Source organism: Pholcus phalangioides, unplaced genomic scaffold (assembly GCF_987345545.1).
Source record: "Pholcus phalangioides strain wild (caught in Gottingen) unplaced genomic scaffold, Ppha-v1.0 ptg000010l_1, whole genome shotgun sequence".
NCBI classification, from domain to species: domain Eukaryota; kingdom Metazoa; phylum Arthropoda; class Arachnida; order Araneae; family Pholcidae; genus Pholcus; species Pholcus phalangioides.
Window position 1 is genome coordinate 22,213,244 of NW_028301603.1, and position 67,925 is coordinate 22,281,168.

Below are 67,925 nucleotides of genomic sequence, written 5' to 3' on the forward strand. Positions count from 1 at the left end.
ATTACCATAATGTAGCTTACAACTTATGAAAATTATCTTTATTCATGATTTTAGCAAAAATTAAGAATTCAAATATAAGCTCCGTTGAAAAAACGGGGCAATTTTAAGAAAAAGTTGGAATGACCAAAAACATATCATATAAAATACGGGCATTCCTGTTTATATGTATTTTATTCCTGCTTTCAAATGTCTCAAGCTGTACGTCTGTGGTCCGTCGAATTGGTTCAGCCATTTTAGTGGTCCTTAGGATGAAAACGCTGTTCTACGACATAATTAAAAATATTGGTAACCAATTAGCATGATCAAGATCTTAAGGGCTAACAGTGATCTTAATCTAGCCTACGCGTGCCCGAAGATTAACGCTATAATTTTTCTAATTTTTTTTCCCCTCTAGAAAAACGATATGAGGAGCTTCTGAAAGTCTTGGCCTGGACGAAAACTCGTTTGATCGCAAGACCAGGGATGCACAATAGGGTAGGTTGAAAAAAAATTTAAAAGTTTTTATTTTCAAATTGCTATTGTGCGGAAAAGTTGCCTCCTTAAATAAGAAGAAAAACGAAGTTAAAATTTTTAATTATTCATCTTTTAATTATTCATCTGGATGAATCTCATTGATTTTTGTTGTTTAACATTGTAAAATTTGCAACACATCGGTAGCTCGAGATAAATCCAGTCAGGGCCCCCACTAAAATTCAACGAATTGGAGTTTGGGGACCCCCATGGTTTACTTGATGAATCACATTTGTTTTTTGTTGCTTTATTATTATAAAATTCGCTTCTTCAGTAAGCTGGTGCTTTCACACGTTCCTTTCCATAGCACGCTGATGAAGTGGGACGAAATAAACAAGATATGTTGCGAAGAGAAGTGGTGGGGGACGGGGGTAAATATCCACCTCCACCTGTGCCAATAACACATTCTTTTCTACCTTATAATCTTTACACTTCATCATAAATACGTTTTCGGAACAATCGGATTTTTTAATCATTTGTGACACTACTAGGTTAAAAAAATTAACTAACTAACCAATTCACTCACTCCCTCACTCACTAACCAATTTACTCGCTCGCTCAATCACTCACTCAGTCACTACTGGGTCACTCACTCACCCGCTTAATCACTTACTCAATCGGTCACTCAGTTACTACTGGGTCACTCACTCACCCGCTCAATCACTTACTCACTCGGTCACTCAATCACTTACTTACTCGGTCACTCAGTCACTGACTGGGTCACTCCCTCAATCGGTCACTCAATCACTGACTCGATCACCCGCTCAATCACTCACTCGGTCACTCAGTCACTACTGGGTCACTCACTCACCCGCTCAATCACTTACTCAATCGGTCACTCAGTTACTACTGGGTCACTCACTCACCCGCTCAATCACTTACTCACTCGGTCACTCAATCACTTACTTACTCGGTCACTCAGTCACTGACTGGATCACTCCCTCAATCGGTCACTCAATCACTGACTCGATCACCCGCTCAATCACTCACTCGGTCACTCAGTCACTACTGGGTCACTCACTCACCCGCTCAATCACTTACTCAATCGGTCACTCAGTTACTACTGGGTCACTCACTCACCCGCTCAATCACTTACTCACTCGGTCACTCAATCACTTACTTACTCGGTCACTCAGTCACTGACTGGGTCACTCCCTCAATCGGTCACTCAATCACTGACTCGATCACCCGCTCAATCACTCACTCGGTCACTCAATCACTGACTCGATCACCCGCTCAATCACTCACTCGGTCACTCAGTCACTGCTGGGTCACTCACTCACCCGCTCAATCACTTACTTACTCGGTCACTCAATCACTTACTTACTGGGTCACTCAGTCACTCACTGGGTCACTCACTCACTGGGTCACTCACTCACTCACTGGGTCACTCACTCACTCACTCACTCGGTCACTCGCTCAATCACTTACTCACTGGGTCACTCACTTACTCAGTAACTCAATCGCTCACTTCCTAGCTAACTGACTCGCACTAAAACTGTTGTCGGTGAATTTTCCGGCGGTGAATTGTTGTCGGTGAATTTTCCGGACACGCTCTGATGTAGTTGGTGTCGGAATTGATGAATGATTAATATTATCATCATATACTTTTTCCCTATAGCATTGGGAGAGAATGTAATAGGCAAGTATTCTAGTAAATAATTTGTGTGTAATCGCTAACTTCAAAGCTTTATCTTTAGCACGAATAGTTTTTCCTCTACAGAGGCGGATTATCTCTTGCTTTTAAAGTTCTTCTATGTATCCAAGCTCTCCTGAATGTATTCTCTGTCATCAACGATCATAGCCAACAGTAAATTTTCAGGGTGTGCAAAGAACCGATTGCGTTCAATTACTGGATTAACAACTTTAAGTAAGTCATCAAATAAATACCGCTCGGGACAATGTCCCGATTTTATTGTTTTGGATAAGTCTAATAAGTACAGTACTTCTGGTCTTTGCTCAGCATCTTTCTGTCTACTTCTACAATCAAGCAATCTACAGATTCATATTGTTCCGGATAATTTCTCACAAGTCCTTGAAATAATCAGAGGATGAAATAATTTTCAGGACGTCACAGATTTATTCACAGAAAACAGCTATTTACGCTTATTCACAAATAAGAACCTCGCATTGATGATTAAGTCCAACAACACTGACTGCCTTCATGTGATCACATACCTTTTTAACAGTACGTAAGTTTGTAAATTTTGGGGGGTTCTCAAGAAATTGCACTACCGGTATTTACAGGTGGACAATGACATACTGATAAAACATAATTTTCGTAACACTGCCTCCCCCCCCCCCCCGTCTTTAAAATTATTCGTCTCGACAATTCAATCTTCAAGTCGGCGGGTCGTTCTTTGTAACACACTGTGTTAGGTAGCCAGTCTGTTGAGGTGGACCACCTTGCATTTTGACCACCGAGTCTTTTGAATCCGAATCACGTTCAGTTTCTTCACGGCTCTGTAGAGTCCTTCCCAAGATGTCTGGAGTTTTGGCAAAGTCCTTTCTGGCGCTTCGGGTTCCAGAACCAGACGAGGTTTTTCCCTTGAAGCCGTGAGACGCGGCCTTCTCATCGTAGCGGTTCTCCATCTTTTCCGAGCAGATGTTGATCCTGTCTCTGGCGATTCGATGCACATCCTCGAGGCGCTCCTGGAGTAACTCGGCGTATTCTTCCCTGGAATGCATTTTGGACTGTGATGTTTTGTGAGACTATTTTGTGTCTAGTCTCTCGAATTCCCATTGCTCTGTAATCCTGGATATTCATCGGATGGACTGTGATGTTTCATGGGAATATTTTTCACCATATCACTGTATATATATTTTTTTTTCTCTTCTGTCCCGCTCATTTAACAGAACTGCGATGTTTGTCATGTTCTTTCCTGACAATTTCCACTTGATGTTAAGCACTTGCTGTCATTTCTGTTCAGTGCTTCCATGTGCAATGCAATGTATGGCGCCCTTGCAATGTATGCCTGTTTTCTTTCAGGTGGCAAAGGAGCTGAAACGAGTGATTGGCAACCGAGATCCCACGGGACCATCTGCAGATGGATTGGTGGGGACGGAGTGCGGTGTTGGCATGGACCGGCGTGGGCTGCCGGAGGGGGACGGACGTTTGGTTCCGTTCTGTTGCTCCTTTGAGCGATGAGTGGCGGACGCGGGTGTTCTCTCGTGGACTAGGGGAGCCGAGGGCCTCGGAATGTTTTTGCTGGGTCGGAGATCTGGCGGGCGGTCCACCTGTGCTCCTTCTTAACTATCGGAGGTTTCCGGGAGCTTCCCGGAGTGTGGCTGCTTGGGATGGAGTGGGGTCCCGGCGGGACGGACCCGGTGCCTTGCGAATCGTGGGATGTCACCGGGCCCGGATGTCAGGAGAGTTCTTCCAGCATGGCCCAGCCGCAAGGTGGCCATGTTTGGTGTTAAGGCGTATTCTTCCGGTAGAAGAGGAGAACCTGGTGGTTGCCCAAATAGCAGGTCACCAGGAGCCAAAAATCTCGTCCCATGAGCATCTGCGCTGGTGAAAATCTAGTGCTCTCGTGGACGGCAGTTCGGAAGGCCAGCAGGAAAAGTGGTAACTTCGAGTTCCAATCTTGTTGGTTCTGTGACACGAAGAGTGAGGTGTGGTTCATGATGGTCTTGTTGAATCTCTCGACCATCCTGTCAGATTCCGGATGGAGCGGCGTAATTTGAGTCTTTTCCATTCCTAGAAATGTTCCATTCCTTGCACATGCAGCCGAAAACTGCTGAAGTGAAGTTTCTTCCCTGGTCGGAATGTATCAGCATGGGGACTCCGAATCGAGACACCCAATTTCGCACTAAAACTCCAGCCAGCGTCACTGCTTCTTGATCAAGAACAGGATACGCTTCCGGGCACTTAGTCCATCACCACAAGTATATACTTGCGGCCATCGTGAGTTCTTGGTAACGGTCCAAGGATGTCCCGCGTGATTCTCTCGAACGGCGCCCCAATGTTGTAGAGTTGAAGGAGGGCGCGGGTGCGTTTCGGAGGACCTTTGCGAGCGGCGCAGGCGTCGCAACTCTTGCACCATTTTTCCACACCGGTCCTGGGCTTGTCCCAGCAGAATCATTCACGGACCTTCTGGGGAGTCTTGTTTATGAAGAAATGTCTACCGGTCGGGCTCCCGTGCAACTCGTTCAAGACCTCTTTCAAACGGCCTCTGGGTAGGATGAATTGCCATCTGAACGTCTTTCCGTCTTCCGACTCCTATTTGCGGTACAGCACGCCATCTCTCATTTCCAAGAGTCCCATAGCGCCCAGTATCTTTTGGTCGTCGGACTGGAAGAAGCTTGGTCTTTCCACTTGCCACGTTGGTTTATTCCCGGTGGATTCCTTCAAGTCGATTATCGGTCCTATGCCAGGATCTTCTAGTTGGGCTTCCCGCGTGTTCTAGTCGCTCCATGTTCTAGTCGCGTGGCTTGAGACTTGAGATGTTATCTGTCTCACTGTCGGGTTCACCGGCCCGTACTATTCTTCTGCCTTGACGTAATTCCGACACTCCTGTGGACACGGTCTTCTTGACAGGGCATCGGTATTTCCGTGCGATGCTCCCTTACGATGCTGGATCTCCATGTCGTACTCCTGCAGCCGTTGTATCCATCAAGCTATTTGACCCTCGAGATTCTTGAGATTCAACAGCCAGCTCAATGAGGCGTGGTCCGTGCGAAGGAGAAGTTTTCGACCGTAGAGATGGTGATGGAAATTTTCTACGGCTTTGACGATTGCGAGCAGCTCCTTCAGTCCACAAGAATTTTTTTTTTGGCTTCAGTGAGTCGGTGGAGGGGTCTCGCTATCTTGGAGAAGCCTTGAACAAATTTTCGGTAATATGTGCAAAGTCCACCAGAGCGGAGGCAATCAGTGGGTCATTCTCATTTTCGCTAAGAAAATCCACCAGTCGAAGCTGAAAGTCTCGGGCCTTCAAATTTCACCTTCAACGTACATTCCATGGTCTCCGCCGCTCAGCTGTGAGATAAGTTAGACACACTGATGGGGCATATCCTCTTTGCAGTGACCTCCGCCCCGCGAGATGACCATGTTTTAGTTTAACGGCTCGGAGCTTCGGGAGGTATCCTCTCTCTCTCTCTCTTGGGAACTGGGGAGGATGGGAGCAGGATGTTCGTAGGTGGCGTACCTCCAGCACACTGAGGGCTTGTCTTTCCGATTTTCCCGGTTGTTCCTCACACTTTTCATGAATTCCCTCAATTCTTTGATGATGTTCGCCGTAGCGTCCTTCGCAACAGCACCGCGGACCACTCGTCGCTCTAGTTCCGAAGCTTGATGGGCTGCTTCGAACTTCATGGTGTAGACGAGGGTGCTTTTTACGTCCTTGTACTCGCCCAAACGCAAATCCTGCTGGATGTCGGGGTACTTGACTGAGTCGATGAAGCTCTGCAGGCTCAGTCCATCCTTGATGTCCGGCGAGCAGTCCGGGTAAGCCAACTGCGAAAGCCTTTCGATGTCCATAGCCAGTTCTTGCAACGTTTTCCCTGTCTTCTCTGCTGCCTGGTCTTGAGTTGCAGCCGGTGGAAGTCCTTGAGGCTCTACTTGTGATTATCACTGTAAAATTTTCATGTATTTACATCTACAGTTTTTTCGAGATATGGTAATATTTCGGTTGTGCTTAAACTTTTCTCCAGCACCTTATATATATATATATCACGTTCATCAAACTCTCTCACCATTGGTGATTTTTTGGTCATTTTAGTAATAAATGGCAACTTTTCTTACCTTTGACTTTAGTGATAATTTACTATATATCCCGATTTAACGTATTTTTATCAATAAAATATGGCCAGCTTAGGTGTATAAGTGATCAAACAATCAGTGTCGATTATACAGCTAATAACTGTAATTAATAATTTCTCTGAAGAGCAGACGCAGGCAAACGGATTTATGGGTTCAGAAGCTGGGTTCCAAGACACATTTTTTAACGGTGTTTGGTTTGAAAGTGTATTGATACTTTTCTCGGGAACATCTTGGAGGGCCGCATTTGTCCCGCGGGCCGAAAGTTGTGTACCCTTGGCATAGCAAAGAATACGAAAATTTTTCTTTTATGTTTGATAGTCATTATCATTAGCGTTACTGCTCTCAACGATTGTAGACATGAAAGAACAAATTATACTTTTCTTTTTTCAGATCCGTAATTTTAAAAATAAAACGCTATGTAATTATCGTTGTATATACCGTCAAAAATTTTCGTTACTTCATTGTATCTCTAGATTGGATGGGACTGGTGCCAACTATAAACCGCGCAGTAAAGAAAGGCCCGATCATCCCTCTGGGGATAATGTCAAAAGGAGGAAGGACTAATGTCCGCTGATCGCGTGACTATTTGCCTTGGAACATACGCTGAAAAAAAAAAAATCTTTTCAAGGTTTGTTAATGGAGAACGAGCACATGCATTTATACGTGTTTATATATATATACCACGAGTCGTACCTCTACCCATGTGCACCCGTAAATGTATGAGATCAGGCCTGAAATATGGCTTTTGAATTCCTTGCCTGACTTCTGAAATGGCTGCTCCGGATATGAACCATTACTGCAGTATTATTTTCGCTGGAACCGGATAATTACTTTCGCTAAAATCGAAACGACTTCCAACGTTTTAAGTTTCTCACGTGGAAGTATCTTATAATTGTCTTTTATTTTCTGCAAACTTAGATTCTTGCTTGAACTTGCACGCGGTCAAATTCAAAGCGATCGATTGCGAATCGTGCACTCTCTAAGTACATAGTTGTACGCGTTACTCCGTACGTAGAAACCACGTCAAAGGCTGAACGGTAGCTATGATGAATCTAATTGATTGTGAATTCCCGCACTACCGTATTTCTAGGCAGAACGGGATTTATGGTTTTGCTGCTTGGGGGCACACCGCCCTCCTCTCATTCTGGTTTAATTACTTTAAAAATTCATCCCTCAAATTTGTCGCCATGAGTACTCCCCCCCCCCTCCCTCCAGTCCTGCGTTTAAGTAACTCTTTTGGTCAGTCAGTCACATGCTTGCACATTTTCTTGGTCACACTTTTAGCTGCTCACTCACCCAGTCTTTTACTCTTTAAGCGATTCCCCTGTTCAAACACTCGCTGGGTCACTATTTTGGTCATCCACGTGCTTATCATGCTCCAGGTCAGTCTTTTGGTCGCTCACCAACTTGATTCCTCGCTCTCTGCGTCATTCTTTTATTCACTCACATGCTTGTAAACTTTTGAAGTCACTCACCAAACTGGTCCCTTGCTCTGGTTAGGTCTTTCTTTCAATCATTCACATGCTTGCGCACATTCCAGATCACTCTTTTATTCACTCACTCTCTAGGTCACTTTTATGATAGTTCACCAACATGGTCCTTTCTCTCGGTGTCACTCTTTTTATCATCCACATGCTTCTACACTTTTATCGTCACTTACGTGCTTGCAAACTCTAGGTCGTTCACTGATCTCTTCCCAACTTTCCAGGTCTTTTTTGGTCATTAACATGTTTGCACGCACTCTAAACCATTCTTCTTTCAATCGCTCTCGCTCAACAACCTCGTTCCTTTCGCGTTAGATCACTCATTGATTTCGTCCCTCTCTCTTTAGGGACTCTTTTCACTCTCCTCCTCTCACTTCTGGTCGCTCTCATGCTCGCAAAATTCTCTAAATCACTCACTGACCTAGTCCCTCACTCTCTAGGCACAGGCGGATTCTTTTATTTTACTGCCTGCGGGGCCTAGGCCGGATTAAAACTTTTGAAGGCCCTAAGCACTTGAATGGTTTTTGTGCCCCCCCCCCCGGTCCTTAAAAGTATATATTACTCGATGTCGAATCTATAAAGGGAAAAAAACAGCATTAAATGAAACTTTATACTTCAAAATTAACTAATTTGAGGCAGAATTATATGATTTGAATATTTTTAAGCACGAACATAGAAAAAAAAGGGGAGGAGAGACTTTCATCTTGTAAACCATTGATAATATCCGTTGGATCATTTTTGTTTGTTTTTGGGACATCTTTGAAAGTTTTTGGAATTCTTTTTTCGCCTTTCCCAAAAAGACAGACCTTAAATTTTTAGACATTTTTTTTTTCAAAATATTTCAAAAACATTTAAAGATATTTTCTCCCATCGACGGCTTGTTATGATTTCACAAAGTGGCTTCAAACGCAACCACTGAATCTAGGCATGGCCGATATTACGTTATTTTTGGTGAACCATAATCGTTGGGTACCTGTTCTTTTAGATGCATTTTTTCGAGTTGCAATCTGTTAGCATCTCTTTTACTTCTACGGTAAATCGAACTAAAGCGTCTTCATACCTATATTTAGAAGTTCTAGATCGAACCACAAAAAAGTGGCTCTAGGCTGAGTAGCAGCCTAGAGCCACTTTATGCAGAAGCAAAAAAAAAATTTTTTTTTTTAATGTTTTTATGCAAAATTTCAAACTATGAGCCTACTGGACTGAATGATTCGCAGAGAAACTCCTGATTTTTTTAAACGTGGTGCTCACGCACTCCAAAGAGATCCGTAAGATCTGTCCAGGAAATCTGTTAGTGTTAGTATACATCGATATTCCGGTTATTTTACTGGTGCCGGAGAGGCACCGAACTGTCTCGCACTGGCAATAATAACTAAATATAAGATATAAAACCCCTGAAACCCCATGCAGTCGACCCACCAATGACTCAAATATTTGAGCATTTTCAAGTTCACGCCCTTATTCTGTAGAACTTGGATTACTCTTCAATTTGTCATTTTTTAATATGTATTTGGTTGTATATTATAATTGGTTGGCAATGATAATGATTTGTTTAATTAATGCGTGGGTCTCACCCGGACACAACCCGACGACCTCGTGACAAGTAGATCTGTTAACAATTTGCGAGAGTTAGTATGTAAATTGGTAGGCAGGAATTTTTAGCTGGTAGAGAGGGCCTCTCAGAAAAATCAGTATATCAAAGGGCCCTCATGATGCTGTTAAAATAGCTCAAGCTGACTTTATAGAAATTGCACGAAATCTCATTCCAAAATCTCAGCATTAACGTGATTTCTAGTTTGCAATATTATCAGTTTTTCTGTATTTGTGTCGTCCTTTTGACGAATATCTTGAACTATACAATCAATCAAAAATTTTAGGATTTTCTGTCGGATGCTTGATGCTGGAAAAAAATTGTACATAAAAAATGAAAATAAAAACATTTTGGCAAATTTTTGTGGTGCCCTTTTTCTCTTGATGCCCTAAGCACGTGCTTATTTTTGCTTAATGGTTAATCCGGCCCTGTGCGGGGCTATACAAATTTTACCGGCTTTCGCCAATTGCATTATATTTCTTTACCACTCCTTCCTCAAATTTCCTAACCCTTTAAACTTGCCGCCCTAGCCTGCTAAGCCCCTCTGTGAATACGCCTCTGTTTGTTTCTAGGCCTATTTTTAGTGACACCAGTTTTTTTCTCCCTTACGAAATTTTTCCTGGTCACTGGCGTACAAATGCGGGAGGGGGCATTCCCTCCTCAGCCGAGTTTTTAGTGTTTTTGACAATAAAAACCATTCTATCCCCACCCCCTCTGATAAAAAAAATGATGGCCCCTCCGATAAAATCCCGCGTTCGCTTATGCATGTCCCTAGTAGCAAAATTGGGCCATGCTCAATTTCGACAGCGTAAATTAAGGGTACAGTTTGTAATTGGCATTTTCATCTTCTAAGAGGTTCGCCTTGAGCATTATCGGTAGCAAAAAATATGTTTAAAGTAGATTGAATACGTCGTGAAATGCCGAATTGCTTTCCCGGAGATGATGTCACTCTCCGTTATTACTAAGGAAGGGTTCGACAGCTGGCTGATGAGAAGATAAATCGTGGAAAGAAAATTAAACTAGCCTTGCGGGGAGTCGAATCCATGTCTTCTCACTTGCTGGGCGTTCTCTCCGCTATTACTACAAAGGTTTCGGATAAGTTGTCATCTGGTGGTGGCAGTGTCAGAAATTTTGAGCTTTGGCTTGTGTTAGGTCTGACTGTCCATGTACGGTCTCATGCAGCGCACGAGCTTTAAGGAAAGAGAATTCGTTGGCTTTGTAGTCGAATACGTTCTACCGGCAAGTGGGAGGACGTGAGTTCGATTCCCCGCAAGGCTACGTGAATTTTCTTTCCTGGATTTATCTTCTCATCAGAAAGATGTTGAAACCTTCGTTAAAATTACATTTTACTCTTTGTTTCAAAAAAATTAGAACACCTGACTTAAAACGTATTATCATATGAATATTTTCGTGCAATTTACATCAGCTTCATCGAATACGTATTGTATGTCTTTCCTGGTTATGTGTATGTGAATCTAGAATATTTCAATCTTAGCATTACGGGTAGAAAAACGGGACATTAATTAAACACAAAATTACTTGTGCATTTGCTTGGACAGTATGGGAAAAACGCATGTTGATAATCATACGATTACATTGTACTGTGGCCATCTTTGGCCTTGACCGTGGATTTTGTGCATCAAAATTTTGACCATGTCCAAGAAGCTGTGTCGATGCTGCAGCAATTGACATAAGAAAAAATCTTGATGGCAAATGAAATTTCAATCTCTGTACAGGTCAAAAGGTAGAGAGCCTAATGTATACCTCCATTGAGAGAAGTCTTCTGATTCAACGTTCTCTAATTTTTGGTTCCAGCAGCAAGACTTCGTTTGAAAATGGAAAACGCAGATCGCATCAAGAATTCGGCAATGTCAATCAAACATACTTCTGTGAATACGTGATATCTAATGATTTTACCTCATCCTGATTGTGGAGTCGAGCTAAAAAAAAAAACGGATTAATTGCAAATTAACTGCTATCGACTCTACAGTAGCAAAGATAGTATTCATGGCTGAGGTCCGATCCAGATCTGTGCTGGAGACTTATCAATTCAATGTCTTGATGCATAAAATCCATGGTCAAGGACAAAGATGGCCAGTGTACAATTTATTCATACGATATCAGCATGCGTCTTTCCCATACCGTCCACACGTATTTTTGCGTTTGCAGGAATGTCCCGTTTTCTACCCGTAATGCTAAGATTGAACTATTCTAGATTCACGTGCATAAGACATACAGAAAAACATACAGTACAACACTTATTCGATCAAGATGATGTAAATTGCGCGAAAACATTCGTGTAATAATACGTTTCAAGTCAGGTGTTTTAATTTTTGAAACAACTTTCGGGGTATTCTAATTTTTTGAAACAAAGAAAAAAAGTAATTTGGCATTTGAAGACGCATTCAATCTACTTTATGCAAATTTTTTGCCAATTATATGCTCAAGGAGAACCTCTCGGAAGATGAAAATGCAAATTACAACCGTACCCTTAATTTGGGCTTTTCACAGCTAGAGCATTTCACGAACTGCTCTCGTTAATTTTTGGGCTGTTCATATTTTTTGAAAACGACGTGTTAATTCATAAAATTCAGTTAGATATTTCGCTTTTGCGAAAGTGTTTATTGCAGCAGTAAAACACTCCTTTTATGAAATATTCCCTAACAAATGAAAAATTATGGTAATTTTTTGTGGTAAAATAAATAAACATTATCATTATTCAACACATTTGAATTGAATTGGTTTTTTTTTTTATTGCAAGCGTATAGCACTGATGAAACTTTCGAGTACCAGGTTAATTAATTGGTTATGTACTAATTTTTTGTTTTTAGGCTTTGACTAGAACTATAATGACTTACCAAGAAATTTACATGATGATTATTTCGTTTTTTCATGATGTGGTACTGAAAGTGTTTGATGAAAAAACTGAATGCTATATATGAAATTTATGGCAGAAAGTTTATCGGGAAATTTTTTCTGGAATATTCAAGCAATTTTCGATAACTTTCAATTCTCAGGTTGGTGTTTAAAAGAAATTTTCGATATAACAGATTTTCGACGGAATGAGTTGGCGTCGTTGTAAATGAAGACTCGACTGCATTTCAAAATATGTTTCATGCCATTTGCATTATCTCTTTTTGTTCTAACCCCTTCCTTCCCCTGGTATTTTTCTCATTTTATTGTCTTTGACGTCAAAACGAGAAGTAGAAACATCCACATCGTAGCCTCTATTAAGCAGTAAATCTTTCCCGTTTCCTAAACGCAGACAGGAAACGGTTTCGTGGTACCGCGCTTCCATAAAAAGAAAAATGACGTGAATGTTTATATTATTGTTGTTTTTTATGTGACAAACGTTTTGCTGGAAACCCAGACGGGTGGCTAACAACCAACTCTTCATCATGACCGTAACCATTCGCCGGTGGCAACAACCGATCGACTGACCACGTCATCAACCAAGATGACTGACCTGTAGTAAAAAGACATACAAAAAAAAAATAAAAAAATTACAAACAAAAAACAGCGCTGGCTTCAGACAGCATTTAACACGGTTGATTTTCAATCTATGTAGAAATTAATAGAATTCTGTGATTAAACTATCTTTCACTGATACAGAGGGGAACAAATTTCTGGTATACTGCATTTGCTATGCAGGGTGATAACTATCAACCGCCCAATAATTGCACAAGTGATTCCTTTGAAAAACTAATATGGAAAAGTGTTTTCCGTTCTTTGATCTGACCTATAATTTATGAGTTATAATGCTTTAAAAGTTGATGACGTCTTTTCAAAATCCTCCAAATCCAAACTCACCATAACGTATTACTTTGTATTTTCGAAAATGCTAAAAATGTATTCACCCGCACACAGAAATTCAGAAAACGGAAAAGGGAAAAAAACCTGTTTTTTCCCCTTATTATAACTTATATAACTCATATAACTTATTATAACTCATAAAAAAACCTGTTTTTTTCCCTCGCACTTTTCAGGAAAGAGAATTTTTTTTTATTAACCAGCATATGTTCTTTGCATCTCACAACGCCAGCTTCACAGAGGTTATAGATAAGCGTTAGTCACATTTTGTTTTATTCTCCAGAAAGTACTGCGTCTGTATATGTATATACAGTGTATATATTTTGCTATAATTTTTCTAATTTGATGGTATTCAAGCATACAAGAATATTGTGACATACACCTCACTCACACTTCCGGCACAACTCACTCGGTAGTGAATTGGCCATGACGATCATAGATCGTAGTTTAGATCGGTTTGAAAGAAAGAAATCTCTTCCTTTGACCAAACTGCCCTTAACATTTTTTTGAGAGGGATGGAGTTATTCTTCACAAGTATTTTTCCTAATGATACACTGGCTCTAATAACTACCATGAAACTAAACGTTTGTGAGTAGATTAAAATTTTAGGCCAGAAAAAAAATTCGTATTCCCAAAGAAAATTTTGGGAATATGAAATCCCCGTGGAGAAAAAATGTTTTGTTTGTGAAATTCAAACTATGGATGTAATTGAATGGACTAATTTGCAAAAGAATCAGTCATTTTTGATGCCTAAAGAAGTGGCCCAGGATGAAATTTTAATGACTAATTTGTCCGTTTTTACCATATTACTTATGACGGACACAAATCTGTAAGTTTTCTGGATGATTTTGCTCGTGTGGCTTGTACACCACAGTGTTGTAAGTGGTGCGACCCGCGACATTGCAGCTGACCATTATTTTCGCCCTTGAACAGTGGGAAGTTGGCCACATTTGCCTTGAATAATCTGCAAATGCGCCGCGTGCCACTGAAGTAGTTTAGAAATGTGCCACGAGAATCTTAAGTGATTTTATATTCTTTTTGGGCTACTTGAGTGGTTTTTTGTATTTGTCTCGGGCCAACCTGCTGGTCATGGGTTGTTCATGTATGATCTACATCGATTTGTGAGTATATTATATCTGATGAATACCAAATTTTAACAATAGCTGCATATTGTCATTGCCCTTTCATCATCGGCAAAATAATAATAATTATAATAGATGAATAAATAAAATAAAAATGCGACCCGGTTTCCGAGAGGCCGAATTTCGTCTTGCTCCAGTCTGTAAATAGCTGCAGCAGCAAAAAAAGCGTCGTCAGTTCTTTTGTATTTTTGTGTTGTTTTGCACCGTAGGTATACAGGAAGAATAGTTTTTGGACCGTTGCCTTCATTGTCACAGATGCTCCCGTTCACAAATAAAAGCAAAGATGCCAGAAATACTTCATCTTTCTTGTTGGGGCCGACTTATTAAGGAACTTTCGAAGCGACTTTCGCTCCCGATCACGTGTCTCTCTTAAGCCTAAATCTCGATGGCGAGGATACCGAACTAAGTATTTCGGAATGTGTAGGTTATACGAGGGCGCGTTCGTCTCGTCTGTGAATGCGATCTCTTCTCCCATTCCCAAGCTTTGTAGAACATTCGAGACCTGGGATTTGTGTGTCCATCACAATAAGAGACACGAGTTATATTCTCCTCAATCTAATAAACAGAAACCAAAAGTTAAGGCACTAAAAATGATCACTAAGAGGGGGAAAAACTAATATACATTGATGGTCCCAAAACTGGCTAAACAGTTTGTTGATCAAATCAAAATGTTTTTTAACTTTTTCCAACCTCTTAGGACCACATTTTCCTTTCATCCCCCCTCCCCCTCCACGTGCTAATGAGGGCCCCACTCTTCGTCCAAAACCCTTTCTACTTATTTAATTAATATTTCTGGATTAAATTTATAGTGAGCAAAAGTTTTTTTTAAGTAAGTTCGATCTTCGGACCCCTGTATTGGGGTTCAGTGAACTTGGAGAGCCGTTTCGATATCATGGGTCCCCGAGCAAGTCTCGGACCTCGTAATACGCTGAAAATAACAATCTTACGCACCAACATACTAACTCTTGAAATTTATGGTACCAAATCTCGTCATATAGGTTCTTGCGGGGACATGAGGCCCCAGAATCATGGCTGAATGAACCATTGCATTGAGATGGCCTTGGTTTTATGGACGTCACTGCTAGAATGTGAAAGTATATAGCCACTATTTTCCCACCAGATTTTTCTTAAAAGCTTCATTTTTTTTACATCTGAATCTTTTTCACGACTCTCTGTGCCCCCCCCCCCCACCTGTCATTTCTCCCCTTTCATTTGATTTTCACGCATGGCCTTTCCCCAGTACCGCAAACAGGGCCATGTCGCCCCAGATTGAGAAACACTGGCCTAAATTATAGTTTACCCATAACTGCATTATCAGCCAAGTTCACTGCCGTCTCATCGCATGTCCCTCCATCCGGACATGCCTCGATGACCTCAAGTGCCTCGTGATTATGAGATGTTGAGCTATGATTTTCTAGAGTAAGTATGTAAACTGGCAAGCGCTGATACCGGTCTTTTCCGTCTTAAAAGACGTTAACCCCCCCCCCCCCCACAGCTCCCTGCGTTTAAGGAGCTGTCGGGCCTATTATGGCTTCTTTTTTCTGGGTTTTTTTTCAGTTTATCCATCTTCAAGAAACAACTCTTCCATAATTATCCTCATTGTATCTGATCTTCGTAGTTTTAGGGCTCAGAATCTCAGAGTTGCATTTGATCTTTTCTTAATTTCTGACACTGACCTATGCGTGAGCTACTAATTCTAGCTAAGGTGCCTATATATAAGGTGGTATTTCTAGGTATTTACAACTCCATCCTAAGCGCCTGTAGATAAGTTGGTATTTTTATCAGCTCAAACTCTAGCCATTACTCGGTGTTCTTCCATAATAGGTTTCCGTATCATACCTAATTTTTTCAATAGGTGCCTTAGACAAAGCTCTACGAGACCATCTCACAACAGAACGACCGTTTGGTCCACAGAACTAAGGTGCTAAAAACGTTTCTAGGAGCTCTAGCCTGAATGATCAACAGCGGATAAAAACTTTGCAAAGAAGTGAGATATTGAATTTTCTGGACGTTAGGGGGTCATTCAAGTATTACGTCAACATCGAAGGGAGGGTTTCGTATTTGCTGACTTTTGATGACAAGGGGGGAGGGGGGGTTTGAAGGTTGCTTACGTCATCAACCACCCTTTGTGAAGATATGAAATATTCTAAGCTGCTGACGAAATTTTGCTGACAGGGGGGGGGGGAGAGGGGGGGTCAGTGTTTTGCCGACTTTTGCAGACAGGGGGGAGGGGTCAAAATGGCTGAAAATCTGCTTACGTAATACTTGAATGGTCCCTTAATGCCGAAAAAGATATTTGGAAAGAAAAGTGATTTGACTCCTCCGGGAATCGAACCCGTGTGCCCTTGCATACCGGGCAAGTGTGGCTTAAGGAAGTCCACTCAGCGCTTCACGCTACTAATGCGTGTTATAAGGAACTGAAAAGTGTGTCTCTGGTGCATTATTTAGCGCACTTGCCCGGTATGCAAGGGGGTCCAGGTTCGATTCCCGGAGGTGACAAATCACTTTTCTTTCCAAATATCAGTTTCGGCATAACATCCGGAAAATTTGATTTCGCAGTATATTTCGGTTCGAAAAAATACCGTGTCTTCTTCATACTTGCAAAGAAGTACTCAAAAATATCGTTTTTTTAGACGCGGAGAGACTACTCTGACCGAACTTTCAGACGGAGAGCTTCAAAGCAATTTCAAAAAAGGATAGCAAAGAAATTGTTTACTTCTCTCTGTCTCTCAAATGAACAGCAAAAGTTCAGTCACAGTGAAACTGCAAGAGGAAGCATGTAAAGCCCCTGTTTAGGCCCCTTTCACACGGAGCGCATGCGGACGCGTGTCGCCACACTCGCATCTTTAGAACTTCTAAAATATAAAATTTCACTTTTTTTTAGTTTATAGACTCAATATCGAGTAAAATATACTTGTAGGTATCGGGGGGGAGGGGGGGGCACCAAAAATATTCAAGTGTTTAGAGCCTTCAAACGTTCAAACGTCTTAATCCGGCCCTGAGTGAACGCCGTACGTGGATAACGTATTTAATAAAATTATTTTTTTTTAATTTTTTAAAAACATTAAAACATTAAAATATATATATATATATATATATATATATATATTTGAAATAATTTTAAATATTTATATTTTTTAAGTAATTTCAAATATTTAAAAAGAAAAAAATTAACATTTTTAATTAAATTTAAAAGTCATTAAAGTAGGTCCCTGTTCATCAAATATGATGTACCTCATACGTCTATCCCTCCATTTCCTTCTGAGATTGAGATATATCAACTTTAACTGCCTTTTGTCCATACTTTACAATTTTATACGATAAAACCTGTCAACAACGGCCCCTGACGGGAATAAAATTATAAGCCGTTCTGTTCATTACGAATATTTAATTGACCACATACTTTATAGCAGAAGGCCTCCTCGTGAAGCTTTGACGTCAGTGAAGAAGTCCATTTCACCTGTAGTCATTGGATATAGCAGGCCGATGAATGCGATATCTTTACCTTTTTTTATAGATGGCGTTGGCATAGGTAAGGTATAAATTTACTATTAATATTTCGTGCTGGAATTTTTTTTTTTTTTTTTTGGTGGGGGGCTCAGGAGAAATAGAACAACAAATTTCTAATTGGAAGTTAGAGGACATGGGGACAGTATAAAAGTTCAAGTTTATATATCAGTGCATGCGTGTACGGCCACTAGTAAATGAATGACATATTCACAATGGGCGCGTTATAAGGAAAACTCCCGTTTGCAATCATCTTTATTTAATGAAACTCGAGTTTTAATCAACAATCAAATAGACCGGAGAAAAAGGGTTCCCCCTTTTTTATCTCTTTTTCCCCCCTCCTGCAGGGAGTGGAGGGTGAGAAGAGAAGGTGAAGTGAGAAAGAGAAGAGAGAACAAACAGGTTTATAGATATATGTCCTATATATAGATATACACAACGTTTATTTTATTTTTTAATAATTTTTCTAAAAAGGTATATTATTGTAACCAACGGTCCAAAAGATGAAGGTTGTAATGACGATGGTTTCTCAAAGTGGGTGTCGCGACTCCTAAGCGCGTCACCAACCTTTGTCAAAGGCGTCGCGGTGAGCTGCCAGGTATTGATGTGTGCCAGTTCGGTACTTTGAAGCGACTTTGTGTTAGACTATTCTGAGGAGCTACGGATAGAAGTTTACTAAGTCGAGGGAACCACGGCTCATAAAAGTTTGAGAACCAATGCTATGGTATAATCTATCTGCTTGCCTGCTACGTTCTCAACATATCGGGATGAAGTCGGTTTTATAACTTCATACCTGAGTCATAGCTTAAGGCAGAGGTAGAAAACGCGATCAAATGTTCTTCACCCGTTGCTCCGAGAACATGTGTGTGTGTATAAATAGAACACACGAGGGTCGGTTTTCTCGACTACATCTTTCCTTACGGATGAGACGGAAAGAAAACCACAAGCATCAACGATTCCTCCTCTCATCCTTGGAGTTCTTTTCTTAATCTTTAGATTTCTTTTTCTTTTCATCTCCTCAACTTATGTATGTGTCTTTTACTCGCGTTTTTCTTAGCTTTCTTTCCAAATCGCGGTTCATTTGCATAAGCCAGAGCCGTGCTGCCACCTACCTATCCGCGAGGAGGAAGGGGGGGGGGGTTCCAATGAAGATCCCGACACTTTTCGCCTGTCTTCTTTGTCAGCTCCTCCGTGTGTTTAGGCGAAGTGAGATCTCTTCCTCCGTAAGCTTTTCTTTGGATTTCGGAAATAAGAATCCTTCGTTTGTGGAAGAATGGTCAGTAGTGAATTCTTAATTTTCCATTGTTTTTTGAAATTGATTTCAATTCAAATTTATCTTTTATTAAAATTTCGAATTGAATTTGATGAGGAATATAAATCTTCGAAATCGAGTTGCATATATTTTATCGGCCATTTGTAGATAGAACCAACAGGAAAACATTAATGAATAAACTTTTTTGATTGAAATTTCCTCATAAATTCTCCTTGTATAATTTTCTATCTGTCTAAACGGAATTTGGATGAAATATCTATTGATAGGGAATAAATAGTACTTGTGACAGGAGTGCAGTCCTTCGAACCGTTTGATATGACATATTACTAACTTATTTATTCGAATTTCTAAGGATTACTTTTGAGTATTCGCGTCCTCAAAATTTTTGGAATATAATAAGCGTGTATGTGATGATAAACAACAGAGCTGTAGCATTAAATGGGTATGGGTACAACGCCATCATGATCATGATATTTTGTCTGTAGAAGAAAAATCTCGTGGGAAACGATTAAAAATAAGTAATAATAATAATAATGTACAAGATTCTAAGGCCACAAACAGGCAAATAGCTCAACAGCATGGCTAAAAAAACAAGGTAATAAAGCGATATATAACAAGAAAACTAAAGAAAATTTAACTTCTCAACGGTCACAGACGATATATTCGTCCGAATTTCAAATGGAAGAAATTCATTCCAGCCCTCCCCATTTCTTTTCACCTCTTTTCTTATCATCACGAAGCTTCATAGTAACCGTATGGTCGAAAGGTTTTTTTCCTACCCCCGTTCCTTCTATACTCCTAACCATATCATGGCCCACCGCTCTGTCTCAACGAAGGGATCTTAGCAGGTGGTCGAAGAAGATCTGAGCCATATTCCTGTTTAGTGGTTCTCTCTACCCCCCGCCTCCCCATAAAATGTATCGTTTCATTGCATATGTTATTAAAGGCCCGAAGTCTGGTAGAACCTAGGACTTACCAAGTCGAGTTGGTAAGAGCCAGAAAACGCTTGTAAACGTTTTCATTTCGGACTTTTACCAAAACAATGCCCGTTTTTAATGAATCAATTAACCATCATTATAAGCTCCAAGCATTATAAGGTATTAGTGGTTAAAGATAAGAAGATGTTAAATATTTTTTTAAGCACTTTTTTCCAGAGATGCTGCCCGTTCAGTCAGAATAGATGATTAATTATTTAAAGAAGGAAAATTATTCCAAAATTCATTTTCAAAAAGTCACAAAATTATAACTTTTATGCGGCAAATTACGCTTCATGCACTGTTAAGTGAAACTGAAAAAAAAAAAATCCTTTCTTCTACGTCCAAAACTGACAGCCAATTAAAGTTGAAGCATCTTTTGATATAGAGCTCATATACAAATTTGCAATTGGTTTTAAGACCAGAGCAATAATTTGAATTTGAATATACAAATTTAATTAAGAAAAAAATAATTTCCTAATTTAATCTACGCATCAGGATCAATCAACCTGACCATGTTGTCATTGAAGGAAGTCAAAAAAAAAAAATTGGTTATATTACAGATGTAAATTTTTGAATGACCTGTAATGATGTGACAGAGATGAAAAACATTGCCGTACGTGTGACACTTACGTAGTACATCTCGAAATAACGGGTAAAAATTTAAATTAGTTAACTAGTTAAAATAAGGAAAAAGTTTTATGATGGCTATTGGCATTATGTATATTTTATGACAGATATTAAAGCGAGACAGATTTCAAACTGTTACTGAATTCTTCGAACTTGCAATTGCATAGAGAACCATTTCAAAATTTCGTCGGAAGAAAAAGTCCGTTCACAAAAAATTTTTGTGTAAAATTTATCTAAATTTTTCTATTTTGTTCGAGTAATGTCTGACTATAATCAGTTTTATTCCCTTCGTTTCAGGCCGACCTGAAGAGTTACGAAGTTGAAGGTACGTTATCGACATTATTTTAGTATTAATGTAACTATTTTACTATTAACATACAAACAAAATCCCCATTTTTACTCCGTTAAAATAACGAGAAATTGTTCTAAAAAATTCATCAGAATAATTCGATTTTATTTTTATAATTAGTGGGACAGTACAGTCTATCCACCAATAGTGCTTTATCCACTTATTACATCACAATGAAAACTTATGTAACCGCCAGTATCGGAAAAATTCAGAAATGAGCTGTTAACAGTGCACTTTGCATTTTCTAGGCCTCCATGTGCATATTTTCATGGATTTGGTCCCTCTATCAACAAAAAGTTGAACTAAATTTTTTTTCCGCACCAAAAAAAAAATCCCCCTTCGTGAGAATAGCTTTTTCGCGAACAGCATTCAAATATACCAATTCCTTCGATTTTTTTTTTTTTTTTTTTTTTTTTTTTTGTGAATTTTTAAACTATTTAAGAATTTATGGGCCACCCTGTACTTTTCTGACGATCTTCATACAGATTCGGATGAAAAATAATTCAAGCTCTACCCACTATTTGTCAATCTAAATTGATACATGCATATGACAATCTGTACATGCGTATCTATTCGGAGGTTTTGAAAATTACCCCAATCCCCCCCTAAGTTGTGTTGATTGAATAGGTCTCTCTATAAGATCCAAAAGATGGAACCGTCCCGACGTGAGGTTGGCATGGTGTGTCCCTCTGCCCGTTTCTAAATATAAATGCTACGCGATTAGAGATGGATGCTGCTCTCTCGCCTTGTATGGTTTTTGCTGAGTGAGTGAAGCGGGCTCTCCCTCCAGTCATTTCGCAACTGGCGCAATGGTGGCGTTTATTTTTAACGACAATACACATTTATGTGGTCTCCTCTTGTTTTTTTGTTTTTTGTTTTTTTTTAAATCTGTCTCTCCGTTCAATGAAGTGTGAAAGACTCCTCCTTATTCATTCCGTACGACTTCTGAGAGGCATTTGAAGAAAGAAAATAAAATGTTTTTTACTTTTACTGATACTGGATCTGAAGTAGTGAAAAAACTATAAAGCGAGATGAAAAGCAAATGATGATTCAAAAAAAATAACCGCCACAATTTTTCAATTTTTTTTCGGAGATGATGATGATGATGAGACTACAATCGGAAATAGTATCTTAAAAGCATTTAAAAAATACACAATACTTTCCACTAATATTTGTATTGTCGATTAGGGGCCATTCAAGTATTACGTAAGCAAATTTTTAGCCATTTTTTACCCCCCCCCCCTTGTCAGCAAAATTTCGTCATCAGCTCTGCCCCTCTGAATCCAATTCATATTTTCATAAAGGGTGGTTGGTGACGTAAGCATTTTCCAAACTCACCCCTTCCCCCCTTGTCATCAAAAGTCCGCAAATCGGATTCCCCTCCCCCCCCCCCATCGATGATGACGTAATACTTGAACGGCCCCTTATCATTATAATGCAAATGGAAAAAACCAAGGCTACCCCCCTTCAATCGCGTCACTTACCCTATTTGCCTATTATTATTATGGATCGGCATCATTTCTTAGTGCTTCTCAAACAATTCGACGTCGTTGTTATCCGCGAAGCTATATTCATAAAAATGGAAGGAGGTGAGATGCTATATCTCTCTCTCTCTCTCTTATAGGAAAAGGTAAGATCTCCTCGTTTTAAAAATTAGTAGATTAGCTTCTCGAGAAATTTAATAGAATACTAATACGTCTAAGACACTGGTTAACAATTTCTCGAAGAACCGCGAAATTCCATCTGAGAATAAAAGTACAATTATAGCGTCTTCTTTAACAGATTGGCAGAGCCGAATAGCAGTAATTCGAGATATTGTCAACAAAAATTTCTTCGGAGAAAATCGCGAACTATTTGAAACTCTTTTATACCAGTGAAATTGCCCACAATAAAATATTGGGAGGTCCACATGAAGTGCTCGAAAGTAAAGGCTGCCCGACCACCCATTTGAGCACACACAGTAATGAAATTAGAGTTCACTAAAAAGGACTGAATTTTTGAAGGGGATAACTGTTAAAAGAAGTCTTTTCAGATTTATAACTCATTGAAAGGCTATAAAATTTCAAAGGTTCAGCCCCTTCAAAAATTCAGTCCTTTTTAGTGAACTCTAATTTTATTACTGTGTGTGCTCATATGGGTAGTCGGGCAGCCTTTACTTTCGAACACTGCATGTGGACCGCCCAATCTTTTATTGTGGGCAATTTCACTGGTATAAAAGAGTTTCAAATAGTTCGCGATTTTCTCCGAAGAAATTTTTGTTGATAATATCTCGAATTACTGCTATTCGACTCTGCCAATCTGTTAAAGAAGACGCTATAATTGTACTTTTATTCTCAGATGGAATTTCGCGGTTCTTCGAGAAATTGTTAACCAGTGTCTTAGACGTATTAGTATTCTATTAAATTTCTCGAGAAACTAATCTACTAATTTTTAAAACGAGGAGATCTTACCTTTTCCTATAAGAGAGAGAGAGAGAGAGAGAGAGATAGCATCTCACCTCCTTCCATTTTTATGAATATAGCTTCGCGGATAACAACGACGTCGAATTGTTTGAGAAGCACTAAGAAATGATGTCGATCCATAATAATAATAGGCAAACAGTGTAAGTGACGTGAATGAAGGGGTTGGCCTTAGTTTTTTCCATTTGCATTGTACTGATAACCGACAAAAAAAAATTCAGTAAAAATATATTGTGAGTTTTTTTAATAAGTTTGGAAGGTATCATTTCCCATTTCGATCGCCATTGGAAAAAAATTTTAAAAATTCTGAAGGAGTTACTTTTGTTTAATCGCCATTTTTCATCTGGACTATTACTTTTGTTTTTTTCACCAATTGGGAAGATTGTCAAAGGCGCCACAGAGTATAGTATGAACTTTTGCTTCTCTCTCTATCTCGGTGACACTGATTCGAAATTAAGTTTTTATCACAGTGCATTAATGCAAAACATGCGTGTACTTCCAAGTTATTTTGAGCGTTTATGGTTGCGAGACACGATATTGAGGGTGTCCATGAATGAAACACGATGCTAGCTGTGGAATTGGAAGAAAAAATACAGACGAAACGAGAAATAAGTAAAAATTACTTCACGATTCTCAGTTTAAAGATTACAGCATGCCATATTTATCAATATCATATGTGGGATGATGCATCGAACAGTCATCTCGAGAAATCTTCGAGACGATCGGATCGTATATGTATATTTGTGAAATGGAGTTTTGAATAAAAATTACGCGAGAAAAGGATTAAAATATAAAGACGTAGGAAAATATTCATTTCATTACCGTTAGAATTTTCTTACAATACACATCCGAAAGAGACTCGCGAAAAGACGATGAACCCATTTGCATCACAGCCCTAAATCCAATTCACTACTGCACATATCTAAATTCATTGATAGCGAAACTTGTTTTTACCTTAGACCATAGTTTCCCAACCTTTTTTTTTTTGTCCCATCGCTTTTTTCTTCAGAAATGTTTTTCTCCCATCACCCCCAAAGCAATCTAACCCATAGGATCCTGTTATACCGTAGCTTCTACCGCCCTCTGGAACATTCCATCACCCCCCAGGGGGCGCTAACGCCCACGTTGGGAATCACTGCCTTAGAGGAAGTATAGTATAATCTCCCTCTAAGGTTTTTACCTACCATTACAATACCGACTTTGGCGGGAAAAGAACAAAACTACGGTGTGTTGAACTTATTTGAATTAGTAGAACCGTGTCGAATTGTAGCAACCTCCTAGTATTTTTCTTCACCTTCAGAAACCATGGCAGATTGTTCCGCGTTTGGACCACTGCCGAGAGCGGATAGATTCCGCTTCCAGTGATGAGAGACAATAAACCTTTATCGCAGATTATGGTGATGAGGAACGAGAAAAATTTGCGGAATATTTCTCTCGTATGAATGCAAATGGGTTAACAAGTAAATATATCCTCAAGGGTAGGCAGATATTTTCTCACTTAATAATCTCAAAAAATTAAATATTTTCAAATATCACTTCTTTTTTAATTGAATTTTAAAAATAATTAAAATTTTCGAATAACTTTTCTCTCTTCCCTAGTGAATGTTTGTCGACTCTTAAAAAACTCTTCTAATTCGATTCTTATACTTCAGTAATTACTTTTTTTTAAATATTATAATTCAAAATCACCAAATAACTATTGCGCGATTTGTTAACCTCAGGATATTCGTATGGCTTTTTCAGTTTGGGAAATTGTTCCATTCCGTTTAAACCACAAAATTCAGTACTCTTTTCTACCATTACTACTCAACCGTACATGCACCTCGTACATATTCCTCAGTGAAATTTCTAACGAATCGGTAAGTGCAGGAACGCGTTTTATGTGAATGTATGCGTGGTCCTAATGTATTGATGTTGTCAGAGTTGTGCTTGCTTCGTGTTGTTGTTGATGCTACCATCTGGCTTCCATATTTTGAAGCAAGATGTGCATTTGCTTTGTCATCAATGTTTTAATTTCTAGTCGAAACAAATTACAGTCGGCATTACTTCAAGAATACAGATGTCAGCACCAGTAAAACACGAAACACACATAACTCTTACAACATAAACACGTTAGGAGGGTCACACTCACCCAGAACACACTTTCCAGCATATATCAAGAAATATCGTTAGAAATTCTTCAGAGGAATTTTTACGAGGTGCATAATATGAAAAATTTGTCTGTGCGTGTAAGTGTAAAACTAATATATAAAATAATTATCAGTGGTTGAGCTTGCGCTAGGAATTTGATAATTTCTCTTTCCTGTAATTTATGAAAATTGATTGGATTTAAAATTGTCTCATATATATCAGATTGCCGGGCAAGCTTCGAGGTTTACGACACAACCGGTGGAGGCAAGATCGATGCATTCTACTTGGGATCGCTGCTGCGTGCTATGGACATCCCCATCACGGAGGACGCTGTCGAAAAGGCCGGAGCCACCAAAAAGCTCGGTGAGCATTTAAAAAAAAAGGATTCGTGGCACTATTCGCCGCATGTAGATAAAAACCTTTAGAATGACATAACTGTGAGACAGCGATAAATAAAAGAATAAAATAAATGCTTAATGGGCAAGCAGTGGATCCCGCTTATAACGTTTTCCAAAAAAACATCATTGGAAAACGTTGTAAAGGGGAAAACGCTTCCAACGTGAAATCTCGATGTGTTTTAGTTACGTTAGTTCGTTCAGGGCGCTAAATAATAATAATAATAAAGTCGTACTAAGCGGGAAATCGTTATAAGTGGGATCGACTGTATAAGGATTTTCAAAATTTCTTACAACTTCAGCCGATAGCTGGCACTGAAGCATCGAGCTTATATTACTGGATGGAGCAACGAGCCGCTACGACAGCAACGACATAAAATGCAAGGAAATCACGTGACTCGGTGAAAACAAAGTTCGTGCCTAGCAATTTGCCCATAGAAATGTACAGTTCGGTCTCTAAGTATTGCGTTTTAAAGATTAAAAAAAAGGATAGAGAACTCATCTAAAGATGAAAAAAGATTAAATTATTTATTTCATTAGTACTGAAATCATTTTCTTCATTAATTCTGATATTTTCTTTCATTAATTCTGATATTTTCTTTCATTAATTCTGATATTTTCTTTCATTAATTCTGATATTTTCTTTCATTAATTCTGATATTTTCTTTCATTAATTCTGATATTTTCTTTCATTAATTCTGGAATCATCTCTTTCATTAATTTTGGAATCATCACTTTCATCAATGCTGAGATTATCTCTTTCCTTAATTCTGGAAATTTTTTTTTTCATTAATTTTGGAATTATCTCTTTCCTTAATGCTGGAATTATCTTTCATTATTACTGAAATTATGTCTTTAATTTATACTGAAATCATCACTTCCATTGATTTTGGAATTATCTTTCATTAATTCTAGAATTATCGCTTTCATTAATTTTGGAATTATCACTTTATTCAATGTGGAATTATCTTTCAATATTAATGCTGGAATTATCTCTTTCATTGATTTTGGAATTGTCTCATCGATGCTGAAATTATTTCTTTCGTTTTTGTTGTAAACGCCTATTTATGCCATTAGAAAATAACGGAGATTGCGCCGATATTCACCGAGTCACGTGATCTTCCGACGAATGATGTTGGCGACACCGTTCTCAGCACTGCCAAGGCTGAGACCGCTGACGCCCTTTAGTAATATAAGCTCGGTGAACTGAAGTTATTATGCAACTTCGAATAGCAAAACTGTCCTTTGTAACCAAGAGAAAAGTTACACAAGAATGAATCAAAATGGCCACACACCTTGCATGGAGCTCATTCAAATACTAGACTTGCTCGACATCTACGAATGTCATTATTATCGCGTGACGTCAGTATTATTGCTAGAACCAATCGCTGTTCGCTATCTTGCTTTTTTTCAACGATTTCCGTGACATCTCTTGAAGGGATAGATCTGTGCTTTGCTCAAAAATGGACGATGAATCCACCCTCCTTTTTAAGAGCCTTGACCTTGCACAGAGATGAAATGACGCAAGAGAAGTTTGAAATCACTTTCCATCTAAAATTTATCGATTGAGATGGACACAAACACGCCTCACGAATGAAATGTTAAGGTTGTTCCAGTGTATGAGGATTCTTACTGGAGCAGTGTCCTTCAAATTGCGATATACAGCGACCGTAACGCAATTTATTGGCTAAAGTTGAAAGTTATTTTGAAAACTCTTGATATTTTAATGTTATGGCCTGCCCATCAAAAACATGACATTTATTTTACTCTTCTATCTATTCCTTTTTCGCATTCGTGTCTGCTCGAACTTTAGGGGTCTTTTTTCTTATTTTTTTATAATACCGTGATCCTCACGTATTGCCAAGGGACCGTATCCCTGCCCGAACCGGGATTCGAACCCAGACCTGCACAGTAAGAGGCTAACCACTCGCCTGCCAGGCGGCATATATGTGAGAAATGAAAATATATATATATATACATACATACAGGGTGGTAGTAATTATCGACCGCCCAATAATTATACATGTGATTCCTTATGAGAAACTAATACGGAAGTGCTTTCAGTTTTTTGCTTCAGTTTTTTCACTGTTACAGAGGGGAACAAATTTCTGTTATACTGTATTTGCTATGAAGGGTGATAACTATCAACCGCCCAATAATTGCACATGCGATTCCTTTGAAAAACTGATATGAAAAAGTGTTTTCCGTTCTTTGATCTGACCTATAATTTATGAGTTATAATGCTTTAAAAATTAATGACGTCTTTTCAAAATCCTCCAAATCCAAATTCACCATAACGTATTACTTTGTATTTTCGAAAATGCTAAAAATGTATTCACCCGCACACAGAAATTCAGAAAACGGAAAAGGGAAAAAAACAGGTTTTTTTCCCTTTTCCGTAGGCAATACGTGAGGATCACGGTATTATAAAAAAATAAGAAAAAAGACCCCTAAAGTTCGAGCAGACACGAATGCGAAAAAGGAATAGATAGAAGAGTAAAATAAATGTCATGTTTTTTTTCCCTTATTATAACTTATATAACTCATATAACTTATTATAACTGATAAAAAACCTGTTTTTTTCCCTCGCACTTTTCAGGAAAGAGAATTTTTTTTTATTAACCAGCATATGTTCTTTGCATCTCACAACGCCAGCTTCACAGAGGTTATAGATAAGCGTTAGTCACATTTTGTTTTATTCTCCAGAAAGTACTGCGTCTGTATATGTATATACAGTGTATATATTTTGCTATAATTTTTCTAATTTGATGGTATTCAAGCATACAAGAATATTGTGACATGCACCTCATATTAGGTGCACGTCACTCACACTTCCGGCACAACTCACTCGGTAGTGAATTGGCCATGACGATCATAGATCAAAATTTGGTTCGGTTTGAAAGAAAGAAATCTCTTTCTTTTACCAAACTGCCCTTAACATTTTTTTGAGAGGGATGGAGTTATTCTTCACAATTATTTTTCTTAATGATGCACTGGCTCTAATAATTACCATGAAACTAAACGTTTGTGGGTAGATTAAAATTTTATGCCAGAAGAAAGGGGAAAAAAACATTTTCATGTTCCCAAAGGAAATTTGATGGTTTTAGGGTGTATTGGGGCTGCTGATTTCAAAACTGGTGTTGGTTTTGCCAAATTGGCTTTAGTTTTTGAGATAATGCGTAATATCAATATTTCAATATAGTCTGCAGCCACGAATTTTTGCGTGGAAATTTTGCTTTCAATTTTTTATTTACTCTTTCCTATTTTATTCAACACATTATCACATTTATATTAATAACTAGACATCAACATGTAATCTGTTTTATTTATCAACATATAATCTGATTAAAACGACAACGTAAATTAACGATCACGCAGTAAACACGTACGCACTGTATGCACCTTTAACTTGATATTGAACTTGAACTTGATTTGACTTGATATTGAAGGTAAACAAATTGTCACATTTAGCAAAAAAAGTGTTCAAAAAATTTTCAAACATATCTCATTCAGCTAACACTTTACAAATCTGGTGATAAATTTGCCAACATAGGGAATGAAGCTAATACGTAAGTAAGGGGCCGTTCAAGTATTACGTAAGCAAATTTTTAGCCATTTTTCATAAAGGATGGTTGATGACGTAAGCATTATCCAAACCCCCCCCCCCCCACCTTCTATCTTGCCATCAAAAGTCATCAAATCGGAAACCCCCCTCCCCATCGATGATGACGTAATACTTGAACGGCCCTTAATACGTAATAATAAGGTTATAATATCACACAACATGGAGAGAAAAAACGCCAGTCGTGAAGATAAAAGGCAGAACTTGGCTTCTAAGGGGATTGAATATCTCAGTAAATTTTCAAGAAGTGACAGCCCGCTGCTGGTGGAGAAATGTATTTTCGTTTGGAGTTTGGCACATAACTGACCGTTAGAAAAATGACACGTCACAAAATTTCAAAACCTTATCACTCCCTTAATAATTGTCCGATCAAAAAACGGAAAACACTTTTCCATATTAGTTTTTCACAAGGAATCACGTGTGTAATTACCCTGTACCCTTATCACTCTGCATATATATCTGACTATAATTATTTTTGATAATTAGAGTGATGGTTATCATCATAAAATTCATAATTTCCATTCTTGATTTCAGTAAAAAATAGAAATTCGAATGAAATTCATTGAAAAACTGGACATTTTATAGAAAAGTCAGGATGGCCAAAATTACTGGAATGTCCCTTAAAATATGGGTCATATAGTCCCCTTATATGTTCTAGTTCCCGCTAATTGAAAAGGCTGGGCACCCCTGACTTATAATGAGTCAACGAAGCTAATAGAAGAACCAATTTTAAGAGGTAGGGGATGGCGGGAGATTCGTCGTGACATTCGCACTGTATTATAAAGTATTGATTTCGTCCGTAGGAGAAAAGACGCTCGACTTCGAAGAATTCCTGCCTATCTACAGCGAAGCCAAGAAATCCAAAGACATCGGCCAAATTGAAGATCTTCTCGAAGGTCTTAAAGTGTACGACAAGAACGAGAACGGTACCATGATGGCTGCTGAGCTCGCCCACGTACTGCTGTCATTGGGTGAGCTTCACTTATTGAATTCTGAAGTAGATTCTGACGGCTCTACTGTGTATGAAGAGTGCATTGAAACTTGTCTCATTCATGAATGAACAGACTCGAAGTTTATGCTTTGGTATACATCTTACAGGTGAGAAGCTGAAGGATCCTGAAGTCGACGAAATTTTCACAGCTTGCTGCCCTCCCGAAGATGAAGACGGTTACATCAAGTACGAAAGTAAGTTAGAAAGATAACTTCTTTATTCGAATACAGAGGTCACGGAAAAAAATTATTCAAAGTTTAATTTCTTACGGTGTTAGGATACGAATATAGTGCACGTTGGTTTCCGATTATGCAAGTTGGCGTCGTTGATAATTGGTTTTAACCAACTGGAAATTCGGGTTTCTAACTAATTTACAATGGCGCCGACTCGCAGAATCGGGAACCAACGTGCACTATGTTCGTACCCTAACAATTACTTTTTGTCACATTCGGAAACAGAAAATCAAATAAAGAAGTTTAATGAAGTCTTATCTTAAGTTCGAAGAAAAATTTCTGATAGGATACAATTTTTCTGGTATCTGGTAGTTTGTACCGGGTGCCCCATAAATTTATTGATAGTTTAAATTAAGAATTCGGTTTGCGAAAAATAATATGATAACATAATTAATACTACTATATTAATTAATTAATTATTACATTAATAATTAATATATTAATTATTATATATATTGCACAAATAAAATAATGTATTAGAAGTAAAATAAAATTTTATTAGATAATAAAATCTTGTCTCGAGACGCGAAAGAACCAGAGAACTTTTTTCATGCTTTCTTGAACCGTTAAAAGTGGTCTTTTCAATAGGCAAAAAAAAATTAATATATCTTTTGTAATACTTGAAAAATTATACTGTGTAATTTATAACAGGTAGTTTATAAAAAAAAAATACGTTTATTATATGTTTTAGTGTTTTGTGTTGTGCTTTGAAACTGCTTGAGAGAAGATTCAATTTAATCTTATGCTTTGTTTATCGTATGCTTCATTAGAGCACATCTTTTTTTACGATTTCTGTAGCTTTTAATTTTTTTTTCGCCGCGAGCTGCTTAGATTTCATTTTGCTTTAGATTCGCTTCTTAGATGTGCTTTCTTTGCTGCTTTTTTTTTACGCTTCAGCTTGTGTATGAATCGTTGTTGCTGCTTAAGCTTTGCTTCCACTCGTCTCCCATACACATTTTATAAATTAGCATCCCTTCTCCATCTTGCAAAAATAAATTAGCTTAAATATCCAATTTTGCTTTTTAGTCTGGAAACGTTAACACGTCTATTTTCTTCGTTCTCGCTGCTTTTTTTTTCGAACTTTGTGTGCAATGGATAAAGAAATTAGAAAATTTTCTTTCGTATAATTATTTTTGTATCGGAAATGAATAGGGGACGATTATCGGATGGCATAATCTTAAATGTATCATGGTAAATAATCTCAGGTATTTTTCACGGTGAAAAGGAATGAATCTCATACTAAATTTTATACTAAGGAATAAATCTTATAAGTTACTTCACCATGAACACCGTGTTAGTCGGATGAAATTGGTGTTTTGTGGCTGCGTAAATGCACGAGCCGGTATCTCCCCTTTTAAAAAAATCTCGTCACATCGAGTGACAAATCTTAAAACCCATGGGCCAAATGTGGCCTCGGAGTTATCTGCTGTTGACCTCAAACCTAATTTAATAAGAATGAACTATGCGACACATTTACACATCACTTAAGTGATTTGCGGCACATCCCCAGATCACTTAACCCTTAAATGCTCTTTTTTTATCGAACTGAACATTTTTTCATAGTTAATGACACGTATAGAAATCCTGAAAAATCAATAAAAAAATATATCCCCAATTTCACTAGGACCACCTCTCCACTCATACAGGGCCTAAAAGAGCCTCAAAAATCACCCATGAAGTAAATATGTTTGAAGTAATATTACATTTTACAAAAAAACTACCTTCTTTGCGATTCTAAATATGGCAACAAAAAAAGTCAGATTGCAAACTTCAAGGTAAAAAAAAAAAAGAAATGCAAACAAAGCATTTTAACAAATTAGCGAAATCACAGACACACATGCTCTGCAACAAACAAAGAATTGTTGCCGTTAATCGAGACATCTACCAGCAAATTCAAGATATAAAGTGAAAATAAAATTACCTCAGCTTATATGTACAAAATCGATTCTGAATCTTCAAACTGGCTGCAGTAATAAACGTCTAAAGGACCCTTTGTCATATGTAAAACAACGCATTCAAGGGTTAAGTTAGCCACAGCACATTTCCAGATCACTTAAGTGACCTGCGGCGCTTTTCCAGATCACTCAAGTGGCCGGCACTCTCTTAAAGATTGAGCACCTTTGCCTAAAAACATTTAAATTGCTCTCGCTGATTGCCAATTTCATCTTTCAGGGGGCTTTATGACTTCGTCTTTTCAGGTAGCATCTGAAAACATACATAAATGGATGCACAATAATTAATATTCCGGCACAGCCAACACTTCGGAATTAAAATTGTACTAAACTGCCTCTTGGATAGACCGGATTGTTAACTGTTTGAAAATGATAGACTGTGCGGTATTTTTTTCGGTGATGTGATGCATGGCTTAACCTAATCATTAGATGCTTTTATACGTATTAGATGCTTTTATACGTATTAGATGCTTTTATACGTATTAGATGCTTTTATACGTATTAGATGCTTTTATACGTATTAGATGCTTTTATACGTATTAAATGCTTTTATACGTATTAGATGCTTTTATACGTATTAATCACTTAGTTAAGCTCAACTAGGTTTTTAGGGTAGCTTTGGTGCTGTTTCGTTGAGCAAGCGTTACGTGTTATGTGTTGATCAACAGCTTCCATTTTTTTTCTGCCAGCTTGTTTCAATCCTAACTAACCACTCATCTCATTTCCCGGATTCTTTCATGAAGACTGTTTCAAATTTTTCCAGATTTCCTCAAGGCTGTCCTGGCAGGACCTCATCCCGAAACTAAATGATGATTCTGCAACAATCTACTATCATTTCTCTCATAGAAAAAAAAGCCTCTCTATCTATCTCTATCTCTCAAAATGGATCTTATAACACTTTTCCTAGAACTTTTGTACCTTACCTTGACATATTTTTTTCCCTACCATTCCATTATATACATGTATACACAAACCTCCTGGAAGCGACAATTTTCTTGACAATGAATAAATGTACAGGTGAAGATTCTCTTTTGATAATAAAAATAAAAGATACATGATCTCTTCAGGAAAAAGAACTAATGACCTCAAAATATTATTTTATTTATTTATCATCGGGGATAACGGAAGAGAAAAGCAATTTTCTTCCGCATCTTGTGGTGTCTTTCTTTTAATAAAGAATCGGAATGTATTTGTATCTGAATGTGCAAGTGCAACACAAAATACAAGTGAATGACATTGCAGCGAGTGCGAAAAAAATCAAATTATGTTGTTTTTATGAATCACATAATTCAGATTCATAAGAAGACACCGTGATTAAATAACGATTTAATCACGGCCATTAACAAGATGGCCGCAATTAAACTGACACTACTCAGTCATTAAGGTACGTCTACATGCGCGCTATGCTTTGTCCTTTTTCCTCCATGTGTACGGCTGCCACGAAATATTCCATTGCGAGCCAAGCAACGCACACTAGACGAACGTCAAACGTGGGAGGACCTGCCGACGATGGATTCATCAAAGAAGCTTGCGTTGTGTCTCTTTGATTAAGTATAGCGAAGGCTGTGGAGTGTTACGGTCGGAGCCGGGTTGTGCTTGGGAAGGAGGACGAAAAAAGAAGGAAATCAAATGTAAGGTGAATAAAAGTCAAAATGAATGAGCCTATGTAGACTCGCCTTTAGACAACTGGAATGGCGCAAATGGAATGGCTGCCTCGCTCTCCGGTTCTAAACCCCATTCGAATTTTCGCTATTTTCGATATTTGAAGTGCACAAGGTGATGTCCCGAAATTGGCAACCTTGAAAAATAATTTGACACAGGCTGCGGTGAACGTTCCTTCCGACATGTCAAAGAGTGATGGGTACTTCGAAATTTTGAACAAAAAGGTGGTGTTTCAGTTCAGTTTTGTCACTGTAACTAATTTTTCTATCTATTTATGTCTTCAACGCATCATATCATTATCGGTGGATTTTAGAACTTTTTGTTTTTTCAAAAAGAATCATTTTTCTCATATTTTTATGTCTCCACATGGGAATTTCGTATACGATATCGAAACTAGCGATTGTGGCGCCTGGAGTCGCATTTATACTCACAGAGCCAGAAAAGTTGTCAACGGACACGTGGACAGTTTATATATTCGGCTTGCCCTCCATGCTCTTTTAATCGACCAACAAGACGCCCTTGAACGTATATTTTCCTCACCTCCAGGCGAGTACGCTAAACCAATGCGTATTTGTGATTTTTTTCCTCGGTAATCGTCATGCCTCAGTCCTCCCTCGCCGGCAGAGCGACCAAACCAGGGCTATATAGTGAGGGCTGTCTCACCCCTTTGAAGTTGCTCTTGCCGCCTTGAATCAGTCGGCATGATCTTGGATCAGGTGCGTGGCGTCGCTGCTTTAATACTTTTTGACTAAAGCGAACTTGAAATACTAGAGTAGCCAATACCTATAAATCGGTTCTATCAGAGCGATGACGTCAGCTGGTACCGACTCCGGCGTGTCATGAAACAGCACTTAAGGTACGAACATAGTGCACGCGGGTTTCCGATTTTGCAAATTGGCGCAGTTACAGATTGGTTAAAAAAACTTGAAATTCACGTTTATAGCCGATCATTAATGGCACTGACTTGCAGAATGGGAAACCCGCGGGCATCATGTTCGTACTGTTATTATATAGCCCTGTAGCGAACTTTCTTGTTCAACATACATGCGCCCCGAGGAAGAAAATCACAACTGCGTATTGCTTTAGCGTACTCGCCTGGATTGCGAGGGGACTGTGATTCGACATCCCATAAAAGAAAGGGAATCATTTTCTTTCCAAAAATAATCATCCCTATATTGTATCCAGTTTCCTGTATACCTTGTATAAATAATGGAATGTGACATAACACATTCCATGTGTGACCCTAACGTATTTATGTTGTCAGAGTCATGATTGGGAAGGAAATTTTAGTTCGTTTTACGTTGATACGAACCTTTCTAAAGAAAAATAGTTGTCTCCTCTGGACACCAGAGACACAATCACCCTTTCCTTGTAACACGCATTAAGATCCGATACAAAGGCATGTATCGGTAAACATCTCTGACCGGAGTCGCTCTGATTCAATGCGTTCTTTCTATGCGAATATAGAGTTGTTTTAATTTTATTGATATCACCGAGGGTCCAGTATGTCATAAAGATTGCCCCAGTCTTTATTTCGTCTAAATCGGGCGAGTAGAACCGAAGTTAAGAAGACTTCGCCCAGCAGCTGAATCGTTCGAATGCGTGGCAAGATGGCGGTGACCGTATGTTGATAATCACGATTCTCGCACCAAGCAACTCTAGCATGCTGTCTGGTCCACCGATTGTAATTTTCGGGAGAATAGATAAATTTTGTGATTTCGATTTGATTCCAGATTTAATAATATTATTTTAAAATCTTATCTTTTGTATGAAGAGACAATTGTTTAAGAAACAGAGCAATCCTTGGTAAAGCCGGAGTGATAACGCAACTCTGCAATGAAATTCAGCCGGTTGCGTCGTGTGCTGAGTGATGGTCAACTAAAAAGGAATGTTGACTCAACGAACGAAAAAAGAGATGATGGGTTCAGGGCTAGAGCGATCTTGATGGAGGCTCTGGATTTATCACTGCAATCTCAATTAAATTTTTCCCCCCAACAGACATCGCTTTCAAAGAAGGACATCAAAAATTCAGCGTCACTGTACAAGACCATACTGAAGAGGAACTTTCTCCGAACCATGGATTTAGCCCAGCCCAGTGCAGAGAAAGAGGAATTCCTTTCCGTATTAAGATCTACAGATTCAAGATCAAAGGGATATCTGATTTTAGATGGTACTGAAGCAGGGAATGAAGTAATGAAGCAACCATCTTCTGTGTCAGGCGCAGAACAAGGGGAAACAGGTAGTGAACAACAAGGTGGACCCTACGCGTATGAGGCTGCTAAGACTATATGGACAATACTGACAGATACGAAGAAAAACGGTAACGCCAAATCACGTAGTCGAATCCCGATGAGTGAAAGAAAGAAACTACAAGGTCTTCTAACAAGAACAATCGATGACATAAGAGACTTATGGGCGTTAATTAGCGTGACACACAAGAGTGTACGAGGGAGGAATCGCTACAGAGTTCCTCTTGATGAACAAGAAATAGTTCTACAACAACTCCAGCTGCTTCTTGAAGAAATAGCGAAGCCATTAGCTGTTACACAACTACCTTCTTGCCAAGCGTTGATTGGTAAAGGCTTGACAAAATGTGATGAAGGACTGTCATCTATAGACTGCCACAAGCACAGCTCACGAGAAGCTTCGCTAATTACAACTTCTACAGTGGATACACAAACTACAACCGACCGAGAGGTAACAGAGGTGCGGAACGAAACAAAGAGAACCTACGTCAACAGGGGATCACAAACGGAAAAAACGGATATAGCAAAGGTTCAGACATCTAGGAAGAAATTCCAGGCTCCAGTGGATAGACAAAATTCGGTAAATGTCAACATGAGCAAAAAGAATCGGAAGATATGTTTCAACCCAATAGTTTCATCGGGTCGTAAATCTCTATTAGACTTTTCTGATCTACCCACTGACGAAGGAAGTGACGTTGCAGCTGAAGTAGAATCTCGAGTGGAAGATCGGTCGCCAAACCTACAGAAAACAGCTACTCAACTTGGAAATCACAAGTGCACCCTCACAACCGGAAATGATGAAAATGAGCGGCTGGATTGGTATGAACGTTCCACGATGGGGCAAGCATGCGAAGTCGATGGACAAACGTTAACTGAGAATAATCTTCAGAATAAAAACAATATGGACAACCCTAAAGATGGACAGTCCTCTGAAATCACTAGTTATAACCTATGTGAGGATGAAAACGCACACTCTGTGATATTGCCGGATGGCCATGCTAATTTAAACATTTCTGCAATAAGATCATCACAAATTTCAAATCTATCATTCTATGAGGAGGACAGTTGGAACGAAGATCAGCAAAAGCAACAAGACGTTTTGCAGTCAGCTCATAGTAACCTGGAAGGTGAAAACTGGAAGAAGGTATGCAGAAAAAATAAACGGCATCCATCAACATCGGAAGACAGCAGTAGTAAAAAAGACAATGGTTATATCTCAATAAAGCTGACGGATTTTACAACTCTCGACACGTGGCCTCCGTTAACAAAGTCCAGTGACACCTCGATAAGGCTAAAACATAAGGTAGAAAATGACAAGGCAAATTACAATCGTAATGACCAAGAACTGCAAGGTACTCAGCAATCGTGGTCACAGGTGGTAGGTGATAAGCCCTTAAAAAAGAAGAGATATGGTTATAAAGTGATGAGTGGTTCTAACAGACCACAAAATTCCATAAATGAATCTACAAACATCACTCGAAAGGATGTATGGTACTCTCGAATAGAGAAAAATCGGAGGATAGGAGCGGTAGACAACCACATCGCAGATAAATGGTCACTACAGCCAACACGGACGAACATTGATTGGCAAGACGATTACAAGCAGAAAAGTGAACGTCAGCATCAATATGATGGAGGGAAAAACTACAAGCATGTCAGGGTTCAGGCAAAAAGACCATTTGGCGGTAGAAGAAACAACAGAGAAGTGCCATCCTTCAATGGATCAAATAAACAATGGTGGTGTAACATACCAGCAGTGCAAGACAATCGCTTCCAGAGGCATAGTGACGGAAGAGCTGGGATTAGATCAGGCTACGAACTCTCAGAGAGAGGAAGATGGTCATCACAGAGTCGTCATACACATGCGAAATGGACTGTTCCCAAGGAAATAGCAAGGGGGGATTATCCCACATGCAAGGGAAGTATAGATATCAACAGGAATCACATACTGGGGACGGCTAGGTGTGATGATGGCGAAGACAGACGCGATAATGCAAGAAAGACGTCATGCTGTTATTCAAGATTTGGAAGAACACATACCCAGTCATCGAGAGAAATAAACAAAGCAAAAAATAGGTGCATAGACTGCTCTCTGATGAACTTGGCCCACGGTTCACAACTGAGAACAGATCATAGAACAGCCGGCAAAGAATGTACAAGCCATTTACTTGTACGGGGTCGCAGCTTGATACACTAGACCAAGAAGAGATGAGTGCTCAAATTGACGTAAACCTATTAGAAGGGGAGGCGCCCTTGCGTCTAATTCAGATTAACATGGACAGATCTAGGAACTGTACTTTTCATTTGGTGACCTATGCAATAGAACACAAGATTGATCTACTGTTGGTGCAGGAGCCGTGGGTTAATCGCGGTGCTCTCCGTGGCTGGCCACAACAATGGACAATATGGAGTTCACAAGATTCTAAAAGTGCAATTATAGCTTCTTCTTCGCGGGTGCATCCAGCAACTTATCGTATAGGTAAACAACTTGTTGCCATACAGCTTAGCCTTCGACAGAGAGAAATAATCTTGGTGAGTGCCTATGCTTCTCCCTACGAGGGTTTAGACGGGGTACTACAAGAACTAGAAGAAATACATCTATCATCTACTGCTAAAGAGAAGATGTTTGCTACCGATATTAACTGTCATTCGTCATTGTGGGGCTACAAAACTACAGACGCCAGAGGCTGGAAATTACAAGAATTTCTCAGCGGTCACGGCATGTACCTATTTAACGCTGGCCAAACAAAACCTACTTACGAACTTTTTGGTACAAAAGGATGGCCGGATCTCACGTTTACCTCGTCTGAAGAATTATTTGCTCACACAGCCTGGTCAGTAGGAAACGAGGATTCGCACAGCTCGCATCGGTATATTCATTTGGACCTGCATATAGAATGTCAATCTCAACTGCAATGGCGTTATAGGACGACCACACGGAGATTAATCAGGCTCAAGACACACACCAGGCCAATGTTAACCGATTTTGCACATCAGCTGCGTATGACACACACGGAAGAAGACCTCAATGCAACTGTGGACACCTTTATGGAAGTGTTGCAGTCTGCTTGCGTAAATATACTGGGACGTGCTCAAAAACATAACGAAAAACTTCCCAACTGGTGGACACAGGACTTAGCCATTCATAGAAAGAGGGTTCGAGCCTTGGAGAGAAAATTTCTCAAGGCTAAAGGTAAGTTCAAGGGTGAGACCCATACGATTTACAAAAAGGCTAGAGCAGAATATCTAAAGAAGGTTAAGAAAACTAGGAACGACTGCTGGACAAATTTTTGCGCTGCTGAAAATAATCCTTATGGGGTCGCATACCGTTCTGTTTTCAAAAGCAAGAGAGTACCGCCTCAAGTTTTGATGATGCAAAGCGGGAGTCACAATTCCACAATCTTGGAAGCGGCGGAGCAGCAACTCGATACGATTTACCCAGATCCTACGGACACAATATCCTTGGTAAAACCAATTAGAACTAGTATCCCAGATGACGAGCAAATTACAGTGGAAGAGATCAGGAGTATTGTCACAAGATTGAAGAATAGAAAAGCACCTGGCTTTGATAATATTAGTGTTCCCATACTGAAGACATTATTCGAAGCCAATGCCGAATCGTTTACTGAAATTCTCAACAGGTTCCTGGAATTATCTCTCTTTCCTAAACATTTTAAAAAGGGGAAGCTCCTGCTATTCCTTAAGAAAGATAAAGACCCACAATTGCTACGGTCATATCGTCCGATTTGCCTACTACCCACTCTAGGTAAGGTCTACGAGAAAGTTATAGTGCAAAGACTTATGTATCAATTGGAGTGCATGAACTGGCTAAGTCCTCTACAATTTGGATTTCGTGCTGGAGGGTCAGCTGAGAAAGCTATAGATTCACTGTTGCAAGTAATTGTCAGTATGCATCAACAAGGCTATCAGACGGCGATAGTCACGATAGATATTCGTGGAGCCTTCGATTCGCTGCGCCATGAAATAATTATCAATCAACTTCGCCAACTGCCACTTCCTGGAAACCTGACGCGAGTTATTGAGAATATGCTTTCAGACAGATATATAATGATGTCCACAGACGGAGGAATAGCCATGAAAAAGCAGATGAAAGGGTGTCCACAGGGCTCATGCAGCGGCCCCTTGATGTGGTCACTTGTCCTCAACACGCTTTTACAGATTAACTGGGGCCCGCGGGTATATATACAGGCATTTGCCGACGATCTGGTATATGTTATATCCGGCGAAGACCATATAGCAATAACGGATGAAGCACAGACAGTGTTCGGAAAATTGAGCAATTGGCTGGCTAATAATAAACTTCAATTGGAAGTAGAAAAAACCCGCTTCTTGTGGCCGCACCCAAAGAAAAAGATGAAACCTAAGATCTACATTGAAGGTATACGAATTCGACCGTCTCAGATAATACGATACCTTGGTGTGTACTTTGATAGTAAATTGAATTTTATGGCGCACATCCAAAAACAGGTCGACAAAGTAAATGGCACACTGCAATTACTGCGCAGATTGGCCGGATCGAAATGGGGAATGCAGCGAGCCTTTCGCAACATCTTATATAAGACTATTGTACAAAGGCAACTTTCATATGGATGCGCCACTTGGTATCAGCACCCAACTCAAAAACAAAAGAGAGCTCTGGATATCGCACAGCGTCCCTTTCTTCTATATGTTACTGGAGCCTACGTTACAACCGCGAACGAAGTTCTGTATGTGGCTACAGGCAACCCAGCTTTGAGTATTTACATGGAGTACGAGGCTCTTAAGACCAGACTGCTACATCTTGAAAAGGACATAATATTGGACGAGCAGAGAATTTCGTCAAACCAATTTGAGCAGCGGCATAAGCAATGGCTGTTTCACCCAAGCAGACATCTCACCAAGTCTCAAATAATGCCATTTGGTATTGATAATATAGATTCCCTGGGCTCTAAGAAAATATTCACTGATGGCTCTAAAACAGAAACGGCTACTGGCTGCGCGTATGTGGTACTAGCGGAAGATGGTTCAATAGAGGAGCAATGGAGTCGAAGGTTAGCTAAAGAGAATAGCGTATTCCAAGCCGAGATTTTTGCGATACTCAATGCTGTTAAACGTGCGGGAGAGATGCTTTGTCCAGTAACAATCTTGACAGATAGCGCATCTGGCCTCCTAGCCATACAAGATCCTCGTTCACCTAACCCTGACGTACGAAGTATTCGTCTTATCCTACGCGCTCACGACAACATAAGGTTAGTCTGGGTCAAAGCGCACGTTGGTATTGCTGGAAATGAAAAAGCGGATCAACTTGCCAAGGAAGCGACAACATTGAAAGACTTGGTTGTTCTACCTTGGCCGAGGAGTCATGCCCGTAATATCTTGAAAGACAGAATGCTTCATCTTTGGCAAGTTGAATGGAACAAGAACTCAACGAAAGACGCCTACAAGATACAACGTCGAGTGGCTTTGCGCAAGTGTGTATGGCCGCGAACAAAAACAATCCTTTTAACTGAGCATGGTCCATTTCCGACATACTTGGAGCGCTTTGGACGATCATCTCACAATGCTTGTAAGTGTGGTGCTACGGGCTCGCTATGGCATTACGTCTGCCAATGTCCACACACATCAGCGTTTCATTTTGGTCAGATGTCACAAAGTCAGATGACGGCATTCAAAAGAAGAATACTAAAAAGTCCGATGAACTTCTCACGCATTCAAAATTTGATTCAATTTTTGGACCGTAACCTATATTTGCTGCACGACAAGATGGGTGGACTACGGAAGAAGCAGCGGCCTACATGACTAGTGACATCCAACGAACGCGGACGGACCGCCACCAACGGAATTTGATTACGTGCCCCAAGGACGCTATAATATCAATTTAGATTTCGATTCTTAGATCATGATTTATCATAATTATTTTGTTGATTTATACTCCTGTAATTGGACTTGTTATTCTGTTATACAAATTTATATAGATATATATACATATACATATTTAATAAAATTCCGGATGCACCCATCTTTCGGGAACGCTTTGATATCTCCTTGAGATGGGAAGCGGGGTGTGTCCGGTCCTTCAATGTTCAATGTAACACGCATTAATTGCGTGCTGCGTTGTGTAGAGACGTTGCAGCCTTTTTCCAACTACAAAGACATCCCCAGGTGACGTCAGTAGTGTTTCTTGACCAAATATTTTCCAAAGGGGTCACGGGCGTTTTGACCCTCGTCGGGAAATATTTTTTTCTCGTAGACCCCCCCCCCTCCCCATCAAGGAGCGAGACCCTTCTTATCTTCTTAACCCTTCCAGAACCGAGTATTCATTTTTTTGGAATTTTCAAGATGTTTTCATATTTCTTCGATTCTCAAAAAATACATTAGAAATATAAATGTCAGCAAATTTGTATTTTTCCAATTTTTTTTTCAAATTACCATTTTTTTTTAAAGAAATAATTCACTTCGTCAAAATTTTGTCAGTCCTGATGCAGGGTATATTCATCTTCACAATTTTTTCCTGAATTTTATTGCTGAATTTTATGTAATAAATCACGCTTTCCCCGGAGGAACTTACTCTTGGAAGCCAGCCACCAGGGCGGATTAACCATTAAGCAAAATAAGCACGTGCTCAGGGCACCACAAAAAAAGTTATCAAATGCACACAGGGCCGGACTTAGGCAGGTGCGAAAGGTGCGGTCGCACCGGGCCGCTAAAAAAAGGGGACCGCAAAGAAATTAAATCGTTTTTGCCTCGGTAAATAAATAGTAATTTGTTTTAAAATTTAATTTTTTTCCGTAAAATAATAATTTTGGTCGGAAAAAAAACTGATTTCCGATCCCACATTGTTCAGGAAACTGAGGGAATAGCTTAAGGCAAAAAGTAGGGTCTTTTTCTCAGGAGGACGATTTTTATGACCATGTTAAGGAAATGGAAACGTGTAGGCAGGGTGGTATCCCCCATTCCAATCAACAAAATAAGCGGGTGCTTATAGGGCGTCAGGAGAAAAGCGGCACCACAAAAAGACACCGAAGTTTTTTTTTACTTTACTGAGTGTTGTTAAGTCAATGTAGTTCCATTGGCGACAAGGGAAGAAAATTGACATATGTATTGCCTACTCTTTCTCTCACTCAAACACTGTCTACAGTCACTCTTGGACGTTGCTAGAATACGACTGCCCCGGAGCGAAATATGCATCAGCAGGCAAATTTGCGGGAAAAGTTAGTCAAAACTTGCTAATTTGTATTGGAGAACATAAACACGCAAAAAAAAGGGGGGGGGGGCATGGTTAACCAGATGTTTTTCTGGGCAGTAGTAATAGGCGTGGCACGCCTCCCTGGAAGCGCGAGAACATTCTTTAAACTGTGTCATGATCACCATCTGATTTCTGAATCATCCTTTCACATATATATATATATATATATGTATGTATATGTATATATCTATTCTATAATATAAAATCACAAACAAGCTCGAAAAGGGCCTGTTGCTAAGCAACCGAGTGACGGAAGTGGGTGAAATTTTTGAGTGACGGAAATCTGTTACGGAAGTGGGTTCGATTCATATATCGATATTCACATTCATATATCGTACATTCATATTCATATATTCATATATCGATATGATATCATATATCATATATCGATATTGGGTCGATATTCACATATCGGGACCCATTTGACCCATCGGGACCATGTTATGTGCATGTACCAAGAGGCTCCTACATCCTACAGCAGAGCCCTTAGGCTGGAATTTAGATTTCGAGCCCCCAAACCAGCTTTTCAGGGGCCCCTCTGTGATTAATTTATAGTGTGAAAAATCAAAAAGTGATAAGAATCGTTGTGGCCCCTGTCAGCCCTTCCTTTGTGGGGGGGGAGGTCCATGCCGAGAGGTATATATATGTATAATATACACACACAACAGCAGTGCTCCCAACACAGGGTCGGGGTACCCGGGGAAGATTTCACGTATAAGTAAAAAGTTTTCATTTCCAGGGGCCCTTGATGGATCTCATTGTTTTCTTGCTGCTTTAACGTTGAAAAATTTCGATAGCGGAAGCAAAAGATATATCCAGTCTGAGGCCCCACCAAAAGTATGCGAATTGGTGTCCCGGGTAATTGGTTGGGGGGCCCTGGATTTTATTCGTTGGTAAAACGAATACAAATGAAAATTTTTCATGGCACTCGCTCCGGGGGATGACCGACAAGCTTCCAAGTCGGGGGCCCTATGTTTACAGGTTTAATTTTGGTGGCCCTGGATGAATCTCATTCTTTTCTGTTGTAGAATTTGCAACAGCCGAAGCCCGAGATAAAGCCAGTCTGGGGCCCCACCAAAAGTATGAGAATTGGTGTCCCGGGTAATTGGTTGGGGGCCCTGGATTTTATTCGTTGGTAAAACGAATACAAATGGAAATTTTTCATGGCACTCGCTCCGGGGGATAACCGACAAGCTTCCAAGTCGGGGGCCCTATGTTTACAGGTTTAATTTTGGGGGCCCTGGATGAATCTCATTCTTTTCTGTTGTAGAATTTGCAACAGCCGAAGCCCGAGATAAAGCCAGTCTGGGGCCCCACCAAAAGTATGAGAATTGGTGTCCCGGGTAATTGGTTGGGGGCCCTGGATTTTATTCGTTGGTAAAACGAATACAAATGGAAATTTTTCATGGCACTCGCTCCGGGGGATGACCGACAAGCTTCCAAGTCGGGGGCCCTATGTTTACAGGTTTCATTTTGGGGGCCCTGGATTTTATTCGTTGGTAAAACGAATACAAATGAAAATTTTTCATGGCACTCGCTCCGGGGGATGACCGACAAGCTTCCAAGTCGGGGGCCCTATGTTTACAGGTTTCATTTTGGGGGCCCTGGATTTTATTCGTTGGTAAAACGAATACAAATGAAAATTTTTCATGGCACTCGCTCCGGGGGATGATCGACAAGCTTCCAAGTCGGGGGGCCCCCATGTTTACAGGTTTGATTTTGGGATCCCTGGATGAATATCATTCTTTTCTGTTGTAGAATTTGCCACAGCCGAAACCCGAGATATAGCCAGTCTGGGGCCCCACTAAAAATCTGCGTATTGTGTCCCCGCTACTGGATGTGGGGCCCTGGATTTTATTCGTTGCAAAATTGATAAAAATGAAAAATTCTCACAGGGGGGTGTCCGACAAGCTTGCAGGTCAGGGCTTCATGGAAATGTTGGCAGGTTGTAATTCGGTGCCCCTGAATGTATCTCATTGATTTTTGTGGTTTAACATTGTAAAATTTGCAACACATCGGTAGCCCAAGATATATCCAGTGTGGGGCCCCATTGAAATTCAGCGAATTGAATCTGGGGACCCCCATGGGGAAGTTTTCTGGGGATACTTGATGAATCTCATTTGTTTTTTGTTGCTTTATTATTATTTTCATTAAAATTCGCTTCTTCAGTAGGCTGGTGCTTTCACACGTCCCTTTCCCCTTTTCCATAGCACGCTGATGAAGTGGGACGAAATAAACAAGATATGTCCGGGAGAGAAGTGGGGGGGGGGGGGTTGGCCGCCAAAGGCGGCAGGGTGGCAGAGCCCCCCTAGTATATATATATATGGACAGACTAGCATCAGAACACAAACATCAAACACAGAATACATCGTCTAGATGGCCAAACGGGTCACAGAAGGATAGTTCACTGGACCTGTGTGTGCTTAAAACCTCCTCTAAGTAGTAAACAAAAGGTAGGAGCCAATAAATGGTTGTACACGAAGATGTGAAAAATTTTAGATATCGAAAATGATGGGGTGTGTGGATTAGGGCAGCGTCGTCTTAACGCATGGGCCCACGGCCCGGGGACCTCAAGAGAAGAGGGGCCTCACAAAAGTGAAATCAGGTTGAATTTTTTAGAATTTACAAGGTAGGACCTCAGAAAAACCACTTGGCCCGGGGGCCCATGATGCTCTTAAGACAGCACTGGATTAGGGGAGAAAGAAACGTCCACATACAGTCATTTCATTTTATCCAAGACATCGTTGAGTGTTCTCATACCGATTTGTGTAGTCAACGGTAATCGTATCTCATCCTTTCTCCTCGTACTTCAGCAAACTGAACTGGAAGCAGCATTGCTGTCCATGACTTAATTTCGGTAAGTGCTATCTCAGTTGCTACTCTATAGCAGTGTTTCTAAACCGAAGGGCCGCGACCCATTATCGGGCACCGACATCATTCATACCGGGCAGCGAGTGATTTCGCCGTTCAAGTTTTCCCATTAGTGGTGTGTATGACTGAGCCTTCTACGTGGAAAATTAAATTGACCGGGCCGCGGGCTTTTAAAGGTTGAGAACCGCTGCTCTAAAGGAGTTTCTCTAATTTTGGGGGCATTTCGCGAATGCATAAAACGTTTACTCGGATATTCTTGAGGCCTAAAGCTTTTACGACTATCATCGATGGAAACAAGGACAGATATCAGAATTTAGATACAGTAGAATCTCGATTATCCAGGAGTGGACTTCACAGGAAGCGGATCAACCGAGTTAAAAAATTTCCGAAACTACGGATAGCCGAGCATGAAATTATTGCTCAGATAACGTAATGTTGAGAATAATATTTTATTTGGTAATTAGAAGCAGCATTATTATTGAAGTTATGATTATATGTACACTATTCTAACTATTTTTATGTAAACAGCGGTCTCTAATAGAGAGAAATTATTCTAAGGACAACATCTATGAAACCCAAATTTTATGGCTTTACTGGCAGCCAGGATCTTCGACTTGTAGGGGCCTTGGGTAAAGTGAGCATTTAGAGCCCTGTTCAAGATGTTCTCGAATCTTGTTTGGAATTGTCTATAGCGTTATGTAAAACTCTCCTCCATACAACGATATACAGGGCAACAACTACGAGGGAGCAGGCGAGTCTGGTGCCCCAGGTGCTGCACCTGAGGGGCACAGATACGGCACCTCCTCCAACTCAACACTACAAGGGGGAGGGTGCCAAAATGCGTGTTTGCCCCAACTGACCAAGCATCTCGTTGCGGCCTTGTATACTTTACTATGATAAATCCTTCTATAATGATATATTTTTTAGGATATTTCAAAACCGCTCCTCTCCAACAATATTTTTTTCATTCATGATTTCACTCAGAATCATTCTTTTTTTGAAGTGTTAATGAAGTTGACGATTTAACTCTTTGTTACTCTGAAAGCTCTTCAGTTAACTTGAGGAATAACAGGCAGAACGATCTTAGCTCAATAAATATCTGATTTAGAAGCAATAAACTTAAATGTAGATAAAACTAAATTTGTCATTTGTTTTACAATTACACCTGAAATAAATTACTCATTTATTGGATAATGAACTTATTGTGAATATTTTGATTTTTAAAATTTAAACTCAGTTTACAAAATACATAGATTCTTTTTAAATGAAATAGATACATGTGTTGTGCATTTGATCAGATGCCATAAGCAAAAATATTTATCTTCCCACTTGAATATGTATTTTCTGCAATCATTGTTGGTGTGACTAGTGCAGGGCTAGAACAATCGGAAAGCAATTTAGACGCAAAGATTTTATCTCCCGACAAAATCCGCCCGAAATAATGTACACTGCTCAAAACAATTATAGGAGCAAGCAAAAAAAGGGAAGAAAACCGTGCGAGACAGCCACGTATTGGCATGCAATGGATAGTACACGCTTATCAATGCGCAATACAGAAAAAAGACGTAAAAAAATTTGGAATTAAGCTTTAATTCTTTGAAAATATGGAAAAAACATGAAAAGATGATTTAGGGCAATAATTTGGTTACATGTAAACGATAAAAAAAGTACTGTTTAGACATGATGCATGAGTTTTAATAGGGCGTGTGGGTCTCCTCGAACAGCTAAGACTGCTGCACACCTGTTTGCCATGGATGCGATGAGGTTATCGATCAGACTTTGGGGAATACTGTTCCACTCCTCAAGAAGTGCAATCTGCAAGTCTCGGACAGTAACAGGCGGCCTTGGTCGGGCAGCAATGCGTCGTCCGAGCATATGCTCGATTGGATTCATGTCAGGAGAGCACGCTGGCCATTCCATACGCTGTATTGTTTCAGCTTCAAGCATGTTCTCCACCAGACGAGCTCTATGCGGTCGGGCATTATCATCCTGGAAAACAAAGGAATCTCCAATGGCTCCAGCGTAAGGGATGACATGAGATCGCAGTACCTCGTCTGCATACCTTCGGGCCGTCAAAGTGCCATTCCGAATGATATGCAGGTCCGTACGTCCGCCTATGCTGATTCCACCCCATACCATCCAACCAGCTCGTCTGTATTGTGACCTTTCACGAACGAATGCGGGGTTATTTCGAGTGCCCCTGTCCCTCCATACCAGAACACGTCGGGTGTCACACTCCAGACTGAATCGGGACTCGTCTGTAAACAGCACTTGGCTCCAATCATGTTGCTCCCAATCTCGATGTTCAGCAGCCCATCTTCTTCGGGCCGCACGGTGGCGTGGGGTCAACGGAATGCAGACCATTGGCCTACGTGCATAGAGCCCTCCCTCATGAAGCCGATTACGTACTGTTTGGCTGGACACTCTTCGTCCTGTTGCCAAGAGCAACCGTCTTTGCAGCTGCGTAGCATTCTCTGTTCTGTTTCGACGGGCTGTTAACCGTATATACCGGTCATCAGTTGCTGTAGTGGCGCGTGGCCGACCTTGCCCTGGTCGACGTCTAACATTTCCTGTTTCTTGGAATCGATTCCACAGCCTTGAAACAACACTTCTGGCGACTCCAACAGCGTCCGCGACACTACGTTGTGTTTGTCCGGATTCCAGTCTGCCTACAACACATCATGCCATGGATTCCGGTAAATCACGTTGTTGAGACATCCTCAAGTCACCTTGTCTCAAAAAAAAAAAATACTGCGCAATCGAATTTCACAGTTACGGCAGTAAAACAGACGTTTCTGCAACATCCCGATTTCTGCCCTTATCTCCTTTTCCTGGTTTTTGACGTCATGAACTTTGATTTGCATATGAAGTTTTCTTCTTCCGTTTCCTGCTAGGCTTTAAATTATGGATGATTCATTTTATATTACTTATCGGTATACATCTTTGCGTAATTTTGTTAAAACCATGTGCTCCCCTAATTGTTTTGAGCAGTGTATTTTTTTTTACTTCACTGGGATTTAGATACCCCTTCCCATGCTGGCAGAAATGCTAACAATTTCCGATAGTTTTATGCTGTTCTCAGACTTCGTTTCAGTTATCGTAAGTAAAAAAAATTAAGCGCCAGTGTCAACCTTTTAGTCGTTATGGTGACCGTAAGCATGGGATTATTCAAGCCCCGGACTCAGGGCGGATTAAGCGAGGGTGCAAGAGGTGCCGTGCACCCGGGCGGCAGGTTGTTAGGGGCGGCATCTTGGACTTTCACTGGACACAAAAATTTTTAAAAATTTCCAACTGTAAAAATTCGCATGACGTCACGTTTACAACGAAGGTGTTGAGGTAACTTGAGAAAAAAGCCAGGGCCTGGGACAGTATTACCAGAAATAAAAATGCACTATCACAAGAGGCAAACAGTAATTTTTCCGGAAGTCAAATAACGCAAAGAAAATAATTCGTCTTCCCACTTTCCCGGTCCCTGAAACATGAGAGAGAGAAACGCCTTTGAAATAAATTTCTTTATAAACGTCGCATCGTTATACATCAACTTTACAACATAAGTAATGGTGGCCCATCAGTAAATGCTGTTTTGTGAATTATCTGGTATAATCAAGAATGGTAAAATAACGAGAGAGAAAAAGGCAGCAACTCCATTTTTTGAAAATGCATTTTCTTCAACAGCGGAAAGTATGGTCAAGCACATTTTCTCCGCGGAGAATTGTGCGAGGTTTTTTCCTAAAAACAAAATAAGTTTATTCCGAAGTCTCCTAGGATACAGCTCAGTCAGCCTCCCACCAGGGTCATCTTCAGGGGCGGCACATAAGGCTTTGCACACGGCCGGTGGGTAAGCTCGAGCCGCCCCTGCCTAGACTAGCAGCATTATTAATTCCCACGTAACAGCATTGTATGAATTCAATGAATTGTGATTCAAGATGATTCCCCAGCTGTGTTTTATTTCCTATTTCGCAGATCATTACGCTAATCAATTTATAAATTCTGGAAAATTCGAACCTGACTAATACTATCATAGTGGTTCTCAAAGGGTGCATCGCGATGAACTGCGACATTGATGAGTGCTTGTTCAGTTCTTTCGAAAAGTTCTTTTTTAAACGATTATCATTTCTTACCAAACTATTCTGGGGAGTCGCGGATAAACGTTGTCATGGCAAGGGAGCCGTAGGAGACCAAAGTTTGAGAACCACTGACTTATTAGGTAAGTTTGAATAAGGTGTGACAAATATCGACACAAACAATCAAATATTCACCACTATGGGCAAAATATTTCTGTTCGTGACTTGCAAAGTTCGTAAGTCGAGGAGTGGCTAATTATGGTTTTTTGGGGCCGCAAAATAATTTTTCGCACCGGGCCGCGAAATTCCTAAAAGCCCGGCTCTGAATGCACATTTTTTCCAGCTTCAACATCCAGCAAAACTCTTAGAATTTTCAATTGATTGCATAGTTGAAGACCTTATCAAAAGGATAAGCAGAAATGCCCAAAAACTAATAATATTGCAAATTAGAAACCACGTTGATGCTGAGTTTTTGGAATGAGATCTCGTGCAACTTCCATAAAGTAGGCTTGGGCCTTCTTAACAGCTCATGGGGGGGGGGGGGGAGGGTGCTTGGACAAACTTATTTTTCTGAGCCGTCCCCCCAATCAAGCTAAAATTATCTGCCCACCAATTTGTCGCAAATTGTAAACAGATCTAATTGTTATTAGGTCCTCGGCTGTGTCCGGGTGAGACCCAAACACTAAGAGTAATCCAAGTTCTTCAAGGACGTGAACTTAAAAATGTGCAAATCGTTATGAGTCATTAGGCGGATCCACTGCATGGTTTCAGGGGTGATACAATGGATTTCTGTAATGAATGGGGTGCGAAAGGACGATGATGAATTTAGGAGCGTTATTTTATCGTTAATTGTTATTACCCTTGTTGGACAGGTTCGACGTCCCTCTGGCGTATAAGCCGCACCCGTAAAACAATCCCGAAAATTCGCAGCTGTTTTTCCAGCCGGATGAAATGCGTCAAAAATCGTGGTTTTCACTACGAATCATTCAGCCCACTGCGCTCATAATTTGAAACTTTGCATAAAAACTTTTTTTATAATTTTTATTGCAATTTTTGTAATAATCTTTCCTCTTTCACCCCTGATTTGGTGCTCCGTGCGTCTGCATAGGCTACACAGCCTCGAGCCAGCCTTTTGTGGTTTGATCTAGAGCCCTAGAACATGGCCCCCACATCCTAGGGTAGGGCCCCTAGGCTGGAATATTTTGCGGGCCCCCGACCAGACTTTCACGGGCCCCTTTATGATGGATTTATAGCGTAAAAAAACAAAAAAATAATGAACATCGTCCCGGGCCCCAGGGCTGGAGCCTTGCCAGCCTCCAGCCATGTTCTAGAATCTATATATATAAAATTGATTTTCTGTGTGTGTGTGTGTGTGTGTGTGTGTGTGTGTGTGTGTGTGTGTGTGTGTGTGTGTGTGTGTGTGTGTGTGTGTGTGTGTGTGTGTGTGTGTGTTCTCTATACAAATCTACAATTTTAGATCGATCTTCGCCAAATTTTGCATATATACCAAATGGGACCCGACTTGAACGATAGGCTACCTTAAAATTTCGTCAGACCAGGGCAAATGCCCCAAATGGGCAAAAAACTGTCCGGCAACAATGGTTTTTGGGCCTCAACAATCACTTTCCGAACGTTTACTTGGGTTACCGTGGTTCCCTAGCAATGCGTTTCAGACGTGTATATGCCTTTACAATGGTTTGTCACTTTTCTAATCCTGTTACCATATGTATAATAGTTTATGCCTTTATAATGGTTTGCCACATTTTCAATCTTCCCAGTAATGAGACTTTTTCAATAGATGCCATAATCATTTTCAGCATCACTTTGAGGGTCAGGCAAACAATGATCCCCATAGAAATCAGTGTTAAAATGGCCGATTCTACTGTAGAAATGCAGAAATTTAGTGGGGTTTTCTACCACATCAATGATTACAAAAATTGAATTGAATTCTCGATTTTTGAAATATTGAGTTCGCTTAGAGATATGAAACCAAGGAGATTAAATATAAAGTAATTAGCCGGACCTACTTTTGAGTTGGATATTCATGCAATAACATTGATTTCAATTTCTTATTTATATCCTCTCAATTATGAAAATTAATGTCTCCGTATTGGCTTTTAATTCATTCATTTCTACGTTTCTTTTAATCTAGATTTGTTTCTTTCATGAGTCGTGCAGGAAGTCCTCATATTAGTTACCTTAGACACGGTTTGTATCTCCCTCAAAGAAAGAGGGAGATATCACGTGATCCAAAAAGCCTCATTGAAGAAAACCCGGGCAACGCCGGGTATTACAGCTAGTATAGGTATAAAAACGCCTTAGTTCCATCTACCGTAGAAGTAAAAGGAATGCCTCTACAGATGTAGATCACAACCCGAAAATGTATCAGAAAGAAAAGGTACCAATGTGACCACGGTTCGCCAAAAATAAGGTACCTGTGAGCATAGGCTCCGGAACCAAAGGGCTGAGGCCATTTGAGCCCCCCAATGTCTTCTTCATGTCAGCGAATGAAGTGAGTAATATCAGACATGCTAAGATTCAGTTGTTGCTTTCTTTATGAAATCCTAGCAAGCAGTCAATGGGAATTTTTTTTTTTAATGTTTTCAGAAGATTTTGAAGGAAAAAAATCTAAAAATCATAGTAATATGATTAATATATAAAATAACGTCTGTCTTTTGGAAAATATAAAAGAAAAATTCTAAAAACTTCCATAGATGTTCCAAAAAAAAAACAAGAGATATTATCGAAGACTTTGCAAGTAGAAAAAACATTAGAGAGGCAAAACTTTCAATGCCCATACTTATAAATATTCACGTCAGAAATATTCAGGTGCTTAGGGCTTTCAAGCGTCTTAATCCGGCCCTGCCAGCCACCTCCCCGAAAGCGATACCCTCTGATGAAAGCACCCCAAAGTTCATATTTACCATATTTGTAACTCAAAACTTATCAATCCTTTAAGTCAGGGCTTAACTCCCTGAGGTCAAAAAGTATTCTTCTCATAACACTTACACAAACAAACACCAACACTTTCGCTAATACCAACAGTCTAATCCAAACTTCCTTCAGATGCCTTCTAGTTCTGGTCTGGTTCTGGGGGTTTAAACATTTTCAACAGTAAGAAAAAGCCACCATTATATTGTGCATGCAAGTTCTGAAAGGGTTAATGAATTGATTTTTTGAGCGAATTGATATTGAAGAAAAATTTCATCAGTAAGGTCAACTCATGATTCAGTGAGGGTTTTCGTAGGTGGTGTAGGCCCACGAGTGCCGTCTCAACACCATGGGCCAAGGCAAAAAAATGTTCTGGAGCCCCTTACTTTAGCTGGAAGCAAATCATGGTGCCAGGGCCGTCTTAAGAGCATTATGGGCCCCGGGCCAAACGATTTTTCTGAGGTCCTACCTAGTAAATTCTAGAAAATTTCAATATCAGATCTCATTTTTGTTGAGACCCCCTCTTCTCTTGACTCCACCCGGGCACGGCCCGGAGTGCTGGAGGTTTTTCGCGTTCTAGTGGTGCTGCCATCTGTGTTTTTCTCGTGGCAGAAATAATCATCCGCACATATATTGCACTTTTCAGTTACCAGAGGTGACACAGGAGGAGAGTCAAAATTTGTATCGTAAAGCAAATCTGCGTTACTGACAGGAAAATGGGAGTAAAAATGTTCTTCATAAACAACGCTTCCCCTACGCTAAAAGTGAGACCTCCCCTACATTTATGTACCGACAGAAAATAAACGCGCCCGGAAAGTACTTTATTTGAATGAATGAAATTGTGTACTGCGGCCCACGGCAAGATCAAAAAACTATCATATTTTAGATATTACGTAGTTTTGATTGACGAAATTGTGGTTAATGTGGAAGCAAAAATTGTTTATGATTTGACAAAAACAATTTGTATTTTCAACACACGAGCACAAAAAGCTCACAAGTCACATGATTGATTTCAAGAACCTGCTCTGTGAGTTATGGAAGTAGCGGTAAGTCCCCTTTCACACGGAGCGGATGCGGGTCCGGAAGAAGTTTTAACAATGGGAATATACTGGCGATCCTCGGAGGTCAATGATGGTAATCTCGACAAGCAAGATTTCCCTCAAAAATATCCCTTTTAAGTAAGTAAAATTAAAAAAATACGCGCGAGGCACACAAAAAAGATATGGCCGAGCTGACATCAACTCGACCTGTCTATAACGATACTGTGTAGAGACCTAGAAAAAATATTGTTATAGACAGACTGTGTGTATATCTATGATTCTAAAGTTACCGACTTCATATGACCACTCGGAGATCCGCAAACTTCCCTCATGGGAGGAGATACGGGTTGGGGGCATTTGGGGAGCCTCCCCCTCCCCAGCGTCAAAGGTAAAGCCGACTGATCTAATGTATTATTTGCGTATATATGAATTGACGTCATCATCATCACATGCCCTTTCCCCCCCCCCCACGCGCTCAAGTCTATCTCCGCCTATGACTTCTCTTGTCAGTGGTGTCTAAACGTATTGGCCCTCCCTGGCAAGACGTGAGGGGCCGGACCTTCAAGTGAATACTGGGGGGGGGGGAGTGGTGCGCCCTCGTGATAATTAAATTTCGTGTTGTGATTTTCGAGGGTAAGTGTGTGAATTAGTAGGCAGTCCCTTTGTTTGGTGCTGTTAAGACAGCCCTGCCCCTTGGGGATCCGTGAGCTTAGATGAGAAAGGAATAACATATACAGTGAAACCTTGATATAACAATACTCTTCGGACCCGGAAAAAATATCGGTGTAAAGGGATTATCGTTATATCGAGGGGTAGCAGTTTAACATTAGAGTACAGGCATTTCCAAACAAGACTTGAAAGAATATCGACTATTGTTGCAGAGCACATTTGAAAAAATTTATTAAATCTATACTCAATGACACATCTGACACAAACTCGGAGAAAGCGTTGTTGTTGTAAATAAATAAATAATTCTTAATTGATTACAATTTACCATCACAACCCATGGATGGCAATTATAAAATTGCAGCTTCCATGTTCACGCGAGAAAGGAGGTATAGAGAGAGAGAGAGAGAGAAGAGGACAAAAAACTGAGCGAATGGCGCGAAAAAAAGTAAACAATCTTACTACGCCGCGCAGATACCGCAAGAGTCACGAGATCCCATTCGAATCGGAAATTTTTCTCGTCTGCTGTTGTAACCGGAAATCACTTTCTGAAGATCGCTGTTAATGGACGATATTCTCATACTTTCTGTGCAATGCGATCAGTCTTGCGAATGAAAATAACTGCGCATGACTTGTTTATCGCTTCAAGTCGCTTATCGAGGAAAGATTCTGAACGAGAAGGAAACGCATTTATGTGTGCTGGAATTTCACCAACAGATCATTTTCAGCGTCGACCATAAGAGCAGAAACGTTTTTACGGGATGGGGGTAAGGAATAACGGCCATAGGCTTCCGGTCAGTTCAGAGGGGGGGCGGAAAATTTTAGAAATTAGTGGTCAAAAAGTTAGAAGAATGGGAGAAGGTCGGCGAAAATTTGTACAGCCCACGTTTCCACACAGGGTCACCGAAACAGTGTGTGAGCGTATGAATAACTAAAGCGGGACTTAAATATTGCGTGAGTAAAGGCCATTTCGGGAGTGACCAAAAGAATGACTTAGAGTGACAGGTGTACTTGCAGAAGTGTGGGGGCGAGGAGGCCAAGCGGGATATAACACTGCGTGGCGAATTCGAGGAAAGAGCAGTCAAAAAAATTAGACTGAAATGGGAGAAGAGAGGGTGACAAAATTCTTACTGTCCATAAGCGGAAAAATCATAAATGCGCCTCTGCCAAAATAGTGACTTGAGGTAACAGGTCATATAGAGTATGTGAGCATGGAAGTGAACAAAAGAATGGCCTACAGCAATGGTTCTTAGCATTTTTGAGACCCTCTCTGGTCCGGTAAATTAACTTTTTATGAGTCAAGGGCTCGAAAAATTAATTCGTTTATAAGACAACGATTGACGAGAAAAAAAGAAGTTAATTACGTTTTTAATCACGTGCTATATGATTATAAACTAATATAATTAGCAATTTGTAACTAATTATGAAAGCCATCTTATCCGAGGATGACGTCACTCTCCGCTATCCATACAAAGGTTTTTAACAGCTGGTTGACGCGAAGACATTTTAGGAAAAAGAGAAAATTCAACTGTCCCTGCGGGGAATCGAACCCACACGTCCTTTCACTTTCCGGTTGAACGCCCTAGACCAGCGGTTCTCAACCTTTTCTGACTCGCGGAGCCCTTTCTGGTATATTATTTCTATGGCGGAGCCCCATAGGCCTATTTGTTACTTATTCATCAAAGTTACTGATTTACTGTATTTTTATTATTTAAAAATATTTATAGTCATGTTTTCGCAAATTTACTATTTTTTTTATTTCACTCGAGCGGCCGCGGAGCCCCTGAGAAGTGGACACGGAGCTCCAAGACCATTGTACTACAGAGGCAACGAATATCTCAATCTTTCCTTGGAGCTCGTGTGCACTGCGATTCCCCGCAGCGGCAGTTGAATTTTCTCTTTCCTAAAATATCTTCGCATCAGCCAGCTGTTAAAAACCTTTGTAAAACCATCTTAGTCTGCAAAATTTGTTATATCAAGGACTATTCTGTGGTGTTTGGTCAGAACATTAACTCCAAAATCGCATTTTTGAGATATAAACATTTTCATTGTCATTTAAAAATCAGAAAAAAAGCATACACACAAGTGCAAATGAGAATATCATACGTTAGCATGTTGTTTAGCTGTACGCACGTATTCGTGCATTTATCTCACTTCTAATTAGTTATAATTAACAAGACTTAATACGAGATCAAAACACCATTTTTTGGAGATATCATGTTCTGGCCAAACACCACAGTATTATCTTCTAGTTTGATTGACGGCCCTGAGGTTGAGAAGCACTGACCTAGAGCAGAGGTCTTCAACCTTTTTCCTGTCACGAGCACTGCCTGTACCCATCATCCAAAGAAGAGCGCCCTTACGACAAGTTTAACAAACTAATGAATGAAATGACGATGATTTCGATCTCTCAAAGCAATTCCTCCAAGGTGTTTAACTGGAACATCGATGAAGTACTCGCGCGAACATGAAATCATACACAAGCATCGAGCACTATGTGCACTTCGGAGGAGTGCCGTGGTGCTCGCGAGCAACGGGCTGAAGATGCCTGACCTAGAGTGTGTAAGCATGACTAAGGAATTGTGCAGGCATGTGCGTGACCAAAAAAATTTCAAAGTTAGCGTGTTAACGGGAGTGGGAGTCTAATGAGTGGGAGAAAAAATTATAATTTTTGGGGGTGGAATAAGAGCATGTGCCCCCCCCCTGTAAATTTTGACAATTCTGTTCGTTTTTTTTACTCTCGCTTAAAATTTGCCGCCCTCCTTAAGTTTTCTGTCCGGAGCAGTTGCCGCTTTGTCCCGCCCCTGTAGCTGCGGCTCTGGGAAAACGGTGACAAAACCATAAATCCGCTTCTTCTTATTTACATCATTGAAATAGAAGGTAAGTGTATATAAAGATTTTGAAGCCATTTCTGGAGAACATAATTTTTTTTAAGAGACGAAATTTCACTGCCACGAGCTTGCGAAATCCCCTACATACAGGGTGTTGTATAAATTCATTTAAAATTGTTTAAAAATTCATAAAAATTGTAGGAATCGGTGTTGGTTTGGGAAAAAGTTATTCTCTCACGGGAGACGTGTATATATATATATATATATATATATATTTTTTTTTTTGTGCAGAAGAAAATTTTAGTTCTGTAGAAGGCGCAGGGAAACCAACCCGGTAAGAGTGATTGGACCTAAGCCATTCTCAATATCTTCTGTGTTCAAAACATTCGTAAAGACTCAGTCGGTGATAAATGGCTGAGGTAAAACAAAACAACTTCGTCAATAGTGCTTTAGCCACCTGTCAACATCATAATGGAAACCTTATGTAAGTGCCAGTGTAACAAGGAAATTCATAAATGAGATGTTAACGTACACCTTACATTCTATAGGGCTCTGATTCGTGATGCACCCTCTATTGACAAATATTTGAAATAATTTTTTTTCTCTGTGTCAAAAAAAAATCCCGCTTCAAGAGAGTAACTTTTTTGCAAACCGCATTCAGATATACGGATTCCTTCAATTTTTATGGATTTTTAAACTATTTACGATTTTTATGGAACACCCTGTACAACTGAGAGTAAATGGGGAATTAATTTCAATAGCATGTTTAATAAGTAATAAGTAATTACATTTATTTGTGATTGATTTCTTTCCCCATCTGTTTTCTCTCTGTTTCTGTAGCATTCTTGAGGACTCTATTCGCTGGTCCGTTCAAGTCGGAGCAAGAAGAGAGCAAGTAGGACAACAAGAGGAGAGGAGGAATTTTATAAGATCACTTTTAAGCTCGACTTCAATGATGAATTGTGACTCATCTACGAATGGCATGTAGAAGCGGGAGAAAACATCTGTTAAGCGGAAGTTATTATTAAATTTTTGTTTCTTTACGTATCAAGAAGAATGTTTCACTCTCGTACTTGATTAATTTGGACTTGCGTCACTGCCACGTCATAATCATATTCCACAAATGCTAGCCGGCTTCTTCTGCCTGAGCTGGCTTCCTTTAAAAAGGCCCACGAAGGTTTTGAACAGGATCCAAAAATTTTTCGCCTCCGACATGAACCAGGAGCTGAGGCCCTTTTAACCCCCCCCCCCCAATAATTTTTTTCAGGGGGCTAAACCCGCCCCCTAATAATTTATGCAAAAAAACAATGCAGTGCACTTTTCTTTTCCTGCGTAAGCACTTAAGTCCCGTATATACGGGACGACCAGCAACTTTCAACCCCCCCCCCAATGTTTCCTTCATGTCGGCACCTCTGCATATGAATGACTGTATGATCAAGTGAATGAGTGATCGTATGGAATGGCCAAGTGAGTGTGAGAGTGACCGTATCAGTGACCAAGTGAGTGACGGTATGATATCGTTATATCGAGTATAATCGATGAATTATCGTTTCGTGATTTCAACTACAGATTTTTTTTCAGAAGTCCCCTTCAGGTTTATCTCCAAGTCCCCTACACTGAAGTTGTGTCAGCCTCCTGCCAGGGCATTACCTCCTAGTCCTCCTAGACCCTCTGGGAGATAATGGCCAGGGATGCCATTAGGGGCGGCACATGAGTCTTCGCATCCGGGTGGCAGGTATGCTCGCGCCGCCCCCGGGTTCCACAGTACAAATTATCCACAAGTTCTGGCGTCGATGTTTCGTGCTCGATTCCGCTGGTTAACCATAGGCGGAGATTGACTTGGAAGTCTGGGGGGGCAAGGTCATTATTGCTGGGGGGGCACGATGATGATGATGTCAATTCATCTATACATATATACATTAGATCAGTCGATTCCACGTTTGACTCTGGGGGGGGGGGGCAATGCCCCCCAACGCCCCCCCCCCCGTATCTCCGCCCATGTGGTTAACACTGATATGCGACAGTACTGTAATAAATATAATTAATTATTTGTTTAACATTTTTTACAAGAACGTGAAACGCGTCCACGTCGCAAAACACACGTAGCGTAAAGAAGTTCTTTACACGACGTGGTGTTTTACGACGCGGACGTCGATGGTCGAACTCGAAATAGTGTGAGATTTTAACCTCTTCCAGCAAAATTTCCCTCAAAAATTTCCCATTTGACTAAATTTTTCCCACACGGAACGTGTGGGAAATGCTGCCATTTGCTGTCTAGATGTGCTGCCATCTAGTGGGGAAAACACGGAATCAAGTATTTTACAATACACTATTAATTAATTTTTTTCAAAAAATTCTTTTATTTGGTGAACTCTCAAAATTTTCCTCAAATTCTAAGAAATTTCCCTATTGGACAAATTTTGGCCAATTTTTTCCCTCGAATATGGGAAATTTCCCACGAATTACAATCACTGCCTGAAAGGGGGAACTTTTTCTTCTTTTTGTTGTTCATCAGCCAGCATCCGTGCTGCCATCTGTTGGGTTTTGACTTCATCGTAGACTCCGCAGTATTTACAGCTGTGGAGTGAATTCTAATATGCAATTAAGCGGGGAGAGTTTTAAAAATTATCACATCAAGCGGGGAACTTTAGCATTGTCTCTATCCCCCGGCATTACACACTTAACAATTAAAGTCCTTTTATAAAACTAGAAAAATGCAACCCATAAACGTTTTGCATACATTCGAGCGAATGTAAAAAATTGGGTTGTTTTTCCCCAAGTTTTTGTAAAACCTTTTTTGTCAAACTTTTATAGTGTAATCCCGGCCTATGGGAGAAATTTTTTTTTCCAACGGATTTTATCAGTTCTGTATAAGCAGGGTATCAGATTATCTGTTACCCGATTAAGCGAGGCCGACTGCATCTCACAAACCAAAACGAGTCCCTTTCATGGGATTTAGAGAATTGTCCTTTTATTTCATTTAAGATTGTCCTTTACCTCGACAGGCAAAGTTCTGGGACCAAACCTTTTTAAACTTCATCTCAGTAATTCATTGAATGGTAATGACAGACAAAATTTTATTGTTAGGCCGTGAGCCGCTGTGGTGGTCATAGTGACGGACTCGCATCGCGGGGATCCCGGGTTCGAACCCCACCGGCGCCGCAGTGGTGGTCGGCTGAAGTTGGTTTTCTGTGGTTCCCAACTACAAGGCGCGAATGCGAGCCGATCTCCTCGTTAAAAAGTCTCGCCACAAAGAGCAACAGGCCTACAACGTTACAAATATTCAATCATTACACTTCACTCACAATTGAAGTATAGATGGCAGCACTGAAATATCAGACACAACACTAGCTACACACACAGACTTTAGGTGCACTCACTTTCTTCCAGACTCTGCCACGAAGCTTGGCTGGAAGAGATCTCGGCAACGGTATAAGTCCGGTAGCAGAGACCCTGGCGTTCATTCATTCATGTTAGGCCGTGAGCCTATTACAATTTGGTGGTATTTGAATATATATTATACATTGAAGAGAAAGGGAGTGAGACAATACATCAATTTGAGATAGGAGGGAAAGATTGCACTGAGATAAATACATTCGTGACGCACGCATTACAAACAGTACATTAAATAAAGTAAGAAAAATATTTATTTACACATAAAAATATTTTTAAAAAACCGCATTGAATAGGAACATTAGAAAATACGTACTTTAATATCAAAGAGTGCATTAGAATATATTCATGTCTAGGATTCATTTGCATACTCGCTTTCCGCGAAAATAAAACTGTTTAGTCTTTGAGCAGGTACAATGAAATTGAAAATTGAGTGATTGTTTATGAGATTGTTTTAATATATAGACCATTTTTTTCAAATCAAAATGACTTGTGAAGTTAGCCAGATATTTCCGTCTATATGAGTGATAGATTGAACAATTGAAAAAAACGGTACAAGATTTCGAGTTCGTTCAGATTACACATATTGCAGAATTTTTTTGTGGGGAGATATTACAAAAATTTTGCCATGAAAAAAGATTGAATTGTGTTTCATTCTAAGTTGAAAAAGGACTCTTTTCACTGTGATATCAATTTTTGATGTCATGTAATCTTCAATAAATGTGTGCGATTTGAGAAACTTATAATGAGGGTGATTATATATTACTATTTTCCATAGCACTCAGATCAACTTGGAGATTTTGGTCTACATATGTTTGCAGAATCTGTGGCAGAAACTTAACAGCTGTGTTGGGATCCTGAGCAAACCACACAAACCCATAGCCAGATTTTTCAAGTAACAGTTTGACGTCTGAAGCCCAGTTAAATTTTGACTCGATGGACGAGTTGCTATATTGGTGTAAATATGATTTCCTACCAAGTCTAGAGTCCGGCATTTTGGGAATACGTATCCAGAATTTAACAATCAACTTTATAAATGTAATAGATAAAGAAGTATATCCCCGAGTTCCAATCGCAATATGTAATTTGCAGTATATTTTGTCAAATTAAAATTCAAAAAAGAGAAGCATTTGTTGGTGAAGGTAATGTATTGACCAAATTGGTGAGCCATAGATCAAAACAGAAGTTACCATACCATTAAATAGTTTAAACCAGCTATAATGTGAATTGAGTTTGGCTCCCAGAAGAAGAGGCCATAATGCACGTATTGCAGATATACCCTTCGCTTGGAAATAATTTTTTTGCCAGATAGTATGTTCCAAAGGGAGAAAAGGAAATTCCAAGGTAAATATAAGAATTAACGGTATCCAATTTTTTATTTTAGTGGAAGAATGTATCATTTATGGATTTTTCCCCTCCTTACGGAAGACCAAGACTTTCGTTTTATTCACATTAACAGTTAGTTTATAGTCCCTACAAAATTGCTCTAGAATATCAATTTTTCTTCTTAAATTCATAGGGGGAGTCCGCCAGTAACACTGCGTCATCCGCATACAGCAAGAAGTTGTGTTCCATCAGGGAAAGACAAATCTTTTATTTCTGCAGAATTTAAGCGAATTATGAAGGTCATTCAAAAACAGTGAGAACAAAATGGAACTCGAAATTTCTCCCTGAAGAACACCAGAGTTAATGTTGAACACCTCAGTATATCCTAATGAGCAGCGCACCCTTGAGGCGGCTTTTTTGTATATGTCAGCGAGCATGGAAACAAATTTTGCACACCAAGGCCCCTTTCACAAGGAGCGGATGCGGACGCGGGTCCGCATACCCTTTCACACCAGCACTAAAGATGCGGGTGTTTCGCCCGCATTTTTCGTTTGAAATTCGTGCGTAAAAACTATTTTTTCGCAATTTTTGTAATTATTTTTCTCCTTCACCCCTGATTCAGTGCCCATAGGCAGCCTAGAGCCGTGTGAAAATACCATTCTTTCGTGGTTTAATCTAGAGCACAATAGAATATGGGTATAAAGATGCCTTCATTACGATCCTCACAAGTAGTCGATGAGAGAAAATATCTTAAAATATTTTCAAAAGATTTTGAAAAAAAAATCTGTCTCGTAAAAGCTCTTTGCTAAAACGAGAAAAATTACACCAGTAAGATCACCAGTTGCATTTGCTTGAATGCAATCGATGCGCCTATTGGTTAAATTTTTCAACTTTTATAAAACTTTATAGTGTAATCCGGGCTTAAGGCCGGGATTACACTATAAAAATTTTATAATAATTCTTTCAAAAAAGCAACTAATAAATCTCGAATGCAACCGATAAATTTATTAGTTACTTTTTTATAAGTTTTATGAAATAACTTTCATAAAGTTAGTGAAAGTTATAGTGAAATCCCATCCTTAGATTAGTCACTTCTGAAATATAAAATTTCATTTTTTTAAGTTTATAGACTGAATATCGAGTAAAATAAACTTGTAGGTATCGGGGGAACCACCAAAAATATTCAAGTGCTAGGGTCTTCAAACGTCTTAATCCGGTCCTGAGTGAACACCGTACGTGGATAACGTTGTTTATTAAGGTATTTTTTTTTAAGTTTAAAAAAATAAAAAGATTAAAAATTTAAAAAAATAATAAATATTTAAAATAATTATTTCAAATATTTAGATTTTTAAATTATTTTAAAAATTTAAAAAGTAAAAAATTAAAATTTTTAAACTAAATTTAAAAGTTATTAAAGTATTTAGTCCATTAAATATTCGTAATGAACAGAACAGCTTATAATTTTGGTCCCGTCAGTGGCCGTTGTTGGCAGGTTTTATGGTATAAAATTGTAACGTATGGACAAAAGGCAGTTAAAGTTGCTATTTCTCCATCTCAGAAGGAAACGGAAGTTACAGGCGTATATGGGTACATCATATTTGATGAACGGGGACCTTCATGTGGTGTTTTTAAGGGTATTTATGGCAAATAATTAAAAAAATTCCGTGCAAAATCTTCTTTAAAAAGTAGCCAAAGATGCGGATGAATTCGCTCCGCATCCGCATCGTGTGAATAGCCCCGAATAACCCATTATCAAAACTTCTATGTGTGGATGCGGAGCCCGCACTTAGGTTTTGACACATGCGGACGACGTCCGGACCCGCATGAACATTTCCTAGGTGCGGAGATATTTCGGCTCGTCTGAAAGGCTCAGTATATTCCAATTGTTAAAACTTCTTCCGGACCCGCGTCCGCATTCGCTCCGTGTAAAAGGACTCTAAGATTAAACTCTTGGAGAACTGACCAGAGAATTTGATGGTCGACTGAATCAAATGCGCTCTTGAAGTCAATAAAAGTTGAGAACAGTTTCCCCTCTTCCGTTTTAATTTGTTTTGAATAAAGTAGTTCAAAAAACGAATACTTGATCCATGCAGCCATATTCCTTTCTGAAACCTGCTTGTTCCTTAAGAAGAACGTCGTCGTATACGTTTCACCAATTAGTCTGGAGTTTAAAATTAATGTAAATATTTTTGTAATTTCTCTAAAATTTTCCGGATTATTAACATCACCCTTTTTGTGTATCGGGGAGATAATTATTTCGATCCAAGATTCGGGTAGATTAGTTGAGGTACAGATTTTATTGAAGGTATATCTGTAAGAGTAATCAGAGGAATGTCCCAAAAAAAAAAAATTCGGGTTTTTAGCAATCCTAACCTGCAGCTTTCCCACATTTTAGTTTTTGAATAGCGTTTTTTACTTCATGAAAAGTAAATCGGAATCCGAAATTGGGTCAATTGCATAACAAATATTATTTAATGGAGATTCCATTCGTGTTGTATTATCATTCGCTTTGAACCAGTTGAAAAGTAATTGTGCCATGTTGATATATCGATTTCACGATTTCAGAACGTAGGGATTTTTTCTCTTGAATTTTTTGATAATCTCCCAGAAGGATTTCGAATCTCTGCTGGAACAAATTTGTTCGTTTAGGTTCTTGAAATATGCCGCTTTTTTTTATTTCATAAGTACCTAGAAGCATTCCGTTGTAGTTTGTATTGCTTAAAATTATGATTATTATAGCACCTGCTCAAAATCCTGGTTGTTTTTCGTATCTCCTTTCTAGAAGTCTGACACTCAACATCGAACCAAGCAAAGTATCCATTCTGTGTATTAAAGCCACTTGATGACCTTGATTTTTTTATTAACCCATGATTTCTTGCGGTCTGCATCAGAAATGGAACGATTTCTTAGATGCCGATATCGGGATCAGCGGAGAATCGCGAGTCGATATCGCACGAATTTAGAGCCACCTTCACTATTCCAAAGGGATTTCAAAAATGCGGTATTTATATTGGGTTTCTCAAAATAATTAGTATCTATTAAATATAAGGTTGCTCTAATAAGGGAAATGATCGGAACCGAGTTTCGGGATAACCTCAAATTCAACTGTTTGACGGTACACATTTGCAGATACAATAATATAATCAACGACACTAGCATCATTTTGATTAAAGAAGGTGAAATTACTTGGGTTGTCTTGGGGAAAAGTGCCGTCCAAAATAAATAAATTGTTTAATGTGCAGAGCTCATATTATCCTCTATAGTTTACGACAAGGTCGTTTGATCTGTGATGAATGAGTACATCATCAAAGAAAGAGGAATTAAGAGCATATGGATTGCCAATGCGAGCGTTCAGATCACCCATGATGATAATGTTTTCACAGTTAAATGTATTTATGAAAGTCATAGGTCCTCTAAGGTGTCAAAATTGGAATAGAGCGGAAAGTAGCAAGATGCAATGTGGAGTTTTTTAAAATCAAAATAATCAGCTGATAAAAAAATTAAAAGGTTGAATGGCAATGAAGATTACCGTAAGTTATCCATGCGTCTCCATTATCCATTATCCCAGATGTCGGGTGGTCGTCCCCTATTTTATGGAATAGCCCAATTCGTTCCATATTATCCGCCTCTTGGAAAAGACGATCGGCCCATTTCCCGCTTCCGGATCCGTACCTGAGGTTAACTTATTCTGGAATGTTCTGGAACCCATCATACCTTTGCCGAACACAGATCGTGCTTGAAGTATGATGGGCTCGTTCTACAATTTGATTTTGTTTTTCCTCCTATAACTCGTAGATCATTAGTGTCAAACTCGCGGGCCGCATGCGGCTCTTGAAGGAACTGTTGGTGGCCTACATGATTAAAAAAACATTGGGATTTTCTAAAATTAAAAAATTTCAGATAACTTTTTTTTAATAAAAAGTATGAAGAATTCAAGTAAAAAAAAAATCATAATTTTTCCGAGAGCCACTATTATATGAGTTACAGCTACATATTCGCGAAAAATTCCAGTCTTTTAAGCAACAGTTTCCCCTTGGTTAAGAAATCGATTATAAATGCTGTAGAAAATGTCTGCCCTAAATATGTGCTAGCATTTCGTAATATCTTTTATACCGTTTTATGGTCGAAAGAATAACAGCAATGGGTGATAATTTGTATAACCGTTTGGATGCGATTGAATTTTTTTTCAATGGCTTTTTGCCATCACAAGCCAAATGTGAATATCACTGAAGACTTTCTAGAAATCTTTTCTATTCACAAAACCGCAAAAGGGGCAGATATTGCCCTTTATTTTGTCCGTGGCAAAATGTATAAAATTATGAACTTAAGGAAAATATCAACTTTCAATGAACAATCTCGTATCACTGAGAAATGGTGGTACATTAGCTATGGCTATACTACTGCTAAACCACACATGCACCTCGTCCGTATTCCTCTGTGGAACTTCTAACGAATTGGTACATGTTGGAATGTGCGTGTACGTGTTGTGAGTCTAGCATGAAGTTTGTTTCTGTGTAATGCTTGAAATGTGACTAATGTTCTAACTATGACTGAAGTGTGATGATTAATTCTATCGTTGTAGGCAGGAGCGGTCTTAGTGCAGTGCTGTGCAATTGCACAGGGCGCCAAATGATAAGGGGCGCCGAAACACGTTAGATATACATCACTAGAAAAATATAACTGTTAAAATATACATAAAAAATGACCTAGATGGGAAAAAAAATGAAGGGTTGAGTGTAAATAATATTACGGGGTTTTTTTTTCGAAAAAAAAAAAGAATCGATGGGCACCTACCTATATACGTAGCAATTTTGGTCACATAAAAACACACACACA

The 67,925-nt window shown here is 39.6% G+C and overlaps 1 protein-coding gene across 2 annotated transcripts; it reads left to right on the forward strand.

Moving 5' to 3' along the window:
• The first annotated feature begins 18,708 nt into the window (after nt 1-18,708).
• On the forward strand, nt 18,709-59,413 carry LOC149081125 (myosin light chain 1-like). 2 transcript variants are annotated; one of them, XM_089237917.1, is made up of 6 exons: nt 18,709-19,081; nt 20,980-21,007; nt 25,843-25,983; nt 30,441-30,608; nt 30,736-30,822; nt 33,577-33,889. In XM_089237917.1, the coding sequence occupies exons 1-6, from the start codon at nt 19,079-19,081 to the stop codon at nt 33,621-33,623; spliced, it is 474 nt and encodes a 157-aa protein (XP_089094043.1). In that variant the 5' UTR covers nt 18,709-19,078; the 3' UTR covers nt 33,624-33,889. The 2 variants fall into 2 exon arrangements, with proteins under 2 accessions (XP_089094043.1, XP_089094042.1); XM_089237916.1 differs by lacking the exon at nt 33,577-33,889 and adding an exon at nt 59,211-59,413 and having other exon boundaries at nt 18,941-19,081.
• The last annotated feature ends 8,512 nt before the right edge of the window (nt 59,414-67,925 follow it).

Bases quoted from the DNA above. Each gene is read 5' to 3' on its own strand.
- LOC149081125 (XM_089237916.1), top strand. The intron at 21,008-25,842 runs GTACGTTATCGA...CATATATATCAG, and splicing joins GAAGAGTTACGAAGTTGAAG to ATTGCCGGGCAAGCTTCGAG. The intron at 25,984-30,440 runs GTGAGCATTTAA...TTTCGTCCGTAG, and splicing joins CGGAGCCACCAAAAAGCTCG to GAGAAAAGACGCTCGACTTC.